Genomic DNA, 72,089 nt, shown 5'->3' on the forward strand with positions numbered 1-72,089 from the left:
TTTGTCCTTCTTTGGTACCATCACCAGGTTTGCTAGCCAGTCCGGATGTTTTATTTCTCTAATGAATCAGGCCTCGAGTAACTTGGCTATGTCTTCTCCCATGGCTTGTCGCTTAGGCTCAGAGAAACGCCGAAGAGTCTTCTTAACCGGCTTGAACCCCTTTAGAATGTTAAGGCTATGCTCGGCCAGTCTGCGTGGGATTCCTGGCATGTCTGAAGGATGCCAGGCGAAGATGTCCCAATTCTCGCGCAAGAACTCCCGCAGTGCGGCGTCTGTTGTGGGGTTCAGTTGTACCCCAATGGATGCTGTTTTTGTAGGGTCCATTGGGTGGACCTGGAATTTGACTATTTTGTCCGCTGGTATAAAAGAGGTGTACTTGGGTCTTTTTCGAGTATCACGTCGTCCCTGTCCACCGTGGAGTGCAGCGCAGTTAGTTCTTCGGCCGCAAGGGCTTTGGATAACGCCTCGAGGGCTAGTGTGGAGGTTTTATTTTCTGCGCCGAGTGCTATGTCCAGATCACTAGCCAGAGTGATGATTCCATTGGGCCTGGGCATTTTGAGCTTCATGTACCCGTAATGGGGTATAGCTTGGAAGATTGTGAATGCCTCCCGCCCTAAAAGGGCGTGGTATCCGCTACTGAACGGGGCCACTTGGAATGTGATTTCTTCGGACCTATAATTCTCCGGCGTGCTGAATACCACATCTAGTGTGATTTTTCCCGCACATCGTGCCTCCCGACTAGGGATGATTCCTCTGAAGGTCGTGCTGCTTTGCTCAATGCGGCTCTTGTCTATTTCCATTTTGCTAAGAGTTTCCTCGTAGATGATGTTTAATCCGCTGCCACCGTCCATGAGCACTTTAGTAAGCCGGAAGTCGTCCACAATTGGACTAAGGACCAAAGCGGATGGTGCTCGGGCTGTTCGGAATTGGGGTTCGTCACTGGCACTGAAGGTTATGGCCGTGTCATTCCATGGATTTATTGCTGCAACGTGGCAGACTTCGGTGAGGCTGCGGAGTGTTCGCTTGCGCCTATTATTTGAGGCGAAGGTCTCGAAGACTGTCAATACTGTATTGTTATTTTCCCCGGGATGGTGCTCTGTTGTATTGTTGATAAGGATATCCTCGCCGCTCTTGGCCACCTGCCAGAGTATCCAACATGCTCTAAGGCTGTGTGTTGGCATGGTATCCGCTGTACTGTGAATTTTGCGTGGCCCATTGAGCCATCCCTCCAATACAGTTCTACGCCCTGTAGTGTGCTTTTGTTTCTTTGTAATTGGATCGGGTGACTGACGAGAGTACACCCTTTTAGTTCGGACGGGGGGTTTAGTGAGAGCCGGGGGGTCCCAGAATTTTGTTTGGGTTTTCCAGGCGCTTGCCATCACACAGTACTTCCATACTATGGCTGCCAAGTCAGCAAAGTGTGCTATGTCATGGCGAATTATGGCGTTGAGGATTCCCTTGTCCGTGCAATTTTTGCAAAAGAATGAAATTGCGTCTTCCTCGCGATAGTCCTTGACCTTGCTCATTACAAGGAGGAATCTGGCCCAATAGTGATGTGCTGTCTCTTGGGGCTCTTGTCTAATGTGGGAAAGATCACTTGAGTCTGGATGGGTGGGTAGTTTTAGGTACAAACCCTGAACTGATCTGAGACCTAGGGGCGGAGGAGTTTCCGAGCTTGGCAGTTCGGACTCTGGGATGTTGCCCAATAGTTCTAGCCCGCTGTCTGATTCTAGGTTCAAAGCTTGGGCCATGTCCTCCCGTGGACGGGTATCCGGCTCGGAGAGCTCGGGAATCCGGACATAGTTTGTCCTCAAAATAGAGGAAAAATTGCTACATTGCTCCTCCACCACCACTATCTGATGGGTGACCGGCGGAGAGTTAATCTCCCTTTGGTCGGGTTTATGCCCGATCCGATCATAGTCCGTTGCGACTCCCAGGGCGGCGATGTGATCCAAGAGCTCGTTCAAGGAAGGGAGCTCTATTGGATCCATCTGCTCGGCGAATCCCGAGCCCACGTGGAGGCTGTTTTTGATGACCCGAGAAGTCATCGTCGGTGCGACGGCCGAACGGGCGGTCATGACGAAGCCACCTAGTCGATGAGTTTGGCCTACAGCCAGGGCTCCCCCTGAGGTAATGTTGTCCTTGACAACAAGACGAGCCATCAAGCCTTATCGTGGCGGCACAGTGGAACTCTCAATGAAAGCACCAATGTCGGTGTCAAAACCGGCAGATCTTAGGTAGGGGGTCCCGAACTGTGCGTCTAAGGCGGATGGTAATAGGAGGCGGGGGACACAATGTTTACCCAGGTTCAGGCCCTCTCGATGGAGGTAATACCCTACTTCCTGCTTGGTTGATCTTGATGATATGAGTATTACAAGAGTTGATCTACCATGAGATCGTAGAGGCTAAACCCTAGAAGCTAGCCTATGATTATGATTGTTCTTGTCCTACGGACTAAACCCTCCGGTTTATATAGACACCGGAGGGGGCTAGGGTTACATAGAGTCGGTTACAAGGGAGGAGATCTACATATCCGAATCGCCAAGCTTGCCTTCCACGCAAAGAAGAGTCCCACCCGGACACGGGACGAAGTCTTCAATCTTGTATCTTCATAATCCAACAGTCCGGCCAAAGGATATAGTCCGGCTATCCGAGGACCCCCTAATCTAGGACTCCCTCAGGCCATCCGTGAACCTTCAACGCACGCTGATCGCTTCCTAGCATCGATTCGCGGCACCGCATCGACAAGTTTCTGAACCAAACCGAAATAGCTACTCGGAACAGGTTTAGTTGGCCATAGCCGGATTATAACATCCGTCATGGCAGCGCCGGATACCCTATGAAGTTCAGCCCATTGGGACATCTGTTCATTAAGCAGCAGCAGGCGCTTCGACGCAACGAACTGTGACCAAAAAAGCTTCTCCGTTGCATATCCAGCTCGCGTTTGGTAATACCGCGCTGCATCGGAAGAACTCTTCGGCAAGTCCAAATACTCGTCCGGAGAACTCCACACTTGGTTCAGCTAAACATAGTCCGGGTCGCTGAACTTAGTTTGCAGCAGAAAAGGCTTTCCAGCCACTATCTCTTTCGCCTGCCGAACCTCCACACGGAGTGCTCTGGACTCTAATTGCGCTTCTCTTGCCTCCTATCGGGCCTTGTCCAGTTCAGCTGTTAAGGCTTCATTCTCCTTCTCAAGAATTTAGCAGCTGCCAGTGGCATTCTCCAAAGCAAGTGTCATTGTGGATACCTTCTCCTCGACCTGGCATCGTGCAGCTTGTTCGCCCTTCAGTTCAACCAATGCCTCTACAGCAGCATCACTCAATCGGGCCCGCTCATTGGCCCGGACTATCTCCGCCCGAAGAGCCTCAACAGCGGCAGCACCATCTGCATTTCATGTGCATTTCATATAAAGCTTGTTCCTACGTCAAGCACACTGGTGTAAAGAATGCTCGAAATACATACCTTGCGAGTCGTCAAGATGCCTGTTGATCAATGCAATGTCATCATCCGCAATATCCAGCTTTTGCTGGAGTTCGGCCACTTCCATATTCCGGGCAGCCACAGGAGGGGCAGTAGCCTGTATTTCAAATTAAACCAAGGTTAATACCTGAGCATATCTCTTTGATCCTCCGATCGCTTCCTTCGGAAAACAATCCGAGTCTCAGGGGCTACTGCATATACAACAGGTGCATTCTGTCAATAAAATTTAATTGACAAAACTACATCACAAACCTCAAAACCTCGTAGAAGGCACTGATACGTCTCCAACGTATCTATATTTTTTGATTGTCCCATGCTATATTATCTACTGTTTTGGAAATTATTGGGCTTTATTATCCACTTTTATATTATTTTTGGGACTAACCTATTAACTGGAGGCCCAACCCAGAATTGCTGTTTTTTGCCTATTTTAGGGTTTCGAAGAAAAGGAATATCAAACGGAGTCCAAACGGAATGAAACCTTCGGGAACGTGAATTTCTCAACGAACAAGACCCATGAGACTTGGACCCTACATCAAGACACAAAAGAGGAGGCCACGAGGTAGGGGGTGCGCCTACCTCCCCCAGGTGCGCCCTCCACCCTCATGGGCCCCCTGTTGCTCCACCGACGTACTCCTTCCTCCTATATATACCTACGTACCCCGAAACGATCAGATACGGAGCCAAAACCCTAATTCCACCACCGCAACTTTCTGTATCCACGAGATCCCATCTTGGGGCCTGTTTCGGAGCTCCGCCGGAGGGGGGATCAATCACGGAGGGCTTCTACATCAACACCATAGCCCCTCCTATGAAGTGTGAGTAGTTTACTTCAAACCTACGGGTCCATAGTTAGTAGCTAGATGGCTTCTTCTCTCTTTTTGGATCTCAATACAAAGTTCTCTCCTCTCTTGTGGAGATCTATTCGATGTAATCTTATTTTTGCGGTGTGTTTGTTGAGACCGATGAATTGTGGGTTTATGATCAAGTCTATCTATGAACAATATTTGAATCCTCTCTGAATTCTTTTATGTAATATTGGTTATCTTTGCAAGTCTCTGAATTATCAGTTTGGTTTGGCCTACTAGATTGAGCTTTCTTGCAATGGGAGATGTGATTAGCTTTGGGTTCAATCTTGCAGTGTCCTTTCCCAATGACAGTAGGGGCAGCAAGGCACGTATTGTATTGTTGCCATCGATGATAACAAGATGGGGTTTTCATCATATTGCATGAGTTTATCCCTCTACATCATGTCATCTTGCTTAAGGCATTACTCTATTTTCATTAACTTAATACTCTAGATGCATGCTGGATAGCGGTCGATGAGTGGAGTAATAGTAGTAGATGCAGGCAGGAGTCGGTCTACTTGTCTCGAACGTGATGCCTACATACATGATCATACCTAGATATTCTCATAACTATGCTCAATTCTGTCAATTGCTCAACAGTAATTTGTTCACCCACCGTAAAATACTTATGCTCTCGACAGAAGCCACTAGTGAAACCTATGGCCCCCTGGTCTATCTTCATCATATTAATCTACCAATACTTAGTTATTTCCTTTTGCTTTTACTTTGCTTTTATTTTACTTTGCATCTTTATCATAAAAATACCAAAAATATTATCTTATCATATCTATCAGATCTCACTCTCGTAAGTGGCCGTGTATGGATTGACAAACCCTATTCGCGTTGGTTGCGAGGATTTATTTGTTTTGTGCGGGTACGAGGGACTCGCGCGTAGCCTCCTACTGGATTGATACCTTGGTTCTCAAAAACTGAGGGAAATACTTATGCTACTTTGCTGCATCATCCCTTCCTCTTTGGGGAAAACCAACGCAGTGCTAAAGAGGTCAAACTAGTGATCTCTCATGCTTCACTTAGATTATTTTGAGAGTCTTAATAGCATGGTAATGTGCTTAAAATCTTAATATGCTAGGTATTCAAGAATAATAAAATTCTCTTATGAGTGTGTTGAATACTATGAGAAGTTTGATACTTGATAATTGTTTTAAGATATGGATATGGTGATATTAAAGTCATGCTAGTTGAGTAGTTGTGAATTTGAGAAATACTTGTGTTGAATCTTGTGATTCCCGTAGCATGCACGTATGGTGAACCGTTATGTGATGAAGTCGGAGCATGATTTATTTATTGATTGTCTTCCTTATGAGTGGCGGTCGGGGACGAGCGATGGTCTTTTCCTACCAATCTATCCCCCTAGGAGCATGCACGTAATACTTTGCTTTGATAACTTGTAGATTTTCGCAATAAGTATATGAGTTCTTTATGACTAATGTTGAGTCCATGGATCATACGCACTCTCACCCTTCCACCATTGCTAGCCTCTCTAATACTGCGTGCCTTTCGCCGGTATCATACACCCACCATATACCTTCCTCAAAACAGCCACCATACCTACCTATTATGGCATTTCCATAGCCATTCCGAGATATATTGCCATGCAACTTTCCACCTTTCCGTTTATTATGACACACTCCATCATTGTCATATTGCTTAGCATGATCATGTAGTTGACATCGTATTTGTGGCAAAGCCACCATTCATAATTCTTTCATACATGTCACTCTTGATTCATTGCATATCCCGGTACACGCCGGAGGCATTCATATAGAGTCATATTTTGTTCTAAGTATCGAGTTGTAATTGTTGAGTTGTAAGAAAATAAAAGTGTGATGGTCATCATTATTAGAGCATTGTCCCAGTGAGGAAAGGATGATGGAGACTATGATTCCCCCACAAGTCGGGAAGAGACTCCGGACGAAAAAAATAAAAAAAGAAAAGAAAGAAAAGAGGCCATATAAAAAATAAAAAAAGAGAAGAAAAGGCCCAAATAAAAATGAATGAGAGAAAAAGAGAGAAGGGACAATGCTACTATCCTTTTACCACACTTGTGCTTCAAAGTAGCACCATGATCTTCATGATAGAGAGTCTCCTATGTTGTCACTTTCATATACTAGTGGGAATTTTTCATTATAGAACTTGGCTTGTATATTCCAATGATGGGCTTCCTCAAATTGCCCTAGGTATTTGTGAGCAAGCGAGTTGGATGCACACCCACTTAGTTTCTTTTTGAGCTTACACATACTTATAGCTCTAGTGCATCTGTTGCATGGCAATCCCTACTCACTCACATTGATATATATTGATGGGCATTTCCATAGCCCGTTGATATGCCTAGTTGATGTGAGACTATCTTCTCCCTTTTTTTCTTCTCCACAACCACCACTCTATTCCACCTATAGTGCTATGTCCATGGCTCATGCTCATGTATTGCGTGAAGATTGAAAAAGTTTTGAGAATGTCAAAAGTATGAAACAATTGCTTGGCTTGTCATCGGGGTTGTGCATGATTTAAATACTTTGTGTGGTGAAGATAGAGCATAGCCAGACTATATGATTTTGTAGGGATAACTTTCTTTAGCCATATTATTTTGAGAAGACATAATTGCTTAGTTAGTATGCTTGAAGTATTATTATTTTTTATGTCAATATGAACTTTTGTCTTGAATCTTTCGGATCTAAATATTCATACCACAATTAAGAAGAATCACATTAAAATCATACCAAATAGCACTCTGCATCAAAAATTCTGTTTTTATCATTTACCTACTCGAGGTCGAGCAGGAATTAAGCTTGGGGATGCTTGATACGTCTCTAATGTATCTATAATTTTTGATTGCTCCATGCTATATTATCTACTATTTTGGACATTATTGGGCTTTATTATCCACTTTTATATTATTTTTGGGACTAACCTATTAACCGGAGGCCCAGCCCAGAATTGCTGTTTTTTTGCCTATTTTAGGGTTTCGAAGAAAAGGAATATCAAACGGAGTCCAAACGGAATGAAACACAAAAGAGGAGGCCACGAGGTAGGGGGGCGCACCTACCTCCCCTAGGCGCGCCCTCCACCCTCGTGGGCCCCCTGTTGCTCCACCGACATACTCCTTCCTCCTATATATACCTACGTACCCCCAAATGATCAGATACGGGGCCAAAACCCTAATTCCACCGCCGCAACTTTTGTATCCACAAGATCCCATCTTGGGGCCTGTTCCGGAGCTCCGCTGGAGGGGGCATCGATCACGAAGGGCTTCTACATCAACACCATAGCCCCTTGGATGAAGTGTGAGTAGTTTACTTCAGACCTACGGGTCCATAGTTAGTAGCTAGGTGGCTTCTTCTCTCTTTTTGGATCTCAATACAAAGTTCTCTCCCTCTCTTGTGGAGATCTATTCGATGTAATCTTCTTTTTGCGGTGTGTTTGTTGAGATCGATGAATTGTGGGTTTATGATCAAGTCTATCTATGAACAATATTTGAATCCTCTCTGAATTCTTTTATATATGATTGGTTATCTTTGCAAGTCTCTTCGAATTATCAGTTTGGTTTGGCCTACTAGATTGATCTTTCTTGCAATGGGAGAAGTGCTTAGCTTTGGGTTCAATCTTGCGGTGTCCTTTCCCAATGACAGTAGGGGCAGCAAGGCACGTATTGTATTGTTGCCATCGAGGATAACAAGATGGGGTTTTCATCATATTGCATGAGTTTATCCCTCTACATCATGTCATCTTGCTTAAGGCGTTACTCTGTTTTCATTAACTTAATAATCTAGATGCATGCTGGATAGCGGTCGATGAGTGGAGTAATAGTAGTAGATGCAGGCAGGAGTCGGTCTACTTGTCTCAGACGTGATGCCTATATACATGATCATACCTAGATATTCTCATAATATGCTCAATTCTGTCAATTGCTCAACAATAATTTGTTCACCCACCGTAGAATACTTATGCTCCCGAGAGAAGCCACTAGTGAAACCTATGGCCCCCGGGTCTATCTTCATCATATTAATCTACCAATACTTAGTTATTTCCTTTTGCTTTTACTTTGCTTTTATTTTACTTTGCATCTTTATCATAAAAATACCAAAAATATTATCTTATCATATCTATCAGATCTCACTCTCGTAAGTGGTCGTGTAGGGATTGACAACCCTTATTCGCATTGGTTGCGAGGATTTATTTGTTTTGTGCGGGTACGAGGGACTCGCGCGTAGCCTCCTACTGGATTGATTTGGTTCTCAAAAACTGAGGGAAATACTTACGCTACTTTGCTGCATCGTCCCTTCCTCTTCGGGGAAAACCAATGCAGTGCTCAAGAGGTAGCATGCACGTAAAAGCCTCGATCAATCCACTCTTCGCGTATAGAATCCTTTTAACCACCGTAGCCATCAAAGTAAGGTGCTCTTCTGAAAGGGATGCTCGTCATAGCAAGTTCGTCAGCGGTTTCGGCACCCTTGGGTCTTCGGAAACCGCCACCGAAGTACGGCCTTCCCATGAAGGATCCCGCTTACTTACCTCCAAAATCGTCTCCGGCTGTAAACCGGATGGTTCGGGGACTCCAGTCTTGATCCCGGAACCCCGAGTGACAGAGGCGCTGCCTTCAGGGAACGCCTTCTCCGCTTCTTGTACCACTTGGTGTTCGGGAGGAGCCCTTCGGGACGATACCTCGGTATCGTCCCCCCTATCAGGCGATGGGGCCGGAGAAGGCGTATCACTCTCCATCATCTCCGGAAGAAGATCTCCCGAGGAGGAGAACGATTGAGAAGCACCAGGCGTTAACCTGCGTGGATGAACATATATCGGATGATTACTTCACTAATAGGAAAATAATGAGGTGCCTCAGCCACGCTTACGTTTTGCCGCGAGGTTCGTCCCCGTCATCGTTCGCCCGGCCCAAGCCGCTCAATGACGGTGTTTTCCCTTCTTGGAAGGCTTCCCCTCCTGACCTTCGGAGGCGGCCCTCTTCTTGCCCTGGAAGGCTCCCTCTGCACTTTTGCCCTTGGGTAAAAGGGTTTCGGTTTCCCCGAACGCTGCCACCCAATACAGTGTCGGAACCAGCATCCTCGTCAGTAGGTCGGTCGCGGGGCCTTCGAGAAGAGGTGTCGGACACCAGATCAGCACCGCTTTATCCAGTCCTGTACAGGGACGGATTGTTCAATATCTTGTTAAGAGATGCCTGAATGGAAGGTGCTTGGATACCGAATACTTACCGAAGTGTCCGGATGATTGCAGTCAAGGCCAACGTCTTCAGTGGTGTCCGACCATTGTTCTCGTTCCCCAAAATATAATTTCCACGTTCCTTCATGCGTAGCGCCGAAGAAGTGTTGTAAGGTCCGGCGCCCTGCCGGGTTAAACTCCCACATATGAAGAGGCCGCCACTGACATGGCAGGATCCGGTGGACTAGCATTATTTGAATGACGTTCACAAGATCGATGCCCTTCTCAACAAGACTTCAGATGCGACTTTGCAGATTCTGCACTTCATTGACGGATCCCCAGTCCAATCCCTTATTGACCCATGAAGCAAGATGAACTAGAGGGCCGGGTCGAAACGCAGGTGTAGCCGCCCACTTGGAGCTCCGCGGCTCGTTGACATAAAACCACCCCTGCTGCCACAGGTTTGAAGATTTGGCGAAAGATCCTTCGGGCCAAACCGCGCCGGCCAGTTTGCTTATTATGACGCTGTCGCACTCTGCCTGCTCCTCCTCTGCCACCTGCGGCCTCACATCAAAGGTCTTGAGCCACAAACCGAAGTGCGGAGGAGTCCGGAGTAAGGCCTCACACGTGACGATAAATGTTGAGATGAGGAGAATAGAGTCCGGGGTCAGATCGTGAAAATCTAGCCCATAGTAGAACATGAGCCCCCAGACGAAGGGGGTAAGCGCGAAACATAGCCCGTGAAGAAAGTGAAACACAAATACAACCCTCTCGCCAGATCTGGGGGTCGGTATGACTTTCCCTCGCGCCGGAAGCCGATGAAAGATTTCTGAGGTCAGGTACCTCGCTACGAGAAGCTCCGCAATGTCCTCCTCTGTGACAGAAGAAGCCACCCACCGGCCCTGACGGTTGGGTCCAGACATGACTAAGGCTGGTGGTGATTGGAACCCGAGGGTTGGAACTTGGGGTGGCTGGGGTTGAGGAAGGAGCAAGCGCAAGGGAAGAAGAAGACAAGCTCTCTATATAAAGGCCCCGAATATTGGGCGTCTCCCCCGGGGTCTCTAAACTTACCTATTACCAAGGAGTTGTACCCAGGGGACGGTTGGGTTACCCACGCCTGCATTAATGAAAATCCCGTAAATAAAGGGACACGATCTCTGCCCTGACGAGACGTGCCAGTAAAACCGCACCCCGAGATGTGGGACGGCTCGCTAGCTGACGGTTGGAAATAGCAACCGGGCAGGCATGATATGATGTCATGAACAGTTATCAACAAGTTGGGCTCGTGAGTTATTATATTCTCTGCCAGTATATACACATGTCCGGATATACTTCCTTCGTCCAAAGACTATTCTGGAGTTCGGAAGGAGGGAACCCACCTTGCAATGCCGAAGACAAATCTCCGCGCCAGACTCCTCGTCATTGAAGCCAGGTTCAGGGGCTACTGAGGGAGTCCTGGACTAAGGGGTCCTCGGACGTCCAGCCTGATATCCATGGGCCGGGCTGATGGGCTGTGAAGATCGAAGACCATACTCGTGTCCGGATTGGACTCTGCTTGGCGTGGAAGGCAAGCTTGGCGACCGAATATTCCTTTTTATGTAACCGACTCCATGTAAACCCTAGATCCCCTCGGTGTCTATACAAACCGAGGGGGATAGTCCGGAAAGGACAACGTATATACTCATTACCATATTCATAGGCTAGACTTCTAGGGTTTAGCCATTACGATCTCGTGGTAGATCAACTCTTGTAATACTCATATTCATCAAGATCAATCAAGCAGGAAGTAGGGTATTACCTCCATAGAGAGGGCCCGAACCTGGGTAAACATCGTGTCCCCTGTCTCCTGTTACCATCGATCCTAGACGCATAGTTCGGGACCCCATACCCGAGATCCGCCGGTTTTGACACCGACAGCAAGGCAACCCCATTGTTTCTTTCCAATAAATCTAGGTCAGGTAATATGGCAATAACTCATGATTAATCTATTCGGTTCCCCTCCTAATTTATGTTATGATGCAGTGGTCGAGACACTCTCCACTATCAATAATACAAGCCTGCCAAAATCGCCATCTGAATCTGTTCAGTTTCCTCTGTCTCGAATGCAACGAAAAAATGTATGTTTGTGAACCAATTAATGGCTGAAGCAATGATGGAAATGGTGGTGTAATCAGAGCTGCACATTCGTGCGCAACAACAACTGATCAATGTTTTCAAAGATAGTGTAGCAAAGCATCAAGAACTTGCCCACATGCTTATGGGCGTCATCCGCGCTGAGGTCACTACTGCAGGATGCTGCTAATGCGACACTACGATCAGAGACCCTTCGAGAAACAGTGTGCGATGCCATAATCGCAAATGGTGCTGTATGAAAACCGTTAAAAAAGGTGAAAATGGTTGTGATGGAGGATGCATCAAACACGGTTCAGATTTTAGTTGCGTGTGCGATCTAGGGCATACGGTTCGGTCCAATGAATTGTTTGCGATGAGGCAGAACAAAAGAAACGGGCAGCCTGATGAAGGCGTGTGCGATATAGAGCATACGGTTCACTCGGATGAACTATTTGTGATTAGGCAACACAAAAGAAACGGGCAACCAGATGAAGGTGTGTGCGATATACATCATACGGTTCACTCGGATGAACTGTTTGTGATTAGGCAACACAAAAGAAACGGTCAGCCAGATCAAGGTGTGTGTGATTGAGGGCATACGCTTCAGAAGGATTAATTGTTTGCGATTAGGCAACAGAACAGAAACGGGTAAGCCAGATCAAAGTGTCTATGATTGATGGCATACACTTCACATGGATGAACTGTTTGCGATTAGCCACAACAAACTGAAATAGTTAGATAGACCAACGTGTGTGCGCTAGACGGGCACACCCATTCTAATTAAAAGATGTGTGCTGACATTGCCTATTGCGGTGCACCCTATGGTGCAAACGCCACGTACGCGGCCGAGAAGGCGTACATGCCCACGTTACGCCTTCCAGGAATAGTGCTGCACTTATAACCATCAGTAAATTTTGAGCATGCATCCCGTCACATTCCAAATTGCAAACCTGTTCACACCGATCAAAACCTAAACGGTTTCCCACTTAGGAGCGTATTACTACGCGGTTATAAATACTACTATTCCAAGATGACTGCACATTCCTCCTAAACTCCTCATCCACAAAAAGTCAAAAACAAACAAGTCATTCATCATCATTCCCTTGCGTCCGCCATGGCCAGCGTGAGTTCTGGGTCAAGAGATTGCCACCAGGGAGAGGCGAACCTGGAAGCGGGAGCACGAGAGATGTCCCGCCTCGCCGCGATAGCAGCCAACATGTCCCGCCGCACGGCCGTAGCAGCAGAGAGGTCCCGCCGCACCGCTGAAGCATCACGGAGGACCCGCCGCGCCATTGATGCAGCAGACTGCTCCGGCCACGCCGCGGAAGTAGAAGAGATGTCCCACCATGCCGCGAATGCAACAAAGATGTCCTCCCTTGTCGAGGCGGCCTGGGAAAATGCCTGGCAGGCAGGCGAGGACTCTTACAGGCGCATGTGTGCCCTCGTCCATAGACAGATGGATCAGATCTCCAGGTGGGCGAGGTTGCAGGATGACCTGCAAGCCTTGTTTAAACAGTCTACCGACGTCATCTGGCAACTAAATGAGAGCAACGCAAAGCTCTGGGCCGAGCGCGACCTACTGAGGGCGAAGATCATTGGAAGTGCGGAGCAGCAGGAGCAGACCACTGCCTTGTTGAAGAGGACCGGCGTCATTGTCGAGAAACTTATGGACGAGAATAACAAGCTGCGCATCGAGCGCAGAAGGCTTGTGGAGAAATCCGTGGATGCTCTCAAGCAGCATCTTGAGGACAAGAAAGAGCTCGTCGCCGCTCGCCGTGGAGACTAGTTCCCACGGCATGCAGGAACGCATCAAGAAAGTAGAGATCAGCGAGCTAGATCGTTGTCTTCCTTCTTCTTTTGCCCTTGTGTATTTCCGGCGTTGCCACATGTGGCTTTTCTAATTATGTTTCTAAATATGTAAGACAATTATTATCCACTGTCATCGTCCTTATATTCATCATGCTTGCTATAAGTCACAGTCGATGCTATATAGGTCCGTCAGATCTTACATCAAGATCTGTGCAAAACTTTCTTTTCAGATTTTCATTTCTCTCTCTTAAATCCTAGTCCAGTGAGAGATATAGCCACGCCGTAGAACAAGAGCTCATGCACCATTAAAGGAGACATTGGGAGGGAGGTGCGCGGCGGGTAGCGGTCAAAGGGCTCTCCTCCCGATGAGCACGAGCAGGGGTCTGATCGCACGCCTCCCGTACTCAAATAGCTACCCCGCACGACACCTCCTAGCAAATAAAAAAGGGGACGCATGGCCGCACGTAATTGGTAAGTCAAACGCCCACGGTTTCAATAATATTTGTGTTTCCAATTTGTAACGTGACAGCACTTGTTCCAAAATGACTTTGTTGATTGTTAATGTGTGCGCCTTCGCAAATCGGACAGAAAAATTACCACAACATGTTGATGCCATGTCATGAGACCATGCCAAGTTTCATGATTTTCAGGCGTGTTTTGGAATTACAGGAATTAAAAAACCAAGTTTCTCAATCTTTCCGGCCGAGCCACAACGCCCAGATGTTTAAATTTCACTCTCATCTCTTGCATGGGACCTGGAAATTCACCTAAGGACACACATGTGATTTTTCAAACAACTTTGGTGCACTGGAGCATGTGCTTGTAGTTCAAATTTGAATTATGCACATTAAATGCCCAGAAACTCAATTAATGTATAAAAAGGCGAAACGATCCCGGAATAATTCCAAAATTTAGGACGGTACTTCTATTTGGTCTAATCTGGTTGTGTAAAAAAATAAGGCGTGAGAAGGCAGTGTACGTATGTCGTTTCGCACACGAAGGTGAGACGTTCCCTCTCGGAACCATGAGCCTTCTTAAGGGAAGCTCCGGTTTGCAATAAGCTTACACCAAAGCTTGTCCCAATTCGGCCAAAAATATTACCGCAACATGTTGGTGCCATGTCATGACACCATGCCAAGTTTCATGATTTTCAGGCGTGTTTTGGAATTACACAGGAACTAAAAAACCAAGTTTCTCAATCTTTCCGGCCGAGCCACGACGGCCAGATGTTTGAATTTCACTCCCATCTCTTGCATGGGACCTAGAAATTCACCCAAGGACACACATGTGATTTTTCAAACAACTTTGGTGCACCGGAGCATGTGCTTGTAGTTCAAATTTGAATTATGCATGTTAAATGCCCAGAAACTCAATTAATGTGTAAAAAAAGGCGAAACGAGTCCGGAATAATTCCAAAATTTAGCACGGTACTTATATTTGGTCTAATCTGGCTGTGTAAAAAAATTAAGGCGGGAGAAGGCAGTGTACCTATGTTGTTTCGCACACGGAGGTGACACGTTCCCTCTCGGAACCACGAGCCTTCTTGAGGGAAGCTCCGGTTTGCAAGAAGCTTACACCAAAGCTTGTCCCAATTTGGCCAAAAAAATTACCGCAGCATGTTTGTGCCATGTCATGACACCATGCCAAGTTTCATGATTTTCAGGCATGTTTTGGAATTACAGGAATTAAAAAAAATCAAGTTTCTCAATCTTTTCGGTCGAGCCACGACGCCCAGATGTTTGAATTTCACTCCAATCTCTTGCATGGGACCTAGAAATTCACCCAAGGACAAATATGTGATTTTTCAAACAACTTTGGTGCACTGGAGTCTGTGCTTGTAGTTCAAATTTGAATTATGCACATTAAATGCCCAGAAACTCAATTAACGTATAAAAAAGGCGAAACGAGGCCGGAATAATTCCAAAATTTAGCATGGTACTTCTATTTGGTCTAATCTGGATGTGCAAAAAAATAAGGTTGGAGAAGGCAGTGTACGTATGTTGTTTCGCACACGGAGGTGACACGTTCCCTCTCGGAACCACGAGCCTTCTTGAGGGAAGCTCCGGTTTGCAAGAAGCTTACACCAAAGCTTGTCCCAATTCGGCCAAAAAAATTACCACAGCATGTTCATGCCATGTCATGACATCATGTCAAGTTTCATGATTTTCAGGCGTGTTTTGGAATTACAGGAATTAAAAAACCAAGTTTCTCAATCTGGCCAGCTGAGCCACGACGCCCAGATGTTTGAATTTCACTCCCATCTCTTGCATGGGACCTAAAAATTCACCAAGGACACACATGTGATTTTTCAAACAACTATGGTGCACTGGAGCACGTGCTTGTACTTCAAATTTGAATTATGCACATTAAATGCCCGGAAACTCAATTAATGTATAAAAAAGGCCAAACGAACACAGAATAATTCCAAAATTTAGCACGATTCTCCTATTTAGTCTAATCTCCCTGTGTAAAAAAATAAGGCGGGAAAAGGCAGTGTACGTATGTCGTTTCGCACACGGATGTGACACGTTCCCTCTCGGAACCAGGAGCCTTCTTGAGGGAAGCTCCGGTTTGCAAGAAGCTTAAACCAAAGCTTGTCCCAATTCGGCTAAAAAAATTACTGCAGCATGTTAGTGCCATGTCATGACACCATGCCAAGTTTCATGATTTTCAGCCATGTTTTAGATTTATAGGAATTAAAAAAACCAAGTTTCTCAATCATTCCGGCTGAGCCACGACACCCAGATGTTTGAATTTTATTCTCATTTCTTGCATGAGACCTATAAATTCACCCAAAGACACACATGTAATTTTTTCAGCAAACTTTGGTGCATTGGAGCATGTGCTTGTAGTTCAAATTTGAATTATGCACATTAAATGCCCAGAAACTCAATTAATGCATAAAAATGCCAAACGGACCCGGAATAATTCCAAATTTAAACACGACACTCATGTACTAGTTGCATGTTCACTCTACGTAAATGTTCTAGCAATTCAAACACCATCCTTTCCCTCCGTAACACCATTTTGTCTTTCAAAACATAATGAGAAAAATCAGGTATACCACAAACAGTTTACTAGAAAGAATCGTGTGGGATGCGATAGAAAATATCTTAGCGCACCATCTTGTCTGGCTTACGCAGGAAGCTTCGTCGTCTACAGTCCACAGCCCCCACTTGAACAACATTTGCGCACCGGTTTCTCGCGGCACCGAGCGAAATTTTTTGCCACCGCGGGAATATCTATCTTCCCGCCCCTCCCTCCTACCAAAATCCACATTTCCACTGTTCCTCCTTGCTTTCCAAGTTCAAACCATCACTGTTGCTTACTGGCAGCTCAGCCTTCTCGCCGGCGACCCTTCTTCTTGCAGTGCCGCCTCCTCGCCGGCTACCTTCTTCTTGCAGTGCCGCCTCCTCGCCGGCGACCCTTCTTCTTGCAGCGCTGCCTCCTCGCCGGCGACCCTTCTTCTTGCTGCGCGGCCTCCTCGCCGTTGACCCTTCTTCTTGCTGCGTGGCCTCGTCGATATGGTCAGGTAATCCACACCCCACCCACACCATCATCCTCCTTTCCCGTCCCACATGCCCCAACTGACGAAGCAACACCTTCCACTGAAATCACTGCCCCCCTCCTCCAATTAAGCGCTGCCCACAACCATTTTACACGCAGTATAATGTGGACCTGAGTAGCATGCGGCCGCATGCACGAACGAGGTCGCTATGGCTGACATGTGTGTCGACCGCCAGATCTTGGAGGAGCACCTCGTCTTCGAGGCCACGGTCGACACCGCCGAGCGGTTGTCTACTTTAAAATATAGTTCGTGATGTTTTTTCGGGGCCACCGCCAGTGCCTTCTAGTGATTTGTCCTCTGTAGTGTTAATATGCAATCTGATTTTCAGTTAATAGTTTGGTCCTCTGAAATGTAATGTTTAGTTAACACTTTGGTCAAACAATTGCTACATTTCGTAGTACTGTTCTCAAGCATTCTTTGTTTTGTTAACTGTCTTATCTTCTAGTACATGTTTCTATTCTGCAATGTCGTGCTCAGTTAACTATTTTGGTTCATTTGGTTTGCTGTCCATTTAACTGTTTGGTTCAGTTCTGCAATTTGATTTTCATTTGTTGTGGGTACAATTTTGTATTGTTATGCATGTGACACCAATTGAATTTTGCTGTACTCAATACATATTCTACTGATAGTATGGCAACTCTTAGTTAACCTGATCAAGATCTTCCTTATGTGTGTTGCATGGAAACAATGGGAGACACTGCGGTTTACCATCGAGGTTTGTTCAAGCAGGGTCCTTTGGCTAATAGCACATTATTGTGCAGTTGCAGGAATCATTCTAATATTTAGGTTTCTTACAATTTGGTCTTGGACATGTAGGTCCTGCTGTCAGAGGCTTAGACCCACTGTTCGATCCATTTTGCATATGGGGAAATGAGATGTCCATGAATACCAGTCAAGTCAAGAAAATCAGAAAGATTGTTAGGATGAAGAAACTTGTGACGAATAACAGCAAGATCTTTGTTTGCACAATGAAGAAGACATCAGTCAACTATAGGATGGTACCAACTCTTTTACCTTGTTTTTACCCCTTGCGCCATTTCAAAATTTACAACAGCGATTTATGCATAGCTTTGTTTTTAGTACTTTTCAAAGCAGTTCACCGATGATTACCTCTCAAACCACCTCCATGGTCAAGAGGCGAGGAAGGTATTCATTCAACACCCACGGTAAAATATTGAAGTCTTGCTGAAGAGGACGAAGGTTGGGCGGGAAATTATCCATAGCCACTGGCCTAAAGTTGCAAGGGCATTCAACATCACTGAAGGCTCAATATTTGCCTTCCGCTTCTGCAGTTTCCCAGTTGAGATTCATCTGTCTATTTACCATGTATGATGCTACTTTCCAAAGGTTTTTGATGTTGCATCTGAAACTTGGTGATGTTGTGTAATGGCATAACTGAGTGCCGAAGCTATCGATGTAATTCGATTATGAAATCCCGTTGCTTTTATACGGATGTGAAATATCTGGCGTGTTTTATAAGAGATATCAGTTTGATTAGTACATGGATTATCAATAATAGGCTAATTACCCTGCTTATTGGGGTTTTCTGTCGCAAACAGTTACTCAGACAACACCGTGGGCGATGAGCTCAAACAACCCGCACGGTTTCTAGAAAGTAGGCGTGTTCGATCAACTAATAATCACACACGGCTTCTGGCAGCGCGAACTGTTTGCGTTAGGCCACCTTGCACACACGTTTCCACACAAAGAACTGTGTGGGATGTACATACCTACGGAAATGATTTTCTGGAATTCACCATGTGGGATGTACATACCTACGGAAATGATTTCTGGGGTTCACCGTGTGGGATGAACATACCTACGGAAATGGTTTCTGGTATTCACCGTGTGGGATGTACATACCTACGGAAATGATTTCTGGGATTCACCGTGTGGGATGTATATACCTATGGAAATTATTTATGGGATTCACCGTGTGGGATGTACATACCTACGAAAATGATTGGGTTTCCATGACTCGCCCGATCGCACACGGCCCCAGCCTGGGTCCCACGAGGGCCTATCCCCAACGATTTCTGGGTCGTGTGGGAAGGACCCCCCTATCGCCCACACTCACTTGGCGACGGTTCCAAATGCCGTCGTGGAAAGGGGTTTTAAACCGTTTGTTTAGGACGTTGCTATACAAGTGGGTTGCATATTGTGATGTTGTAGATCATTAGGATTTGTTCATTTATTTGCACTGGCATCAATCTTTGATTGCCCAGTGGATGTAATTTCCTGTAATATATGTTGGATGTGCAACATTTTTCCATGTATGTCGTACCTTTGCTTGATCGATTTTGGTCCTGTGCATAATTGCTCGTCGTAATGGGCTCAAATTATCTAATTGGGCCTAAATACATGTACGAACTTAAGTGGACCCATTAAGTTAATGGGCCGTTACCAGGCCGAAAGTTAATGGTCGGCCCTCTTACCTGCCGGGTCGTTAACACGCCGACATCGAAGCGGGCAACAGGTGGGCCCATTTGATTTCATGGGCCGTTAACAGGCCGTTACTAAGGTCGGGCTACATATGGCCCAACTATACTGTGGGCCTTTAGCAGGCCGAAAGCGACAGCGGGATCGTACTGGACCATGAAGAGCATGGGCCGCTAAGAGGCCGAAAGTCAGGTCGTACTGTAAATGGCCCAACTGTGTTGTGGGCCTTTAGCAGGCCGAAATAGAAACCGGGCTGGTATTGGACCATGAAGAGCATGGGCCGTTAAAAGGCCAAAACTCAGGTCTGACTAGAAATGGCCCAACTCATTTATGGCTCGTCAACAGGCTGAAAGACACATTGGGCCGGGAATTGGCCCAACACTTAAATGGGTCGCTAAAAGGCCAAAACTAAGGTCCGACTACAAATGGCCCAACTCATTTATGGGCCGTCAACAGGCTGAAAGACACACCGGGCCGGAAATTGGCCCAACACTTAAATGGGTCACTAAAAGGCCGAAAGATGTACATCCTGAAAATTGGCCCATCCCTTGAATGGGCCGTTAACAGGCCGAAATCACATCGGGCCGATATTGAGCCCAAATATATAGCGGGCTGTTAACGGGCTCAAACTGACGATTGGCTGCAATGGTGTCAAATCTTTAACGGGCCAAATTGGCACATCTCGTGTGGGACGTGGGCTTAAATGGACCTGACACAAGTAGGCCTTATATGGGCCAGCCTGCTAATTTTTACTGGGCCGGCCTTTTTCACCGGAATGGACCACTGTTGGGCCATGCCACGTGTTGATCTATCATAGGCGCCTCCTGTCCAATGAGTGGATGACATCTGTCCCAACGGTGAGCCAACACGTGTTTCCTCCGGCTAATGAGAATTTTACATGTGGAAAATCCTCATTGGTCCAGGCTGTTAACGGGTTATCGGATCCAAAACCAGACCCGATAGCTTAACGGCGACCCATTATGGTGGATGCCACGTGTCGGTCACCCTTGAGGAAAGCACTTTCATGACCCGTCATTTATCGTCATGGAAGTGGACACTTCCGTGATGATAATTTTGCTAATGTCATGGAACACTTCTACGATAGCACAAGTATGACTATCTTGATTCTGTCATAAAATCGTCATGGATGTACATGCATGACAGAAAACGTGACCTACTGTGACAAACACGTATCATCATGGAAGTGTCTTTTTTTGTAGTGATGGTGTGGTGTGCAAGGGTTCAAGCCACATTGCTCGAATCAATGATATTTAGCTCATGCCTTAACTCGCGAAATCTTGCTTCATCCCAGGGCTTCGTGAAGATATCTGCAAGGTTATCATGAGTGTTGACATAGTTGAGCTCGATCTCCCCTCACCTAATATGATCTCGGACGAAGTGATACCGAATCTCAATATGCTTCGTCTTGAAGTGTTGCACCGGGTTAATAGAAATCTTGATGGCACTTTCATTGTCACACCAAAGAGGCACTTTGTCACAAATGACACCATAATCCTTTAAAGTTTGCCTCATCCATAGATGTTGTGCACAACAACTACCGGCGGCCACATACTCTGCTTCGGTGGACGAGAGAGACACACAACTTTGCTTCTTAGAAGACCAACTCACCAAAGAGAAACCAAGGAATTGGCACCCTCTGGAAGTTGACTTCCTATCCACTTTGTCTCCCGCCCAATCAGAGTCTGAATAGCCTACAAGGTTGAAGTTTGCTCCTCTTGGGTACCATAAGCCAAAGTTTGGGGTATGAGCCAAATATCGAAAGATTTGCTTGACCGCCACAAAGTGGCTTTCCTTATGTGCGGCTTGAAACCATGCACAAATTTCCCACACTCAACATGATATCCGGTCTAGATGCACAAAGGTAAAGCAAGGAGCCAATCATGGAGCGATATACCTTTTGATCCACCGCTTTACCATTGGGATCTATGTCAAGTTGGCATTTGACTTGCATTGGAGTGGAAGCCGGCTTGACATCACTTAGCTTGAATCTCTTGAGCATGTCTTGAGTGTATTTGGCTTGGTTGATTAGGGTTCCTTCTCTTCTTTTCTTGATTTTGAACCCAAGAAAGAACTTCAACTCTCCCATCATGGACATCTTGAACTTCGAGGCCATGAGAGCAGCAAACTCCTCATTGAAAGCTTTGTTAGGGGAGCCAAAGATAGTATCATCAACATATAGTTGGCATACAAACAACTCCCCTTTGACCTTCTTGGTAAAAAGAGTGGGGTCAATTTTCCCAATTTCAAACCCACGGTCTTGCAACAACTCGGTAAGATGCTCATACCACGCATGTGGGGCTTGTTTAAGGCCATATAGAGCCTTATCGAGTTGGTACACATGATCGGGGAAATAGGGATCCTCGAACACTGGGGGTTGTTTGACATATACCAACTCATTAATAGGACCATTAAGAAAAGCACTCTTCACATCCATTTGTTGCAACTTAAAGTTATGATGAGAAGCATAAGCAATCAACAAACGAATGGATTCAAGGCGAGCAATGGGAGCAAAGGTTTCACCGTAGTCGATACCCTCGACTTGGGAGTAGCCTTGTGCTACCAACCGAGCCTTGTTGCGAATGATAATCCCATGAGCATCTTGCTTGTTCTTGAATATCCACTTGGTTCCAATGACATTATGATTCCCCGTTGGCCTTGGCACTAATCTCCACACCTTGTTGTGCTTGAAATTGTTGAGTTCTTCATGCATGGCATTAAGCCAATCCAGATCCTCGAGCGCCTCATAGACCTTTTGGGGTTCAACACAAGAAATAAACGCGTGATGTTCACAATAGTTTGCTAATTGTCTACGAGTGTTTACCCCCTTTCGAATGCTTCCAAGCACATTCATCATGAGATGACCCTTGGTAGTGAGCTTGGATGCAATCTTGGCGGCATGCCGCTCCAATTCCTCCTCGGGAGTGAGTTGAGGAGCGGTAACTTGATCATCTTGAGCGTAGTCTTGAGCTTGTTCTTAATCTTGATCTTTCTCTTGATCTTGAGCTTGCTCGGAGGTGAGAACTTGATCTTGGGCATCACTTGGTGGTTCAACACCATCTTGAGGTTGATCTTGCCCTTGATCTTGTTCATGAGGTTGAAGGCCTTCACTTTGTTCTTCGGAAGCGTGTGGGTCTTGAGTTGGTGAGGGTTCCACTTGAGTGGAACATTGTCCTTCTCCCTTGGCCACAAGGGGTTCCTCAATGGGTAGGATAAAACCAACACCCATTCTTCTTATGGCTTGGGGAGGAATTTCATCACCTACATCACAAGTACCACTTTGCTCCACATGGGAGCCGTTATTCTCATGAAACTCTACGTTACATGTCAATAAGTCCCGTGGACTTATTGAGGACACGGTAAGCATGAGAGTTTGTAGCATAACCAACAAATATGCCCTCATAAGCTCTAGCCTCAAATTTAGACAAACGGACACCTTTCTTGAGAATGAAACACTTACACCCAAATACCTGAAAGTACTTGAGGTTGGGCTTGTTACCGGTGAGTATCTCATATGGAGTTTTGTTCATGCCTTTGCGGAGATAGAGCCGATTGGATGCATGACATGCGGTGTTTATGGCTTCGGCCCAAAAGTTGTATGGAGACTTGAACTCTGCCATCATGGTCCTTGCCGCATCCATCAACGTCCGGTTCTTCCTCTCCGCTACACCATTTTGTTGAGGGGTGTAAGGTGCGGAATATTTATGCTTGATCCCCTCAACACTAAGAAACTCATCCAAGGTGTAGTTCTTGAACTCGGTGCCGTTTTCACTTCTTATCACCAAAATCTTTGCATTGTGTTGGCGTTGAGCTTCATTTGCAAAGTCAATGATGGTTTGTTGGGTCTCATTCTTCCTCTTGAAGAAGTATACCCAAGTGTATCTTGAATAATCATCCACAATCGCCAAGCAATACTTTCTACCCCCAAGACTATGAAAGGATGGAGGCCCAAAGAGATCCAAGTGAAGGAGCTCCAAAGGCCTCTTCGAGTAAATGATAGTCGTGGGAGGGTGAGCCTTCTCATGTAGCTTTCCTTCGATACAAGCACTGCAAGCACGATCTTTGGCAAAACTAATATTTGTTAGTCCACGGACATGGTCCCCTTTGAGAAGACTTTGCAAAGATCTCATATTGGCATGGTCTAGGCGGCGATGCCAAAGCCATCCCACGTCAACTTTAGCCATTAGGCATGTCGCGGTCTTAGTGGGTTGCTCTGAAAAGTTAATCACATAGAGACCGTTCTCGACATGCCCAACAAAGGCTACTTTAAGAGCCTTGCTCCACAAGAGGGCCACGGTATCAATATCAAAGAAAGTGGCAAAGCCCATGAGTGCAAGTTGATGAACGAAGAGTAAATTGTGTGCAAGGGACTCAACAAGCATGACTTTCTCGGTCGTGAGATCATGAGAAATCACAACCTTGCCAAGTCCCAATACCTTAGAAGATGAGGCATCACCCCACTCGACATTGGTGGGCATAGATGGAATCTTGTGCATGTCCACCACCAAGTCCTTGCTTCCGGTCATACGATTAGTGGCTCCACTATCGAGCAACCATGATCCCCCACCAGAAGCAAACACCTACAAGAGATCAATGCTTGGTTTTAGGTACCCATTTTGTAATGGGTCCTTTGATGTTAGTAACAAGGGTCTTAGGAACCCAAATAGACAATTCAATGTACTCATAAGGAGAACCAACAAATTTAGCATAAACATGCCCATCACTAACACGGCACAACACATAGGAAGGGTTAAAATCGCCTGTTTTGTTGGAAGGGGTGGAATTGCCCTTCTTGACACCACCACCCTTCTCATTGTTCTTCTTCTCCTTAGAAGCACCCTCTCCCTCCTTCACAAAAGTTTGCTTGAGAGGAGGAGGTCATTTGACCTTCTCATTCTTCTTATTGTTCTTGGGCTTGGAAGCAAACCCAATTCCCTCCTTGCTTACAACTTCCTTTTGATTGCTCAAAAGGTCGTTGAGGTTCTTCTCACCTTGTATGCAAGACACACGGCCTTTCTCAAGTTGCTCCTTCAACTTAGCATTCTCCTCCACAAGATGCACATGCTCACAACATGGGTTAGTAGCATTTGCATTATCAATTAAGACCATATGAGGAAAAGTGGACTTTTCCTTAGTTAGATTCACTTGGAGTTGATCATGAGACTCTTTGAGCCTAGCATGAGCACCCTTCAAGGCTTTGTGAGCCTTGTCGAGTATATCAAACTCCTCCTTGAGTCTAGAAAGATCAACCCCAAGTTTGCCCTTCTCGGAATTGAGCACACGAGATACAACAAGTGCATGATCAAGATCTTTCTTTAATTTATCATGATCATCATTGTGTGACTACTCAAGAGCCAAACAATGACCACACTCTTCCTCAAGAGCATTAGAGAGATCTGATATCTCATCGGCATAGTCACGACTATGTCCCTCCATCTTAGAGATGGTGTCTTCATGAGCCTCGATCATGACATTGGCTTCACCAAGTTGTTCCAAGAGAGCAACAAAGTGCTTCTTGGATTTACCCTTGAGCTTACTCATAAAAGACTCAAATTCATTTTCTTCCTCATTAGACCCCTCACTTTCATCAATGCAATCTGTCAAAGAGGGATTAGTAGTGATGGTAGTTTTGATATTGAGAGTTACCTTGTTGGTGGCTTTGGCCATGAGGCACTTGGCGGTGATGTTCTCGTTGGGTGAGTCGAAGAGGGACACCCGTGGATTTGTTGCAATGGCAAATGAGGCCACGACAACCGTCTCACCGTCTTCATCGTCGTCATCATCCTCATTGTACTCGTCTTGTACCACCAACCCCTTGGGAGGAGTCGTCTTGGTGAAGTTGCTCTTGTTGAGAAAGGATTTGGCCTTGTATTTTCGGATGAGCTTGCCACCATTGTCTTCCCTCTTCTCATATGGGCACTCGCAACAAAATGGCTCACATTGCCATAGTTATAGCAAGTCCTCACACGTTGCTTGCCCTTCACGCCACTTGAGTTGTTCTTGTTAAAGTTGGGCCTCGTGTTCTTCTTGCTCCAAAATTTCCTTGAAGTGAGAGCCATGTGCTCATGATAAGCATATTTCGTATCTTCGGGGTTGCTCTCCTCTTCTTCCTCTTCGTCCTCTTCTTCCACACTAGCCTTGGCCTTCAAGGAAAGGTTGGGCTTCTTTTCTCTTTGAGAACGCAACACCGCATTGTCGGTGGTCTTGTCCAAGATCCTCATAGCCACAAACTCATCCAACACTTCACTTGAGTACAAGGTGGGGAAGTCCAGCCTTTGACGGATGACGGAGGACATGGCCTTGTGGTAAGGCATCATGGCCTTGAGGAACTTGCGCTTGATCCAATTGTCATCTGTATCCTTGCTCCCATGATCTCGGAGTGAGACCGCGAGAGTGGTTAATCTCTGGCAAAGCTCACGAGGTTCTTCATCTTCATTCATTGCAAACTCATCGGCTTCATCTTGCACCACTTCATAGTTGGAGCGTTGAATGCTCGTGTTTCCCTTGTAAAGGGAAATAACATGGTGCGATGCTTCCTTGGCCACGGTGAAATGTCGAAGATGTGCAATATCTTCGGATGGAATTGCATCTTGGATGATGAAGAGAGCATTCTCGTTGAATTGATGATCCGCGGCTTCTCTAGGGGTGAAGTTGCTTGGGTCAAGCGGATATGTAACGCCCCGAGACCGATGTGCCAGGTGTCCTTCAGTTATTCGCTGTTGTTGCCTTGTCTTTGCTTGCGTGTCATGCATCTCATATCATGTCATCATGTGCATTGCATTTGCATACATGTTCGTCTCATGCATCCGAGCATTTTCCCCGTTGTCCGTTTTGCTATCCGGCGCTCCTATGTCACCCGGTGGCCCTTTCTACCTCTTTTCGTGTGCGGGTGTTAAACATTTTCCGGATTGGACCAAGACTTGTCATGCGGACTTGGTTTACTACCGGTAGACCGCCTGTCAAGTTTCGTACCATTTGGACTTCGTTTGATACTCCAACGGTTAACCGAGGAACCGATAAGGCCTCGTGCGTGTTGCAGCCCAACACCTCTCCAAAGTGGCCCAAAACCCACCTAAACCTCCTCCATCGTCTCGGCCGTTCGATCACGATCGCGTGGCCGAAAACCGCACCTCATTTGGACTCTCCTAGCTCCCTCTACCTATAAATATGTGTCTCCCTCCGAAATTCTCGCGCGGATAAACCCTAACCTCCTCCGCACGCCGCCAGACATTTCGTCCCGCGCCGGACAATGTCCACCCCGCCCGGCCACCTCACTCCGACCAATGGCAGCGTGCCATGTCACCTCCGCCGCCGGCCACAGCTAATCGGGTCGCGCCACCTTACCCTCTCTCTCCTCCCACCACCGCGCGGCCCGCGGGACCCGGATCGGGCCCGCGCGAGCCCGCGCCGCCGCCGCCGTCCGCCCGCTCGGCCCGCGCCCCATCGCCGCTCCAGCCACCGGAGCTCTCCCGCCGGCGACCCCGTGCCGCGCCGCCGGCGACCTCCACCGCGCACCGCCGGCCGCCCGTCGTCGCTCGTCGCCGCCATCTCCGCCGTCGTGCCTGCGCCGCCTCCCGCTCCCTGCCGTGCCGCCCCGCGCCGGCGAGCGCCGCCCGAGCCGCCCCGGCTCCGCCACCGCGCCGCCGCCATCGCCTCGCCGAGCCGCGCCCTCACCACCACGCAGCGCCGCTCCGCCGTCTGCCGGCGTCGCTCCGCCTCGCCGTTACAGATCCGGCCGCCGGAGCCCGCCCGCGGCAAGCTCCGCCTCGGCGCGCCCTTTCCTCCGGCGACCGCGCCCGGTGCTGGCCTCATCAACTCCGGCCGGATCCACCCCGGAACTCCCTCGCCGGCGACCTCCCTCTTCGTCTCCGGCAACCGCGAGGTCTTCTCCAGCGATCCTCGTTCGCCGCGCCCAGATCTGAAAAAAACCATAGGTTGACTTTCATTCCCCTCGAAATCTGCTAAGTCCCCAGATCTCAGAAATTTTTATGCATTTTCCATCGCTCATAACTCATCATCCGTAGCTCCGATTCGTGCGTGTAGCATATAAAAATGTTCGTCTCGATGAGTACATCATTTCATCTCATTGCATCATTTTCATTTGAGCTCATCTTGATGCCCGAAATACTGTTGGAAGAGGGCTATTTGATGAATTTGTCAGATCTGTTTCAGCAAATGGCATTTTGTCATTTTTGCCATGTTTAATGTGTGCATGGTATAATCCTGAGCTCTACATGTGTTTTGTTATAAGCCACGCCATCTTTACAGAGGTGCTTGCCATGTATTTTTGTGATATTTGTGGTGACTAGTCCAAGCTTGCAAAGTAGCGTAATTTGTAATGCTGATTTCAGGGACTTAGAATTTCACTAAGTCCTTCGCCTGTTTTCGTTGTTATGCCATATGTTCATGTTGTTTCCTAGTGATCCGTGCCTCTTTTGAGGATGATCAGTAAGGATGTTTTGTTAATATTGTGGTGCTCTATCTATCCATGTCTTTGTTTTCATTTATGGAGCAGCCTATCTTGAGTCAATCGAGCTCTACTTTTGCTATAAATGATCCTGGCAGATTGTTGACATGTTTAGCGATTTTGCCGAGGATGTTGCTATTGATCCGTGCATGCTATGATGTTGTTATTGCCATGTATAGCTCCTATGCCATGTCTTCTTGATGAGTGTATGCTTAGTTTGTCATGCCATGCTCTGTAGTGAGTGCATCGAGCTCATAAACATGCCTACTCGTTAACTGTTTTGCCATGCTCCAGTTTTTCACTAAGTCTGAATCTATTTATGTTTTTGCTATGTTCACATGCTTGCAATTGTATTTTATGATCCCTTTTGGCTCAAGGTCACTAAGGGACTTTTGTTAAGAGCTTTGAGTAGCTTCATGCCATGCCTTGCTTTGCCATGTTAAGTTCCTGTAGCTTGTAGCTTCCATACTCTAAAGTGTGCTTCCTAATGATAAATTCCATACTTGTATTAATTTCACTAAGTCTGAAACCTGTTATCATTTACACTTTAGCCATGCTTGTTTGAACCTGTTATTGAGTGAATTAGTCGTAGCTCAGTGTTCATCTTTTGTCAAGCATCATGAGTGGATCCCTGCCATGTATTTTGTTGTCATGTTTGAGTGCTGTAGCATATTTATATTGATGCATTTAGTTGGTCACTTGCTGATTATCGCAGACCGGTGCCATATTTGTTTCGCTTGCCATTTTCAAACCGTGCATCCGATTTCGGTGATCTTTATATCAATTTCGACCGAAATCACCTCACCTTTCCAGTGGCACTCTTGGATTTCCAAGTTGAGGCCAGGTTCAATCATTCCTTGCCATATCATGCATATGCATCACATACCGCATCCCGCATATCATACCATGTTCGTGGGTGGTTTGTTTACTATGTTGTGTGCTTCTTTCCGGTGTTGCTTCTTCGGGTCGGTTCCGGTTACGTCGCGTTTGTGAGGACTCGTTCTTCTACGTCCATTTGTCTTCTTCATGGACTCGTTCTTCTTCCTTGCGGGATTTCAGGCAAGATGACCATACCCTCGAAATCACTTCTATCTTTGCTTGCTAGTTGCTCGTTCTTTTGCCATGCCTATGCTGTGATACCTACCACTTGCTTATCATGCCTCCCATTTTGTTAAGCCAAGCCTCTAACCCCCCTTTGTCCTAGCAAACCGTTGTTTGGCTATGTTACCGCTTTGCTCAGCCCCTCTTATAGCGTTGTTAGTTGTAGGTGAAGATTGGAGCTTGTTCCATGTTGGAACATGGATATTTTGTTGGGATATCACAATATATCTTATTTAATTAATGCATCTATATACTTGGTAAAGGGTGGAAGGCTCGGCCTTATGCCTGGTGTATTGTTCCACTCTTGCCGCCCTAGTTTCCGTCATATCGGTGTTATGTTCCCGGATTTTGCGTTCCTTACGCGGTTGGGTTATAATGGGAACCCCTTGACAGTTCGCCTTGAATAAAACTCTTCCAACAAGGCCCAACATTGGTTTTACCATTCGCCACCTAGCCTTTTCTTTCCCTTGGGTTCTGCAGACTCAAGGGTCATCTTTATTTAAACCCCCGAGCCAGTGCTCCTCTGAGTGTTGGTCCAACCTGTCAGCTGCCGGTGGCCACCAGGGGCAACTCTGGGCTGGCCTACCGGAACCTTGGACAATCCGGTGTGCCCTGAGAAAGAGATATGTGCAGCTCCTATAGAGATTTGTCGGCACATTCGGGTGGCTTTGCTGTCCTTGTTTTACCATTGTCGAAATGTCTTGTAACCGGGATTCCGAGTCTGATCGGGTCTTCCCGCTAGAAGGAATATCCTTCGTTGACCATGAGAGCTTGTGATGGGCTAAGTTGGGACACCCCTGCAGGGTTTTGAACTTTCGAAAGTCGTGCCCACGGTTATGGGCAGATGGGAATTTGTTAATGTCCGGTTGTAGAAAACCTGAAGTTGACCTTAATTAAAATGCATCAACCGCGTGTGTAGCCATGATGGTCTCTTTCCGGCGGAGTCTGGGAAGTGAACACGGTGTTGGAGTTATGCTTGACGTAGGTTGTTCTAGGATCACTTCTTGTTCATAGTTGTTCGATCATGCTTTTGCCTTTCTCTTCTCGCTCTCTTTTGCGTATATGTTAGCCACCAAATATGCTAGTCGCTTGCTGCAGCTCCACCTCATACCTTTTACCCTACCTATAAGCTTAAATAGTCTTGATCGCGGGGGTGTGAGAATGCTGAGTCCCCGTGACTCACAGATGTTGGGTAATGTAGTAATTTCAAAAAAAATCCTACGCACACACAAGATCATGGTGATGCATAGCAACGAGAGGGGAGAGTGTAGTCTACGTACCCTCGTAGACCGGCAACGGAAGCGTTGACACAACGTAGAGGAAGTAGTCGTACGTCTTCCCGATCCGACCGATCCAAGTACCGAACGTACGGCACCTCCAAGTTCTGCACACGTTCAACTCGGTGACGTCCCTCGATCTCCAATCCAGCAAAACGTTGAGGGAGAGTACCGTCAGCACGACGGTGTGATGACGGTGATGATGTTCTACCGACGCAGGGCTTCGCCTAAGCACCGCTACGATATGACCGAGGTGGAATATGGTGGAAGGGGGCACCGCACACGGCTAAGGAACAATCACGAAGATCAACTTGTGTGTCTATGAGGTGCCCCCCACCCCCATATATAAAGGAGTGGAGGAGGGGGAGAGGGCCGGCCCCTATGGCGCGCCCTGGAGGAGTCCTACTCCCACCGGGAGTAGGATTCCTCCCTTCCCTAGTTGGAGTAGGAGAAAAGGAAAGGGGGGGGGCGCACCCCCCAAACCTTCTCCAATTCGGCCTCCTGCCCAAAGGGGGCGCACCAGCCCCTTGTGGGCTGGTGTGCTTCCTTCTTATGGCCCATAAGGCCCATAACTTCTCCCGGGGGGTTCCGGTAACCTTCCGGTACTCCGGAAAAATGCCTGAACCACTCGGAACCCTTCCGATGTCCAAACATAGCCATCCAATATATCAATCTTTACGTCTCGACCATTTCGAGACTCCACGTCATGTCCCCGATCTCATCCGGGACTCCGAACAACCTTCGGTACATCAAAACACAAAAACTCTTATTACGATCATCACCGAACTTTAAGCGTGCGGACCCTACGGGTTCGAGAACTATGTAGACATGAGCGAGACACGTATCCAGTCAATAACCAATAGCGGAACCTGGATGCTCATATTGGCTCCCACATATTCTACGAAGATCTTTATCGGTCAAACCGCATAACAACATACGTTGTTCCCTTTGTCATCGGTATGTTACTTGCCCGAGATTCGATCGTCGGTACTCAATACCTAGTTCAATCTCGTTACCGGCAAGTCTCTTTACTCGTTCCGTAACACATCATCCCGCAACTAACTCATTAGTTGCAATGCTTGCAAGGCTTATAGTGATGTGCATTACCGAGTGGGCCCAGAGATACCTCTCCGACAATCGGAGTGACAATTCCTAATCTCGAAATACGCCAACCCAACAAGTACCTTCGGAGACACCTGTAGAGCACCTTCATAATCACCCAGTTTCGTTGTGACGTTTGTTAGCACACAAAGTGTTCCTCCGGTAAACGGGAGTTGCATAATCTCATAATCGTAGGAACATGTATAAGTCATGAAGAAAGCAATAGCAACAAACTAAATGATCAAGTGCTATGCTAACGGAATGGGTCAAGTCAATCACATCATTCTCCTAATGATGTGATCCCGTTAATCAAATGACAACTCATGTCTATGGTTAGGAAACATAACCATCTTTGATCAACGAGCTAGTCAAGTAGAGGCATACTAGTGACACTATGTTTGTCTATGTATTCACACATGTATTATGTTTCCGGTTAATACAATTCTAGCATGAATAATAAACATTTATCATGATATAAGGAAATAAATAATAACTTTATTATTGCCTCTAGGGCATATTTCCTTTAGTCTCCCACTTGCACTAGAGTCAATAATCTAGTTCACATCTCCATGTGATTTAACACCAATAATTCACATCACCATGTGATTAACACCTATAGTTCACATCGACATGTGACCAACACCCAAAGGGTTTACTAGAGTCAATAATCTAGTTCACATTGCTATGTGATTAACACCCAAAGAGTACTAAGGTGTGATCATGTTTTGCTTGTGAGAGAAGTTTAGTCAACGGGTCTGCCACTTCCAAAACCAGGTTGCAGGTGTCGTTGAACCGTGCAGATGACGCAACCAAGCTCAAGGAGGAGCTCGATGAAGATCTTGTCCTTTGTGTTGTTTCGTTCTAGTTGATCAGTAGTGGAGCCCAGTTGGGGTCGGTCGGGGATCTGTGTAGCATTTGGGGTAGTCTTCTTTTATTTTGGCTCCGTAGTCGGGCCTTGATTGTATTTGGATGATGTAATTTTTTATTCATGTATTGTGTGAAGTGGCGATTGTAAGCCAACTATGTATCTATGTCCCTTATGTATTACATGGGTTGTGTGAAGATTACCTCACTTGCGACATTGCTTTCAATGCGGTTATGCCTCTAAGTCGTGCTTCAACACGTGGGAGATATAGCCGCATCGAGGGCGTTACAGGATAGAAACCTTGCTCAATGATTCTCATTAGTATTGACATGATTTAAATGACATTTAAAGCGATAGACCCATGAGTCAAAATCCTCATTTTTAACAATCTTAGAAGGAGAACCCGCATGATTTAAATGAGTGAAGGGAACCGGTCCTCCAAAAGTAAGAGGAGGTTCAACATGGGCAAAGATGTCGTTTCCACTTTTACCACTAGACAAAGGAACTTTATCACTAGTAGCTCCCCCCTTGTCAGAGTTAGCATCCGCCACCTTGTTAGTGGGGTCGACCACTTCCAATGGTGCGGTGGACAATTTAAGACCATCAAGAAAGATCTTAAGCATGCCTTTGACCTCGGCCGTCATGGAGGTTTTCAATGTGTCCAAGGCCACATTGAACTCCTCACGTGAGACCGAGGTTCCCCCATCGGCCGTAGACGAGGACGGAATCACACCGGGGTGCTCCTCCTCACTGTCTACGGTGTCAACCATACTCTTCGGACGACAAAGTCCTTAATAAAGAGACGAGGCTCTGATACCAATTGAAAGGATCGATATAGTTGACTAGAGATGCCGGGGTGAATAGGCAACTAACAATTTTTAGCTTTTCTTTAACAATTTAAACTTTGCATCAAAGTAGGTTGTCTAGATATGCAACTAGGTGAGCAACCTATATGATGCAACAACAACAAGCACACAAGCAAGCAAGGGATGCAACACAAAGTAAGCTTGCACAAGTAAAGGGACGAGATAACCAAGAGTGGAGCTGATGGAGACGAGGATGTGTTACCGAAGTTCCTTCCCTTTGAGAGGAAGTACGTCTCCGTTGGAGCGGTGTGGAGCCACAATGCTCCCCAAGAAGCCACTAGGGCCACCGTATTCTCCTCACGCCCTCACACAATGTGAGATGCCATGATTCCACTATTGGTGCCCTTGGAGGCGGCGAGCGGACCTTTACAAACAAGGTTGGGGCAATCTCCACAACTTAATTGGAGGCTCCCAACGACACCACGAAGTTTCACCACAATGGAATATGGCTCCATGGTGGCCTCAACCGTCTAGGGTGCTCAAACACCCAAGAGTAACAAGATCCACAAGGGATTAGTGGGGGGATCAAATTTCTCTTGGTGGAAGTGTAGATCGGAGCCTTCTCAACCAATCCCTAGAAAATCAACTAGTTTGATTGGCTAGGGAGAGAGATCGGGCGAAAATGAAGCTTAGGGATGGAAGAGGTAGTCAACTCGGAGAAGAAGACTCCCCTTTTATAGTGATAGGACAAATCCAACTGTTTTCTACTTACTCAGCCCGCGACGGTACTACCGCACCAGACATGCGGTACTACCGCAAGGGCCTGCGGTACTACTGCGGGGCACTGCGGTATTACCGCATGCACGGCAGGAGCTAGACCATCCCTGATGCGTTGAAGCAAAGAGCGGTAGAACCGCCAGAGTGGTACTACCGCTCCCCCTTGTGGTACTACCGCAAGGCAGGGTTTGTCTGGGCTGGGAAAGCACGGACGAATAAAAAAACATTTGTGGCTACTTCCGCTGAGTAACAATCTGTGCTAAACTCTGACACGGTACTACCGCATAAAGGGAGCGGTACTACCGTGTAGGACGCGGATGTAAAAAATTGCATCTGCCCCTACTTCCGCTCGTGCTGCTGTGCCCGGCCCGAGGCCACGGTACTACCGCGCCCGGGGAGCGGTACTATCGCATGGGCCTGCGGTACTACCGTGACCCCGGCCGGTACTATCATGGGCCTCTGTGGTACTACTGCTCCCATGAGCAGTACTACTGCATGCCACAGCACAACAAACACTAGGAGTCCTTCATTTTGCAGAGACACGGAAAAACAATGGTTGCTCCAAAGGTGCAAAGAAAAGGGGGTGCAAAAGGAATGGACGTGTATGTGATGATTCCACCCAAACCTTTCCAACGCGGACCCCCTCTTAATAGTACGACTTTCCTACGACTCAAATCCACCGAAAAGAAACATAGGGAAAACTCCGTCTTCATTAGACTCCGAGGGGCAACGAATCGTCTTGTGCCTAAATCATGAGATATTTGAAATGCTTAATGCATACGATTAGTCTGCAAATGCATTGTCATCAATCACCAAAACTACTTAGGGATAAATATGCCCTTACAACATGCACGAAGACTTTTTTGTTGTCATCGACAAGGTCAAGCCAGTCCGATAGGGAAGCGGAGACATCGACGCGTCGATGGCTCGTTCAGGCAGCAGTATTGTTCATTTGGTGGTCCATAGACCTCGATTTAATTTTTATTATGTTTGTAGTGCTTTGTACTTGTGACGAACTTTTATAATATTTGAATATTTTTCAAAAAAGGACTTCACTTTTCTTTTGGCAACATGGATGATGCTACTTTGTTTTGTCTTCCGTTGTTTTTTTGAGCTTGGAACATTTCATTCCATTAATCAACATGTCTAGCGACGTCGCTAGCAATAAAAGACCGGACAAAGGTAGGGGCAAGAACCGGCCATACGGCTTGGGGTACAAGCTCCATCTTCGACCCATACAGCGCAAGAGCGTCTGCAACCTTATTACAAGCCCTCGGACAATGAACAATATGAAAAAACTGAAGTTCAGACTAGCAAAAGTCTTTATCTCCCTGAACAATACCCCAATAGAAGAACGATCAAAGTTCGACAACTTGATTGCATGGACCAGCAACGTTGCATCCGTCTCCACCACAACCCTGGTGATGCCTAACTCATGCGCCTTGTATAGAGTAAATATGCATGCTTCAGCTTCAGTTTGCAAGGCATCATGTGCATGCGATATCCTTCCTGCAGCCGCTACCACAACATCACTGTCATGATCTTGAATGACATAGCCCCACCCTCCTAATGATGACGCCGCACAAAAGCTGCCATCAGTATTAATCTTTAGCACACCGTCAGTCGGCTTGGTCCAAACTTCAGATTCCCGCTCAACTGGTTTCTTCTCACGACTGAAGTAAGTCATATATTCAGTAGCTTCAATCCTAATCTGCCAAAGTAGTCCAGTGATGTCTATTTTCTTTCCCTCCATCCACAGTTTATTTCTTGCATTCCACCACGTCCATGCTAGTGCAATGATGATTGTTTTCCGTTGCAGATCACCCCCAACAGCTCATGTATTACTTCTTTTGGATCATGCATTGCCATGCACTTAGTACGTACCTCGTCTAGTCCTAATTCCCTCCACAATTGCTTGACCTGTTTACATTGAAACAACAGATGGCTACCATCTTCATCTCTTCTTTTGCAGACTGGACAAAGTGTGTCAATGTCTACTCCTTTCCTCTTCAGATTGGCACATAGGGGAAGGCTGTTGTGTTCCATACGCCATAGGAATTGTTGCACTTTATTTGGGCACGGCGCGTGCCATATGAAACTTCATTTGAAACTGTTGTTGTTGTTGTTGTCCCCATTTGCTTGACCAACCTCACCCGAGTCCACCATCTGAAATTGTCTGCATAACTTGTACGCCGACTTCACAAAGAAACAACCACGATGGTCAAGATGCCGTGCCCAAGCATCTTCCATATCTTCTTTAATGGGCAAAGCTAGGATCAAGTCCGCATCTGGTGCCCAGAATATTGACCGCACTAGCTGTTAGTCCCATGCCACAGAGAATGCGTCCATCAGCTCAGCAGCAGTTGAGACGACAACGTTCCGGCGATGTGTCATCGGTCTCATGTCCCAGTCTCTAGGAAGCCACGGGTCCTCCCAGATCTTCACTGTCGAGCCGTCACCGACACGCTTGATGACTCCCTTCTTAACCACTTCAATTCCCTGTAAGATACTACGCCACGGATACAACATTCCCTTTTGGGTGTAGCATGCAGTATGTCGGTTTCACGGAAATACTTCGCTTTGAGAACTCGAGCACAAAGTGAATCAGGGTGTTCTAACAATCTCCACGCTTGTTTAGCGAGCATGGCCAAATTAAACACATGGAGATCCTTGTATCCCAAACCACCTTCTTTTTTGGAAAGAGTCAACTTCTCAGCAGACAAACAATGTATCTTCTGATCATTATCTTGTTGTGCCCAAAAAATCGGCATATCATAGCTGTCATCTTCCGTTGTTATTGGTGGTCTTGTGGTCGATTGAAAACAAAACACTTACAAGTTACTCCCTCTATAAACTAATACAAAAGTTTTTAGATTACCGTGATCTAAAAATACAGAGGAAGTATAAGTCTTGGTCTTATTAGCGGCTACACCCTCCACAACTCTTTCTTTTCACAACACGAACCCAACTGTTTTTTGTCCAAAATCTACACGTTCGTGTTTCGTCCAAAATTAATTCGAAAATTGCAAGACTTTCTGGCTGTGTTTCCGGGTGCCACCCCGCTGCTGCCGTCGCCACGCGCCAACTGCCGCCCGTCCACATCGCGTGCTCCGTCCCCCACGCGGCCACACCACACGAGACACCACAGTACACCGCACAGCACACTGCACGCGCCTCCGGCCTCCGCTCCGCCTCAGCCATGGTGTCCCTCCGCTTCCCCGCCGCCACCTTCGCCCACCTCCCCACCCCGCCGCCTCCCCACCGTGCCGCCATCGCCGCCGCAATTGCCGCCGCCGCGGCTGCGGCAGCCGCAGCCGGCTTCGCCCTGACCGCCAAATCTGCCGGTCGGCCGCTCCCGCGCCCGTCACACTCTGCACCCCTCTGGGCCTCCCTCTCCCTTGCCGACAGCGGCGCCCCCGGCAACGTCGAGCCCCGCACCGGCGCCGCATTCCCCGCCGAGACCGCCGGCGGGCGCCGCCTCCTCGGCGTTGGCCTCCGTAAGACCACCATCCTCGGCCTCAAGTCCATCGACGTCTACGCGTTCGGTAACCTACTAATCAAATTTCCTTCCTTTTTTTACATTGACACCTCTAGTCGCATCGCATATCTAATGTAGAAAAGGAAACTGCAACATCGACACAGATCGTAAAATGCTGTAAACTGCAACGCCGAGAAGAGATTGTGAAATGTTGCTCTGTGCAGGCGTTTATGCGGATGACAGCGATCTGAAGCAGCTGAGGGACAAGTACCAGAAGCTTCCCATCTCTGATCTGAAGGAAAATGATGAGCTGATCAACGATGCACTAGAGCGTGACATTCGTATGACGGTCAGGCTTCAGATAGTTTATGGGAGGCTGAGCATTGGCTCAGTTCGGAGCGCTTTTGAGAAGAGTGTAGGAAGCAGGCTTCAGAAGTTTGGGGGGTCAGACACCAAAGAGTTGCTTCAGAGGTAAATGCAATTCTGGCTCTTGATGATGTGCTCTTGTTGAGAGAAGCAAATATACATCCTTGATACTGGTTTGCAGTTGCAGACTGGCTGGATGCAGTGCTGTCTTCATCCTATGTTTGATTTAGTTATAATTTTTAACCACAGTTATGAATAGTGCCATGGTTATCAAGTTCAGTTTAGGATTGGCAAAAGGAACTAGATATCTATATTGCATTTAGTTTCAAACTGGACCTAGAAAGATTTTAGGATGCATATTACATGAATCTCGTGAAGACTCGAACCATTTTTTAGTTAGGTTGTGTGTAATCGAACTGGCCATTATTTTTGCTGTGGAGTGTTCACTTTTCTGAAGTTTTGGAGCTCAGGTGGTCGGATTACCTTAATGGCACTTTTTTTTTGAAAGAGAAAGATGGCTCAAGGCCATCTTTATATTTCAAAGCAGGCTGAAGCCTGGAGTTGTGAACAAAGTCTTGCTAAATGCACCATGGTGCATGGCCACAAGCAGCCTAGAAGGGGGGTGGGGTGGATACATGAGAGGGGGAGGAGGATAGATGCATGCAAGCTTGCATGCGACAGCTTTGCTCTACCCTAAAAAAAATTACGACCCAAGCATCACAGCCCAAGTGTGCAGATCCTCTTTGTCACACTGTTTTGAAGCTCTGCTGGCCCATAAACGTAGCAAGTTAGCAGCATAGGATCGAATGTGGGTCACGCTCCATCTGTTGTCGTTAAAGGTCCGATCATTCCTGGCATGCCACAGAGCGACAGCAGATGCGGCAAAGGCAACAGTCCATTTACTGTTGAACTGTAACTGGCTGGCAGCCGCAGTGACGAAAGACTGGATATCTGGGAAGGAGCAAGCTAGGGTGGCCAGCAGCAATTTATCCCATATTGCATTGACATACCGGCATCTTAGCACGAGATGATGGACAGTTTCCAAGGCTGGGCAGAGGTCACAGCATGCGGAGGGAGACACTGCAGTCCAGCCTTTCTTTGTCATGAAATCCCTGGTGTTGAGACGGCCCCAAAGAAGCAACCAGAGGAAGATCCTGTATTTGAGTGGTATGATTGGATCCCAGACCCAGCAAGCATACTCCCAACGCACACCTCTGAAGTTAAGCAGACTGTAAAAATGGCCTGTGCTGAGCTGTTTTCCAAGGAAGAGCGGTGTGCGGGAATCAGGCCTGGAGTTGTCGGGGGTGACATGCGCAATCAACTGCATGAGCTGCGTAAGCTGTAGGGCTGCAGTGTGTGTCAGGTTTGGATGCAGAGACAAGCGCCGGCCCTCCTCTTCATACTGCGACTGCACGGAGCAGAAAGGGTTGCGAGCAAAGGAGAACAGCACCGGGAGAAGCAGTCGCAGCCTGCCTTCAGGAAGCCACTGATCGTGCCAGAAAGAAACAAGGGCGCCACTTCCGACAACGCATCTCGAAGAAGAGATGACTAGAGGGATGCAGGCCTTGAAACCTTTCCAAACGGCAGTGTCCCGCGCTCTGGTATCATGAGGTAGAGAAGCACTGCAGTACTGGGAAGCGAACCAACGGTAGCATGGGATGTCGGATGACTGAAGAATTCTGGCCACGAACTTACATATCATAGCCTTGTTGGGTGCCTCCAGATTTATAATCCCCAACCCACCGTTGATCCGAGGCACCACAACTTTACTCCAAGCCATATTGCACTGCCCTCCTTTCACCTTGTTCTTGCCCTGCCAGAAGAAGGCACGAAGCAGGCCCTCTAGCTTATCCAGCGATTCCTTGGGCTAAGGGAAACATTGCATGAAGTATGTAGGGATGCCAGCTAAAACTGAGTTGATAAGAGTGAGCCTACCACCCCAGGATAGAAAGGAGGCCAGCCAACCAGAAAGCCTACGATCAACTCTGTGAATGACTGGCAGCAGCATTCCATGCTTAATTTTATGAACGGACAGAGGCAGCCTGAGGTAGTTGCATGGGAAAGAGGACACCGGGCACCCTAACAGAGAGGCGATCTCAACGGTTGTACCTTCATCCACACAGATCGGTACGAGCGTACTCTTCTGGAAATTAATTTGTAGGCCGAAGAAATCAGAGAAAGCGGACAGAATATTCTTGATCATGCCCGCCGGCTGCACATCTCCACGGAAGATGATCAGTGTGTCGTCTGCGTACTGTAAGACCGGAAAACAGTCGAGGACGTCAGGCCCCAGCGGGTGCATAAGGTTGCCATTTCTGAAGTGGTGCAGACAGAGTCTCCGGAGGACGTCAGCCACAAGCAAGAATAAGTAGGGTGACAAAGAGTCTCCTTGGCGAAAACCTCGTTTGGCCACAATGGGATCACCCAGCTCTCCGTTGATCAGCACACGAGAATTGCCCGAGGAGAGGAGGGAGTTGATCCACTGGGACCACTTAGAGGGGAAACCTTGAGCCTCCATCACTTGAAAGAGGCAGTCCCAGCTAACCGAATCGAAGGCTTTCCGGAAATCCAATTTCAGTGCTATAACAGGCATCCTCCTTTTATGTGCAGTTTGCACCATCTCCGCGGCCAACACAAAATTCTCAGTGATAGATTTGCCTTGCAAGAACCCTGACTGCAGAAGGTGGACTAACTCCGGGATTCTTCTCTGTAGCCTGTTTGTCAGGATCTTGGACGTCAGCTTAGGCGTGCTGTGCACCAACGAGATAGGTCTGAAGTCAGACATCTCCAGCGGGGTGTCTTTCTTGGGAAGCAAAGTGATGTAGGCTGTGTTGATACCCCCCAAAGGCAGACGATTATTGTGGAAAGCCGTGAGTAGAGCGAGCATGTCATCCTTCAGAAGAGACATGAAAGCTTTATAGAACTCGTTTGTGAAACCGTTCGGCCCTGGGCTCCTGTTGTTTGGCGACTGGCTAATGGCGCGCACCACTTCAGCCCATGAGAATGTATTGGCAAGCTCCGAAAGGTCAACCATGTCCTCACCAGTGTACAAAACGTTGAGCTGAAGCGTTGGCAGAGAGGGGCTGGGCTGACCCAAAACATCCATGAAGTAGCGAGTTGCAATGGCAAGTTGCTGGCTGTTGTGATAATGCAGCACACCGTCATGGGCAAGGGCCCTGATCTGATTGCGTCGATGTTGTGCGTTGGCAGCCGCATGGAAGAAGCGGCTGTTCTCGTCACCATCGACACACCACCTAAGCTTGGCCCGGCGACGCCACATGGCCGCTTGCCAAAGGATGAGTTGCTCGGCCTTGGCAGTAGCAGCTTCACGAAGAACCACTTCCATCAGAGACAGGTGCCGCTTTTCCTCGACAGCCTGCAGGAAACTGATGACATGTTTGTTGTTAACTAGCAGAGTTTTGAGGCTGGATTTGCGCCGACACCATTGTCGTAGAGCAGCTCTGGTTCTCCTCATCTTGAAGCTGATGAGCGAGGCCGAGGACTTGAACACTCTTGTACCACGGGTCTAGCAGTCCTGAATGATTTCCCTGGCCTCTGGCATCTCGAGCCAGTGGTTCTCGAACCTGAAGAACTTGCTCTTGGGCACGTCGGCGTTGAACTGCAGCAGAATTGGGGTGTGGTCGGAGGTAACTGCAGGTACACAGGCGGCCTGGGATTGCAAAAAACTCAGATTCCACGCCGCATTGACCAGCACTCGATCCAACCTGACGAGAGTGGGACGGGCCCTTTTGTTTGACCATGTAAAAAGTCGATTGTCTATCTGAATGTCATCCAAACCCATCTCTCTGATCCAAGTGTTAAACATGTCCATGAGGCCCCAGTTGAAACGGCCGCAATACTTCTCGTGTGCAAAACGGTACATGTTGAAGTTGCCCAAGACGACCCATGGTGTGTCTTCGTCAGCTGCAACCATATTGAGGGCATCGAAGAAAGCAGCCCGTTCCTCTTGCAAGCAAGGTGCATACACAGCAGTGATCTGGAAGGCAGTGTCAGAAGAGGTTGAGTGCATCTTCAGAGTGACGTGGTATCTGTGTGTGTCGATGATCTGGCCTTGAACAAGGGAAGTGTCCCAGGCAACAAGAATGCCACCTGCGGCACCCACAGAGGGGGTGACGGCCTGGCCCTGGAAAGAGGCAGGCAGGAGGGATCGGAGCTTGATCGTCGTGAGGTGAGGCAGTTTGGTTTCCTGCAAACAAACAATGTTGGGGCAGCAAGAGGTTATAGCATCTCGAACAAGGGAGCACTTATCGTCATCACCAAGGTCGCGCACATTCCAGTTTAAAATCTTCATGGTAAAACAGAGAACATACAGCCCAGATCATGGAACAGGCAGGTGCTAAGAACACGAGGAGCTAAAGAAGGCATAAAACTAGGTAGAGGCACCCGTGGGTGGACACGAAACAGACTAGGACCGGAGTAGCCGGATCCAGATACAAGGGCAAACACACAGCCCGTACCAACACTGACCAACCAACTAACAAGGCGGACGAACAAACATAGGCGAAAGAGTGCATAACTGGGCATAACCAGGCGCAACCAGATGAGAACATCAGCAAGAAGCGAAAGCCTAATCATTGAGGCTGGAGAGGACACACACAGATGACGCGGACGAGCCGTTGAAGGTCGGGGTGTTGTTGCCGTCTAGCCCTAGCTCTCGCCTACCTCTCCGCAGCTCTCTTGTTCTGCAGCGGACCGAGGTAGAAGAAGAAGGGAAGAAGACACAGGTGGACACAGGAGGTTTCCGGCGCTCGAACGCCACTACCACGAGCATGAACTCGTTCCCAGGCACCACTCCAAGTTACACAGGCCGAGGGAGACCTTATACACGCGCTGCTCACACACCCACGATGCGCACGTACACGCCCCACGATCCGCATGCGCCGCCTGCGCTCACGACGCGCTCCTACGCGCTGGGCGCGGCTGGAACCCGCATGGATCGCTAGCGTCTACCCCTATCCCGTGACTATCTCTAACGAACATGCACTCACGCACACACCTGCGCATGCCCGGTCGCCACAGACCTGGCACGTACGCGTACACTCGCGGGTCACCACGGACCTGAGCATGACTTATTCCCATCATTCACGCCCTAAGCCATGATCTGCCGTCGCCGGAGTTGGTGCAGCTTCCGTCGTTGTCGTCGTCACGTCGCCATGTACGCCTCCGCAGCGTCTCCGTCACAAGCCTCCGCTCGCTCCCGCTGCAGCAGCCCGCAGTCCCGTGGGCCGCCACGCCGCGTCTCCGTGCTGCGCACCTTCCACGATTGTCGCGCCGAGCCGTCGCGACCTCTGCGCCACCACGCAGGTCCCTCGCGACCTCCTCGTCTCCGTGACCGCCGTGCCCTTCGCGCGCACTCCCCACGTCACCGCGCTCCCGGCCCGCGCTCCCGTGGCGCACGTACGCGATCTGCGCAACCAGGTCCAGCGCCTCGATGCGGTCCACGCCCGCGGTCCCGACGCGCCCGACGCGTCCGGTGCGCACCCATAACACGCATCGGTCGCGCCCGGCTCGCCGCCGCGCCTCATTCGCCACGCTCCGCTCGTCTCCAGCTCGCGCCATGATCGCGCTCCGACGCGACCAACGTGGTCGATCCGGCGTGTCCCGGAGCTTGGCCTTCCCTCCGCCGAGCCACGCCGCGCCACCGCAGCCTCTGCGCCACCGCACAGGTCCGCCGCGGCCGCCGCGCTCTCCGCACGCCCGGCATCACCGTCCTCCGCCGCCGCATGGGACGAGCGCCATCGCCAGCGAGCTCCTCCGAACCCGATGCTCTGATACCAATTGTTGTTGCCGTCTAGCCCTAGCTCTCGCCTACCTCTCCCAGCTCTCTTGTTCTGCAGCGGACCGAGGTAGAAGAAGGGAAGAAGAAGACACAGGTGGGCACAGGAGGTTTCCGGCGCTCGAACGCCACTACCACGAGCATGAACTCGTTCCCAGGCACCACTCCAAGTTACACAGGCCGAGGGAGACCTTATACACGCGCTGCTCACACACCCACGATGCGCACGTACACGCCCACGATCCGCATGCGCCGCCTGCGCTCACGACGCGCTCCTACGCGCTGGGCGCAGCTGGAACCCGCATGGATCGCTAGCGTCTACCCCTATCCCGTGACTATCTCTAACGAACATGCACTCACGCACACACCTGCGCACGCCCGGTCGCCACAGACCTGGCACGTACGCGTACACTCGCGGGTCACCACGGACCTGAGCATGGCTTATTCCCATCACGGGGAACCGACTGAAACTGAAGACGTGGCGGGGGAGGAGCGCGCGGTGACTTGGTCGAGGATGGCAGTCGCATTAAGATCGCAGATCTCCACGATTTGCTTCAGCTTGCTCCTGGTCAGAGGGGAGGGCGTTGACAGCAGTGGCAGCTCAAGGAGGCCTGAAATTGCCACCGTCTTGACCTTCTTGCGGCGGGACGAGGAACGGCCAGTGTGGCGGGAAGGGCCAGCGCCTGGGTCCGCATCCGCGTCGGACGCCGCCGCCTTGCGCTTGGCTGCACGCTCCACGGAGCCCAAACGCACCCCATCATGCGCATCCCGGAGGCGCCGGCTGCGTCGCGGGGAGATAGCCCCCTCCAAGGCAGGGAGTGCAGCCTCCAGACCGCCGACGGCCCCCTGGCCCCCGTCAGAGGCCGGTACCAGATTCAGATCGAGCGTGCCAGGAGACAAGCCGCGCTCATCATTCGCTTGGCCCACCTGGGGGTCAAGGAGCTGCAGCGTGGGCGGCGAAGAGAGGAGCTCGCCGGCGGCAGGGTCCCGCGGCGGGTCTCAGCAGCTGCAGAAGACGGTAGCGACGTGGGGGGGGGGGGGGGGAGCGCGGCGCACGCGCCATGCATAAGGTCAGTCAGCGCCACAGGCGAGGCTTGACCACAAGGCAGGATACCAGGTTCAGGCCTGGGGATGCGGTTGGCTGGCTGCGAGCAGATGGGCCGGGAGGTGAGAATCTGGTGGGCTTTAAGATGGGCCTGGGCTGGAAAGTAAGCAGCAGCGGGGAGGAGCGGGCCGTCCCCGAGAGAGAGGGGGGGGGGGCGACCGCGGGCAGGAGGCTGGAAGGCACATTGGGCTTGGGTGGATACTTGCACTCCACTGAAGGCAGCAGAGGCAGGTTGTGGGGGCAAAGGCTGCCGTCGAGCAGCTTGGGCCAGAACTTGAAAAGGAGGGACCTGCAACTTTCCCGCGTGAGCTCCTCGGAGGTGTAGCTGAAGCACGGGAAGTAGCCGTCGCCCACGGAGAGCGGCCGCACCGGGATGGTCCCAACGACCGAGCGCCGGTTGGCAAGCTCCAGCTTGAAAGAGAACTGCAGCTCTTCAGGGTCGAAGGAGACGGACACCCGGGGCACGCGCGTGTCGGCGGCGAGCAGGGAGGAAAGGAGACAGTGCCTGCCTTCGTCCTCATGGCCGATCTGCGCCACCGTCGGAAGGGAGAAGGTGGCATTCTTGATGAGCTTCGGTTTGACTGCGACCTTGAGCATGGCGAGGCAGTCCCCGACCGAGGCCATCTCGGGGTGGAGGAAAGCACGAAGGGCCTGATCAGCCATGCCCTCATTGCCCCCAAAGCTGCACAGCGCAGGCCGGGGGTGAGCATGCCCCTGTCGTGGCATGGCGTGCTGGAGCGAGCTGCTGGCGCCGCCCCCTTCCACCAGCCCGGTAGGCCGGGGCAGTGCGGTTGGCGCGCCGAGGGAGCGGGCCACATCCCAAATTTCGTTGATGATGACGTTCGCGTAGATGCCATTGCCATCGACGCGATGGAAGGTGAGGTGGTGTGGGATATGGTGGAGGGCTTCGACTTTGACAAGCACGAAGATGGAGGAGAACTCGCTACCATGGAGGCATGCATGCTCAAGCCTGAAGAGATTGGCGAAGCCCGCAACACTGGCAGCGACCCCTCTCCTATTCCACAGCTCCAGCGGCATCTTTTCAAGGGAGATGCTAACAACGCGGCGATAGGAGAAGGAAAAAGCATTGTCACCGGCATTGTGCGGCCGGATCCAGATCTTGCGATTGCCAAGGCAGATAGGACTGGCACGCATGGCGGCGGCCTGCTCGGATTCACGCTGAAAGATAGCAAAGACAGTGCCCACCGAGCAGCCCGCGAACCGAACGGCAGAGATGCCAAGCTGGTAGCGGAGGACGCGCTTTAGCCATGCCAAGTAAGCCGGGTGTGGTGGGACGATGTCAACGAGGCAAACGAGAGAGTTTTGGTCGGCGATCATGGGGTAGTGGACGTCGAGGGAGGTGGGGCGACCATGCACCACGGGGTCCATGGCTGGGGGATGGGGGGGGGGGGCGTGGTCACCAGCGTAGGAGGGCGTAGCGTGGAGGACAAGCGCAGAGGAAGCAGGTGTTGGAGGTGACGAACTATGGGCGAGGGGGGCGGCACTTAAAGAGGGGCTGGGCTGGGGTGAGCGCCGGGGGCGGAGAGAGCATTGAAAGCTGACATGACCGACCAGGCGGCAACACCAACAAACGACGGGATCCCGGCAATCCCGCCGACGATGACTAGGAGAGGCAGCGGAAGCAACGTTTGTGCAGGTTTTTAGGCTTAGCAAATCTGTAAAGCAGATTTGGCGTGGCGCGCGAGGCAGCGGAGACGGACGGCCTGGTGGAGAGCAAGGCTCTTTTGTATGGCGCATCACCATGCACAGACAGAGAGGCGAGCTGGGGGCGCTGGGGTCAGCCGAAGCGCTGCAAGCAGATCCCGCAGGATCCGAGCCGTAGACGGCTGGGGATTGGCCCTGGGGCGGCGGCGACGCCAGCGTGGCGACAGCGCTAGGGGAGGGCAGGTGCACAGAAGTATGATGACCCTCGGGCTGGGCGCTGCCATAAGCGTCGCAGCCCCGCGTTGCAGCACACTGGCCCCCGAAAACCTGGGCACGCGGGGAGGAGACGCTCGATGGGCTGCAAGCCGAGTCCGAAGCGGACGGAGCCGGCCCTGGACCAAGGATCGATGGCAGGAGAGAGTTGACGTGCCAAGCTTGTCGCTTCGTCACATGGCATGCAGAGCGCACAGAGCGTGACACCTCGAGGTGACCGGAAAGGGCCAAACTGGAAAGGGACATGTCGATCGCAATGATGCCCGACCTCCAGGAACCGCGGAGCACGATCTCCTTGGCGATGGACGTATGCGCAACTTGGAAGAGGAAAGAGCCAGGCTGGAGATGACGAACTTGGTAGCTGTTGGCGAAGCCACCGAACCAGCTGACCAGCATGGAAGCGAAAAAACTAGGGGCAAGAAAGACGCCTTCGTTGTGGACGACGGCAAGGATGCCGGCGGGCCGGCGAGGGCCAGCCACCTGTGCCACCGTGCCGCAACCATACTTGGCCAACATGGCATCCTCGAAGCTGCTGCCGTGCATGGCCAAGGCGCAGCCCGACGAGGCAACGGAGGGGCGCGAGGCGGGCGGAGAAGGAAGGGAGGCACGACCAGGGCTGCAGCTCAAAGAGCACCAACGAAGAGAGCAAACCAGATGAACGACGTACCTCGGGAGTGGACGACTAAAGTGTGGGTTCGAGAAGGGACCCCAGGCTGCACGACGGAGCTCCGTGAAGGTGGCTGTCATGCGCGGACGGGGGCGCACGGCAGGAAGGTGGACGCCGCACCCACGTGGGCGGCGACGGGTGCGGTGGCTGCCGGCGCCGGGGTGGCGGCCGGCAGGGAGCTCTCGTCTACCCAACGCTCTCGTCTACCTCGGTGGAGAAGGAAGGGAGGCACGACCCTGCTGGATTGTACCTTAATGGCACTGACACAATGTTGGCACTTGATCATAACTGCCGTTGTTAATAATCCATCTACAATGTAGGGCTGTTAGAGACCTGAATGTGTTCCGTTTCATACTGAAGGAAATTTCTTATTCTGGTGCTACAACTAAGGAGCTTTGGTCGTTACATGCCAAAACTGTTATCTGACCAGTATCTTTTATAATCGGCCAACTTAGTCCTGAAATATTCAGACTATATTTGCTGAAGTGTGTCAGTGTTGGTTTACTTGGATGATACTTGCTCCATTGTTGTGTTTAATCATATCGTCCAATCTTAGCATATCCTATGCTCGCCAAGTTCAACTATCAATATCTAATTTTCTCATCTGATTTTGACACCTTGATCTTCTGCAGTTTTGTTTCACTTTTCAAGGATGAGTACAAATTACCAAAGGGATCTGTAATTGAGCTTTCGAGGGAATCAAATCACGTTCTTAAAATAAGCAGTAAGTCGTTCTGTTTTCGTTTCCCTTTATTTTTAGATGATATGATTTGTGTTGATGGAAGAAAGGAAAGATTTTAAGAGTCAGAAAGATATGTGGGTTATTCACAATGAATTGGCTTGTATTCAGTATCCGAGTACCAGTCAGCATACACTTGCTTTTCTTCACTCATTTGATTCATGTATTCGACATGGAGATTACTGAAAGGAATAATGAAATCAATCTATTATTGTTAATAACTTATACATTTTTCATTGTATTTGCTAATACTTGAAAAAAAGTCCAGCAAATGGTGACTACTTGCACTAATAACGGTAAAAGCTGTATAGAATTTTTGGTACGAACAAAAGCTATATTGACTCCATTTTTTGCGTGGAATCTACTTTTGGGTATAAACCATCACTGCTGCTCGTTCTTAGAAAGTAAGGATTCCACTTGTGGCATTTGTATGCAATGGTAAAGATCCTCATTATGTTCCATACGGTATTTCTTTCACCTACCTATGACTTTCCTATGTTCATTAAAAGGTTATTACAAGTCTTGATTAATAAGATCTTCATTTATGTGTAGTTGAAGGAGAAGATGTGGGAAGTATCCAGAACAAGCTCTTGTGCCAGTCTATCTTAGATCTTTACATTGGAGACGACCCGTTTGACAAGAATGCGAAAAACAACATCCAAGGAAGTTTGGCTAGCATTCTTAAAGCTTAGAAGTAGTGCTCGAATTTAAGTGACACTAAGTTCTGTAAAGAAGTTGTCATTTTAGCTCCAAGAGCACTCTAATGCCTCTCCAAACATTTATGGGAACGAGTTGCCTTCTGGCCCTAAATTCCTTTCGGTCAAAGGAATAAAACTATGCTAACTTAGGTTTTCATCTTGCGTGACATTTCAGTGGCTTTTACTCAGTTTGACGATTACATGACATGATTACAAGAAAGCATTAAAAATTACTACTCCCTATGTAAACTAATACGATTACAAATTACTACTCCCTATGTAAACTAATACGATTACAAATTACTACTCCCTATATAAGACGTCACAAGAAAGCATTGAAAATTGGCGAGGGGGGGGGGGGGGGGGGGGTGCTGGAAGTTTGTTTATGATCAATGACAGTATAGCTTAAGGGACCAATGATCATTCGAGTGTATTTCCAGACTATATCCCAAGAAATGGAACTAGGAAGATGGTTGCTGACCATAGTTCTTGAGCGACAAAGCTAAGACATATATTTATCGTTTAGTGATCAGTATCACGATGAGTCTATGGGTATGCCAATACTATCACAAGGGTTCAAAGATGAGTGGTGATGCTTTTCTTGCTATGTGCATCGAGATCAAACTCCAAACCATCTCAACCATTTCCCTCTCACTCTAATTCATCTTAGTGTTCGAAGCCACCGAGGAACATCCATTTCGGATCATCTGATCCATTTCAAAGATAGTCGTTGCAAACCCTAATCCATTTGGAGTCTCCATGACAACTCCATTCGGTGCCACCGGAGGACTTATGTAAGCCTATGTACCCCCGCTCAAATATTCCAAACCAACTCGGTTGGATATTCCGAACAATGTCCAGTAGCGTGTGCGGGTGAACCAATACTATTCGGAGCTTCCAGATGAGTTTTGTTCAAACCCTCCAGGTTACTTGAAAGTTGCCTCTTTTAGTTTAGTTGAGGCCTTCGAGCAAATCGTCCAGCTCCTTCGAACTACATGAAAAAGTGTGTAATGATCAATTATATCTAAGGGTCTCTCTCTCGCACACTGATGTCTACTACATACTTCTATTCTTATAGACATTGTTGGGCCTCTAATACGTCCTAAACATATATATAATTTTTGCTTGCTTCATCCTATAATGATATCATAATGGTATAGTTTTGGCATCAATTTTCATCATTTTCAGGACTAAACTATTAATCAGTGCCAATTGCTAGTTGTTGTTTTTTAGACTTTTCAGGGAAACAATTTTTTGAAGACAAGAAAAAGAAATTAAATGTTAAAGAAGTTTCGGGACAGAATGATGGAGGGGCCTGGACCCACCTGGGGGGCATCGTGGGTGGTGATTTTAGACTTCAAGAGTCGGCTTTCTATTTTTTGTATGAATAGACCCCACACCCTTTAGTGGGAGGTGATTTGAAGATATGTTTTTTATATCAGAACTGAGAATGCCTTTGCTGCTTGAATTACCTCTCTTTTCTCTAAACCTACTGAGAGATAGAGATAGATAGAGAGAGAGAGAGGGAGGGAGTGAGGGAGGGAGAGAGAGAGGGGGGGGAGGGAGAGAGAGAGAGTGTGTGTGTGTTAATTGCAGACCTTGTTTGGGAGTTCATCCAAGTGGCCTTGCTTTTGCTTGTTACTCTCATAAGTTGTACGCCTCTTAGACGGTTAGTGTCACTGAGACCCTTTAAGTGTGCAAAGAAACCAAGAAGTTTGTACAAGGCTTGAAGATTGTCTTTTTGTGAATATCTACCCTGAGTGAGCCTTCCTGAGTGATTGCCATGGTGGAATAGATGAGTTAGATCCTCTGTGGTCTATATTGATGAACTTATGGTTTTATGTACAAACCACCCCGCCACCAATAATCCAAACCTTGGGGGAAATCCCCATGTTTTTCTCATTGTGTTCCCTTAATTCTTTACTTATTATTACAAGTTTTGCATGTGTTCTTAGTTTCGTAGGCATTTTTTTAACATCTCAACACCCCTTTATTAGCTAGTAATCAAAACAGTATCACTTACAAGCAAAGGAGTGACGGCCTCGGGTGCCTCAACAAACCAAGAGTTTGGGGGTGGGGGGGGGGGAGATTTGCAAAGTCTAGCTAGTTCATTTGCAACAACATTAGCTTCTCTATGGCAGTGTTCATACCGCACATGAGAGAAGTCCCTGGCCATATGATGACAATCATCAAGAATAGCAGCCGACGTTCCTGAAGAATTACCTCCATCTCGCATTGTTTAGATCAGATCAATATTGTCTAAATTTACTATCAACTTGTTGCAGCCCACGGACGTTACCAAGTTCAGTCCAAACCGAAGGGCAAGAGCCTCGACCATGAACACATCCATGCAAACACCAACAACATTATTGCTTGTTGCTAGGAAATTACTAGCACTATCACGCAGAACATCTCCAACCCTGCCTTGGAGCAAATCCGGATCAAATGAGGCATAGACATTTAACTTGGTATATCCCGACGGCGGTCTTGACCACGGGTTCCTTTTCTCCTCAGCTGACTTGGCCGGTGCAACAATAAAATTCTTAGCAAGGGCTCGGATTGAAAGAACAATCTGTGGTGGTTGTTTTGTTTGCTCACCATGCGCAATTTTCCTTCTCTCCCACCACAGAAACCAACAGGTGATGATTAAGTTTTTTTGACAGAAAGACTGTAAGGAAACCCCATACAATATAATTGGTGCAACAAACCCAAATTGCAAGTACCATGTCTTGAACCTGGGTGGGTGGGAAGGCATCAGCCTCTTCCCACCACTAGGCTATGCCTTAGTCTGCAGGTGACGATTAAGTTACCATTCTTCTGACCAAGGACTATAGTCTCGTCCATCGGAAGAGACAGGAGATGTTCCAGGACTGCTTCTCCCACTCGATCGACTGTACATCTTTTCTGAATGATGATATCCAAACCCAATTTCTTCCATACTTCTTTTGCTTTGTTGCATCAGAACAACATGTGCTTCATACTTTCAGCATTTTCACACGCCGGGCGTTTTGTCATAATTTTTAGATGCCTATCCGCGAGACCGACTCGACAGGGAAGAGTGCCATGTAGCATTCTCAATAGGAAGATCCTCACCTTAGTAGGGCAGGGCAGTTTCCGTAGAAATTCCCAAATTGGATTGGGTGCAGCAGCGCTCAGGGAGTTTCTCCTTGGGGCTTTATGTTCATAGTGACTCCGCCACACCTCTAGATAGGTCGGTTTGACTGAAAAGATGCCATGTTTTGAAGGGTGCCAAGCAACAAAATTAGGCATGTCAAAGGATGGTAGTGGAATGGTTAGTATCCGGTGAACATCAACCGGCCAAAAGGTTTGCTCCACCAGCATCGCATCCCAATGGCCTGTTGTAGGATCAATCAAGTCTTGAACCTTGGACAGCAGATTATTACCTCTTGGAATAATCGGTAGCCTAGAGGGTGATTGAGGAATCCAAGCATCCGACCAAATGTTTACTTCGTGTCCATCTCCAATTCGCCATATGTGCCCGAGTTTTAGAGTTTTGACCCCCTCCATAATACTTTGCCAAGTGTATGAGGATTTCTTGTTCAAGGGTGAACTCAACAAATCACCATCAGGGTAATACTTGGCTCTAAGTATTGTTGCACATAAGGACTTAGGGTCGTCCAACAAATGCCATGCTTGTTTCACCAGCAGAGCCAGATTAAAGCAATGAATGTGACGGAACCCCATTCCACCATCTTTCTTTGGAATACACATTTTCCACCAAGCGGACCAGTGGATTCTCCTATGACCGGCATCATCACCCCACCAAAACTGCGCCATCGTGTCTGTTATTCCCTTACAATTTTTTAGGGATTTTGAAGACCGACATTGCATAAGATGGTATGGCTTGAGACGCTGATTTGAGAAGTTCCTCTTTCCCTCCCAGTGATAGAGCCTTTTCTTTCCATCCCATTAATCTCTGAATAATTCCGTTAATTAGGTAATTATAACAGTCACTCCCATCCAGCCCTACATTGGTTGGGAGCCCCAAATATTTATCATTTAAGCTTTCTATCATAATCTCCAAGGTGGTGCAGACATGTGCCCTGGTCTCAATAGGTGTACTTGGACTGAAGAAAATACTTGATTTGTCTACACTCACTTGCTGTCCAGATGCCAAACAATATGTGTCAATAATTCCTTTCAAAGTTTCCACATTCTGGATGTTTGCTTTCATCGGGATGAGCGAATCATATGCAAATAAAAGGTTAGTCAAAACCAGTGCATCTCCATGCACTTTAACACCCTCTAGAGCTCCAGTATGTTCAACATGCGATAGTAGGGCAGACAAGCCCTCTGTACAGAGAAGGAAAAGATAAGGGGAGAGGGGATTGCCCTGTCTCAACCCGCTAGATGGCTTGAAACTTTATGTTTCCTATGAGTTGAAATGCATCCTGTACTGCATGGACTTGACACATTGCATACCTATCTCAACCCAACTTGCATTAAAGCCAACTTTTAGCATGATAGCTTCCAAAAATGCCGATTCCACACGGTCATACACCTTGTGCATATCAAGTTTCACTGCACACCATCCTTCCCTCCCTTTCTTCTTGTTCTTTATTTCATGCAGACTCTCATACGCAATTAGAACATTATTAGTTATAAGTCTTCCAGGAACAAAGGCACTCTGGGTGGGAGAAATGATTCTGGAAGCAAAGGCTTAAGGCATGCAACGAAATAACCTTGTAAACTACATTGCATAGACTGATTGGACGAAATTGTGTTACCTTCTTTGGGTTGTTGTTCTTAGGTATCATGACAATGACTGTATCATTCCAACTAGGGGGAGTTGTGCATGTGTTAATGGCCTGGAGGACTTCCTGAACTAAATCATCTCCAAGCATTGGCCAGAACCTTATATAATATATGGAGTGAAGACCATCTGGGCCCGGGGCCTTGAAATCTCCTATATCAAACAAGCCTTTTCTCACTTCTTCTGCCAAAAAAGGTGTCGTAAGCACATTGTTCATTTCATAGGTAACAGGCCTTTGCACCCTCGAGATAACTGTAGGATCAGGATCAACCACCTCTGAGTCAAACAATTCAAAAAATATTCCCTGATAGTGTTATTTAATGGATCCGTTCCTTGGTGGCATACACCATTATCATCCATCAACTTTTTGATCTGATTACGCTTCTTTCCTGCAAACGCAGTCTTCTAGAAGTAGGTTGTGTTTCTGTTGCCATGCAGCAGCCAATTTGCTCTCCCTCTTTGGATCCAATACATCTTCTCTTGATCCAAGAGGTTCTCTGTCAATACCTTTACTTCCTTTAGTCGCGCCCGACTCTCAGAATTTTGGGTGCCCGATTTCAACTTCTCCAACTCCTTCAATTTATTGATCCGTTTCTTTGGTCCTTTCAATGTATCTCGATCCCATGCATGGAGATTAGCATGCACATCTCGAGTTTTGTTTGCCAAAGAGGGACTGATTTCTACTACACAACTTATTCTTGTATACTCGTGTTGGGCCTCCAAGCGCAGAGATTTGTAGGACAATATCAATTTTCCCTCAAGTGGATGAGCTAAGGCTTATCAATCCATGGGAGACGTAGGATGAAGATGGTCCCTCTCAAACAACCCTGCAATCAAATACAAGAAATCTCGCGTGTCTCCAACGCACCAAATACAATGGTAAATTGTAGAGATGGTGATACAAGTGTAGTATTGATAATAGATATAGCTTTTTGTAATCTGAAAATATAAAAACAGAAAGGTAGCAAGTAACAAAAGTGAGCACAAACAATATTGCAATGCTTAGAAACAAGGCCTAGGGTTCACAATTTCACTAGTGGAATCTCTCAACAGTGCTAACATAACTGAATCATATAACAATCCTTCAACGTGCGACAAAGAGTGATGACCCACAAGTATAGGGGATCAATCGTAGTCCTTTCGATAAGTAAGAGTGTCGAACCCAACGAGGAGCAAAAGGAAATGACAAGCGGTTTTCAGCAAGGTAATTTCTGCAAGCACTGAAATTGTCGGTAACAGGTAGTTTGATAGTAAGATAATTTGTAAGAGCAAGTAACGGTAAATAAAGTGCAGCAAAGTAGCCCAATACTTTTTGTAGCAAAGGATAGGCTGGAACGGTCTCTTATAATAAGCAAAGTGTTCTTGAGGGCACACGGGAATTTCATCTAGTCACTTTCATCATGTTGGTTTGATTCGCGTTCGCTACTTTGATAATTTGATATGTGGGTGGACCAGTGCTTGGGTGTTGTTCTTACTTGAGAAAGCCTCCCACTTATGATTAACCCCCTCGCAACCATCCGCAACTATGAAATAAGAATTAAGATAACAATCTAACCATAGCATTAAACATATGGATCCAAATCAGTCCTTTACGGAATAGCGCATAAACTAGGGTTTAAGATTCTGTCACTCTAGCAACCCATCATCTAATAGCTACTCCACAATGCATTCCCTTAGGCCCGTGTCATGTACTCGACGTTCACATAACACCACTAAGGGAATCACAACATACATATCATCAAAATATCAAACGAATATCAAATTCACATGATTACTTGCAACATGACTTCTCCCGTGGCCTCAAGAACAAAGGAAACTACTCACAAATAATATCCATGCTCGAGATTAGAGGGATATTAAATAGCATAATGGATCTGAACATATAATCTTCCACCAAATAAACCATCTAGCATCAACTACAAGATGTAATCAACACTACTAGTCACCCATAGGTACCAATCTAAGGTTCTGGTACAAAGATTGAACACAAGAGGTGAACTAGGGTTTTGAGATGAGATGGTGATGTTCAATATGTTGATGAAGATTGGCCTCCAAAGATGAGACGGTTGTTGGTGATGATGATGGCTTCGATTTCCCACTCTGGGAGGAAACTTCCCCCCAGCGGAATCGCTCCATCGGAGGGCAAAAGTGCTCCTACCCGAGTTCCGCCTGGAGACGGCGGTGCTCCGTCCTGAAAGTCCTCTCTTTATTTTTTCTAGGTCAAAATACCTTATATACTAGAAGATGGGCACCGGAGGTGGGCTAGGGAGCCCACCACCTACCAGGGCGCGCTTGGAGGGTCTGGCGCGCCCTGGTATCTTGTGGCCACCTGGCTGCCCCTCTTTGGTAGTTCTTCTCTCCAATATTTATTATATATTTCAAAATAATTCTCTGTAAAATTTCATCTCATTTGGAGATGTGCAGAATAGGTATCTCTGACATAGCTTTTTCAGGTCCAGAATTCCAACGGCCGGTATTCTCCCTCTTTGTGTAAACCTTGCATATTATGAGAGAAAAGGCATTGGAATTACTCCACAAAGTGTTGTAAAGCATAAAAAGACTATATATAACAGTAGGAATACATGATTTAAAATGGACGTATCAACTCTCCCAAGCTTACACCTCGCTTGTCCTCAAGCGAAAGCCAATATCGAAAATCATGTCCACATGTTTAGAGAGAGAGGTGTCGATAAAAACAAAATACAGACATAGTAGCATCATGATCATTATTATAACAACAACAAACTTTATCATATAGCTTCTCATGAACAAGTAACAATTCATCACAACATCGAAGTAAAAAGCATAAACATTATTGAAAACCAAGAAACTATGTTCCCAGTCAACTTTGCAACTATAATTCATCATATTTTCAGGAAGGGTCTCGTATCAGAGCCTCTTGGCAAGTCCACATACTCAATCATCATTTAATCTTCTATGATTGCTAACACTCACAACATATATATGAGCAAAAAGTTTCAACCGGACACATAGAAAGATAGGGGCTTATAGTTTCGCCTCCCAACTCATTCACCTCTAGGGTGAGGTCAATAATAATAACTCATGATTACTTGTATCCAACCGGGTATATGTGCCTAGATCTTTCCCTGCCACATGATGCTTTCCAAAGAGAAAAATAAAAAGGAATAGAGAAGAATACTTTGACTCTTGCATAAAAAGTAAACACATAAAAGTAAAAGATAGGCCCTTCATAGAGGGAAGCAGAGGTTGTCATGCGCTTTTTGATTTTGTATGCACAATCTCTTAATGCAAAATAACGTCATGTTATATTGCCCCTTATGATAGCAACCTTTATTATGCAATCCGTCACTTTTATTACTTTGCCATCACAAGTTCGTACAACACTTATTTTCACTTACACTAAAGGATCAAACACATTTAGAATCAATTTTTATTGCCTTTTTGCACCGATGACAACTTACTTGAAGGATCTTACTCAATCCATAGGTAGGTATGGTGGACTATCAAACATGAGTTTGGGTTCAAGGGTTTTGGATGCACAAGTAGTATCTCTACTTAGTGCGGATTTTTGGCTAGAAAAGATATTGTGCAAGCACCACATGTTGAAGGATCTATGACAATATAACTTTGATGTGAATATGAACAAACATAAATCATTATGTTGTCTTCCTTGTCCAACGTCAAAAGTTTGGCATAAGATATTTAGTGGGGGCTCACAATCATAAAAGATGTCCAAGATAGTGTATTTGCATGTGAATCTTCTCTTCCCTTATTAATTCTTTCATGAATTGCATTATTGACCAATGCTATGTTTGTCAACTTTCAACAAATTTTGCCACTTATACTTCTCCTTATGTGATGTCATTACTTACCATAAGATTAGCATATGCTATTTTTTGTTACTTTCTTTTATTTTGATTGAAACATAAAAGTAAAGAAGCAAAAACTCAAACTAAACTTTATTATATAACTCTCACTCGACTACATAGATAGATAGATCACGAAACTAACACTCGAAAATAGATCATACTAAACTTTTATTCAACTAAATCATGAAATAGCTAAGGATCAAACTAAGATAGGTAAAGGTAATAAAAGTGATGGCGATACGATACCGAGGCATCTTCCCCAAGCTTGGCACAAGCCAAGGGGAGTGCCCATACCCGTGTACTCAAGTCTCCTTTGGTGATGAAGATGGTGGTGGTGGTGAAGAGGTAGTCTTTTTCTCCAACTTGTGTCGGAGGATAAAATATTCCTCCCTTAGATCATCATTTTCCTGCTCAAGCTTTAATACCCTCTTGCATAATGCTGCCTTGCTCTCCTGTAGAAAACGGGATGGGATAAATCAAACCTTTGGTTTGTTTCTTTTGTCAGGAAGGCTTGACTTATTGAATTCCACGTGCGTATCTCCAGGTTGAGGTAGTGGATCTTCATCCTCATCGGAGCTATCATCCCTGGCTGTCTCCATGTCAGCGTCTTCCTCCTCATCCATGGTCCAACCGCAAGGATCCTCCTCCCTATAGACTTTGGGATTTGCGATATAATCAGCGACATAGCTCTCTCCCTCTGAATCTTGAGATGACATATTTTTAGATCTTCCAGGAAAACAACACGCAAGAAGAACAGAGGATTTCTCCGTGATGCGGTGGTCAAATCGTCCCGGGGTATATATACATATTTTTTATCTTGAAACAAGAATATGGAAGGAAAATGGAGTCAGGAAGGTGCCCAAGGGGACCACCACCCACCAGGGCGCGCCAGGTGGGGCAGGCGCCCAGGTGTCTTGTGGGCACCTGGGTTGCCTTCCCGATTATTTCTTATTTTCCTTTTTTCTAATATTCCAAAACTGACAGAAAATATTTTTACGGATTTTTCGGAGTCCGTTTACTTACCGTATCACGTACCTCTTCTTTTCCAGGGTTCTGGAGTGTTCTAGAAGGTTTCTTTTATGTGTTCCTCTGGTGTCATGGTTTTGATAATGTTAGTTTCAACATTAATAGGTGTACCTAAAATATAGTCCTTAATTCTTTGTCCATTGACCACCTTCAGATTGGTACCTTCGGCATTATTAATCTTGATATCTCTAGAGCGATAAACTTCTTCGATAATATATGGTCCTTCCCATTTGGAGAGAAGTTTTCCTGCAAAATATCTAAAATGATAATTGTACAATAGAACATATTCACCAACTTTGAATTCCCAGTTTTGGATTCTTTTGTCATGCCATCTTTTAACTTTTTCTTTGAACAATTTGGCATTTTCATAAGCTTGGGTTCTCCATTCATCTAGTGAGGTAATATCAAATAACCTCTTTTCACCATCAAGTTTGAAATCACAATTGAGTTCTTTAATTGCCCAATATGCTTTATGTTCTAACTCAAGAGGCAAATGCCATGCTTTTCCATAAACCATTTTATATGGAGACATACCAATAGGATTTTTATAAGCTGTTCTATAGGCCCAAAGTGCATCATCAAGTTTCTTAGACCAATCGGGACCTATTGACAGTTTTTTGTAATATTAATTTTATTTCTCTATTGCTAAGTTCAACTTGACCACTAGATTGAGGATGATAGGGTGATGCAATTCTATGCTAACATCATATTTAGCAAGCATCTTTCGGAAAGCACCATGAATAAAGTGCGAACCACCATCAATCATTAAATATCTAGGGACTCCAAACCCTGGGAAAATAAATTATTTAAGCATTTTAATGGATGTGTTATGATCAGCACTGCTAGTTGGAATAGCTTCTACCCACTTAGTGACACAATCAACATCAACCAAAATATGTGTGTACCCACTAGAGGAAGGAAAAGGTCCCATATAATCAAAGCCCCGAACATCAAATGGTTCAAAAACAAGTGAATAATTCATAGGCATTTCCCGACGCTTACCGATATTACCTATTCTTTGATATTCATCATAAGACAAGAAAAAATTACGGGCATCCTTGAAAAGAGTTGGCCAATAAAAACCAGATTGTAATACCTTATGAGCAGTTCTATCTCCTGCATGATGTTCCCCATAGGCTTCAAAGTGACACTTTCGTAGGATTTGTTCCTATTCATGCTAAGGTACATAACATCTAATAATACCATCTACTCCCTCTTTATAAAGATGTGGTAATCCCAAAAGTAATGTCTTAAGTCATGGAATTTTTTGTTTTGTTGGTATGTGAAACTAGGCGGTATAAATTTAGCAACGACATAGTTAGCATAGTCAACATACCAAGGAGTGTTATGAGAAGCATTTATTACAACTAATTGTTCATCAGGGAAGCTATCATCAATAGGTAGTGGATCATCAAGAATATTTTCTAACATAGACAAGTTATCAGCTATGGGATTCTCAGCTCCTTTTCTATCAGTAATATGTAAGTAAAATTCTTATAGCAAGAGAACCCACCTAATGAGTCTAGGTTTAGCATCTTTCTTTTCCATAAGATCTTTTATAGCAACATGATCGGTGTGAACAATTACTTTGGAATCAACAATGTAAGATTTGAATTTATCACAAGCAAACACAACTGCTATTTTTTGTCTCAGTAGTAGCATAATTTTCTTTGGACACTGTCTAGAGTTTTCCTAGCATAATGGATAACATTTAATTTCTTATGAACTCTTTTTCCTAGAACAACACCAACATCATAATCACTAGCATCACACATAATTTCAAAAGGCAAGTTCCAATCAGGTGGTTGAATAATAGGTGCAGAAGTTAAGGCTTTCTTAAGTGTTTCAATGGCTTCTACACAATCATCATCAAAAACAAATGGAACATGCTTTTGTAAAAGATTAGTAAGAGGCCTAAATTTTTTAGAGAAGTCTTTAATAAACCTCCTATAGAAACCAGCATGACCAAGGAAACTACAAATACCTTTAGTGTCTTTAGGACACGACATTTTCTCAATTGCATCAACTTTAGCTTTATCCACTTCAATACCTCATTCAGAAATTTTATGCCCCAAGACAATGCCTTCATTAACCATAAAGTGACACTTCTCCCAATTAAATACAAGATTAGTTTGTTCACATCCCTGCAAAACTTGATCAAGGTTGCTTAAGCAATCATCAAAATAAGTTATGTAAACGGAGAAATCATCCATGAAAACCTCAACAATATTTTCACAAAAATCAGAGAATATAGCAGTCATACATCTTTGAAAGGTAGCAGGTGCATTACATAAAACCAAAGGGCATACGTCTATAAGCATAAGTTCCCTAAGGTCAAGTAAAAGTGGTTTTATCTTTACCAAGTTGTGAAATAGGTATTTGAGAGAAACCAGAATATCCATCAAGAAAAGAAAAGTGTGTGTGCTTAGATAGTCTTTCTAGTATTTGATCAATGAAAGACAAAGGGTAATGATCTTTTCTAGTAGCTTTGTTTAATTTTCTAATAGCAATTACCATTCGATAGCCAGTCACTATTCTTTGTGGGATAAGCTCATTTTTATCATTAGGAACAACAGTAATACCTCCTTTCTTAGGGACACAATGAACAGGACTTACCCATCTACTATCAGCTATCAGATAGATTATACCTGTTGATACGTCTCTAACGTATCTATAATTTTTTTTCTTGTTCCATGCTATTATATTATCATTCTTGGATGTTTTACAATAATTTTATAGCAACTTTATATCATTTTTGGGACTAACCTATTGACATAGTGCCTAGTGCTGGTTGTTGTTTTTTGCTTGTTTTTACTTTGCAGAAAATCAATACCAAACGGAGTCCAAACGCAACGAAACTTTTTGGAGATTTTTTCTGGACCAGAAGACACAAGATGGGCCAAAGAAGTACCAGAGGGGTGCCCCGAGGGGGGCACAACCCACCAGGGCGCGCCTGGGGGCCCAGGCGCTCCCTAGTGGGTTGTGCCCACCTCGGTGGCCTCTCGCACCGCCTCTTTGCTCTATAAATACCCCGGAAATCCAAAAACCCTAGGGGAGTCGACGAAACACAATTCCAATCGCCAGAAGTTCCAGAACCACCAGATCCAATCTAGACACCATCATAAAGGGGTTCATCATCCTCATCGGTGCCTCTCTGATGATGCGTGAGTAGTTCATTGTAGACCTATAGGTCTGTAGTTAGTAGCTAGATGGCTTCCTCTATCTCTTTTGATTCTCAATACATTGGTCTCTTCGAGATCTATTTGATGTAACTCTTTTTGCGTGTGTTTGTTGGGATCAGATTCATTTTATCCATGGAAGTTATTTGAGTTTTGATCTCTTATAAGCATCATTACTTATAGCCTCGTATTTCTTCTTCGAATCTTTGGTTTAGTTAGGCCAACTAGATCAATTTTTCTTGCCATGGGAAGAGGTGCTTTGTGATGGGTTCGATCTTACGGTGCTCAATCCCAGTGACAGAAGGGGACATGACACGTATGTATCGTTGCTATTAAGGATAACAAGATGGGGTCTATTCCTACATGAATAGATCTTGTCTACATCATGTCATTGTTCTTATTGCATTACTCCGTTTTCCCATGAACTTAATACACTAGATGCATGCTGGATAGTGGTTCATGTGTGGAGTAATAGTAGTAGATGGAGGCAGGTGTGTCAGTCTACTAATCTTGGACGTGATGCCTATATAATGATCATTGCATGGATATCGTCATAATTATTTGAAGCTATATCAATTGGCCAACAGTAATTTGTTTACCCGCCGTATGCTATTTTTCTCGAGAGAAGCCACTAGTGAAATCTTACACCCCCGGGTCTATTCTTTATCATATTTGCTTTCCGATCTATTATTTGCCTCTTTTATTTTCAGATCTGTTATTCCAAAAAACCCAAAACATCTTGCTACTACAGACCAATCTATCTTTTACCCAGGAGGGATTGACAACCCCTCTTACGCATCGGGTTGCAAGTATTTGTTCTTTGTGTGCAGGTACCGTTTACATAGTGTCGCATGGTTCTCCTGCTAGTCTGATAACCTTGGTCTCATCACTGAGGGAAATACCTACTGTAGCTGTGCTGCATCATCCCTTCCTCTTCGGGGAAAATACTGACGTGGACACGAGCCATCACCTGCTTCCAGAAGCTTTGGTATTTTAGTTCTTACAACTTCTTTCATCTTAGGATTCAATCATCGTTGATGATCAACAATGGGTTTAGCATTAGGTTCCATATTAATCTTGTGCTAACAGAGTGGGACTAATGCCCTTAAGATCATTAAGAGTAGATCCAACAGCAACATGGTGCTTCCTAAGAATTTTTAATAATCTATCTTCTTCGTGTTCTCAAAGGCTAGCACTAATAATAATAGGATATGTCTTTTTCTCATCAAGATAAGCATACTTCAGAGTGTTAGGCAATTGTTTTAATTCAAACACAGGATCACCTTTAGGTGGAGGAGGACCTCCTAGAGTTTCTATAGGAAAATTGTGTTTAAGGATATTTTATCTATTTCATTTCTTTCACGCAAGTGCACATCATTTTCATGGTCTAGCAAATATTGTTCTAAAGGATCAGTACGAGGTATGACAATAGACACTACAAAAAAAGGACACACCCATGACATTTTGGGCCGAACGAAAAAACATTCTGTCATACTTATGACACTTCTATGACGATAATTGTGACAAAAGCCGGTATCATCATAGATGTAGTGATCTCCTACTTCTATGACAAAAAATCATGACAGAAAATGGGCTTTTCATCCTGGGCGGGCCGGAGATGTAGCTGCATGACATTCTTTGGGCCGTCCATGATGGAAAAAACCGTGGTAGAAGCGAGGGCGAGGAAAATATCGGGGAGTTCCCGGTTACGGTGGGTGGTCGGGGGCCGAGCGATGCATGTTTCTCTCATACACGTACGTGCGTGAGTGCGAGGCGTTGGGCTCTAACTGAACCCGAGCGAGGCGTTCGCCTACTGAACCCAAGCGATTACACTGCAGGCTACGAGTTATTGAACCTGAGCGATCGATCGATGGCAGTTAACTGAACCCGATCGAGCGATTCCTTCGCTACTGCTGCTAACTGAAGCCGATCAAACCTGCTGCCCCTAGATGAACAGTGAGTATTGTCGGGGGGGGGGTTGGATGAACAGTTCCCGGGGGGATGAATAGGATCCCATGGCAGTAGAGGCCGTTGCCGCTGGATGAACAGTACCCCGATCGACCGAGCCAGTGGATGAACATGACCCCGTGGAGGGGTGGATGAATAGGACCCCGTGGAGGGCTGGATGAACAAGACGACCCCGTGGAGGGCTGGTTGAACAGTAGCCAGTGGAGGGCTGGATGAACAGTAGCCCATGGAGGGGTGGTTGAATAGGACCCCGTGGAGAGGGGTGGTTGAACAATAGCCGGTGGAGGAGCGCGCGGTGGAGGCTGGATGAACAGGAGCCCGTGGATGAACAGTCGTAGGTGGAGGCTGGAGGAGGTCGACGGTGGATGAACAGTAGCCCGTGGAGGCCGGAGGAGGTCGACGGTGAAGATGAACAGTATCTCGTCGAGTCCCGTTTTGCGGTACGCCACACCCCTCCCGATGAACAGGACCCCCGTTTCGACCGTAGCGCTCCAACACAAGTCCGTTTCCTCCATTTTGCGGTACGCCACACCCCTCCCGATCAATAGGACCCCGTTTCCACCAAGAGAAGTCCATTTCCTTCATTTTGTGGTATGCCAGACCCTTCCCGATGAATAGGATCCCGTTTCGACCGTGGCCGGTCGAACAAAAGGCCGTTTCCTCCGTTCTGAAGTACGCCAGGCCTCGTTTCCATCGGTTGTTCCGCCCAAGCCGGTTGGCTCCCGATGAACACGGCGACGCATTCCGTTCCGACCCAGCCGGTTGGCTCCCCATGAACACGACGACGACGTAGTTTCTCCGTTCCGACCAACCATGTACATGAGCCCTGGCCGTACGTATGCGCGAGTAGGCGTTCAAGACCCCGCCCGTATGTACGTACATGGCCGTAATTTCTTTCTTGCACCCTGGCTGTACGTACGCGTACATGCTACGTGCGCGCCTCTACTACGACATGTGCGCGCCTATACTACGACACATGCCCTTCCTTACACGACCACGGTTCATCGCTGCAGCCTGCAAACATACCGATCGTATGTACGTACACGTTAGCGACCAGAATGACAACGCTACGTACGCTTCGACCACGTGGGTCCTAACTGTCAGGCACTTCCTTCTGTGCGAAGATGTAGCTGGTGGGTCCCAGCAGTCAGGGGGAAACATTTTTTTCGCGAAATACGGTGCCCCGTTAGGTGGGTCCCTGCTGTCAGGTGGAGGAATAATTATTTTGCGTGTAATAAGGAGGCAATTCCTTGCTGCTGCCGTGGACCCAGCTGTCAGCCTCTCCACTGTCGGATTACGGGTTCCGGCAAACCCTTGAGGTTTGAACACCGGGGTGCGCATGAAAATCTCTCCCTTCCTCGCTCACTCTCGCAACGATCTCTAGGCCTAGCTCGCCGATCCCAAGGAACAAGTGACACGAGAGTTTATACTGGTTTGGGCCACCGTTGCGGTCTAATACCCTACTCCAGTGTGGTGTGGTGGATTGACTCGCAGGCTGAGGATGAACTAGTACAAGGGATGAACAACCTGCTGAGGAGAGGTGTTCTTTAGCTCGGTGAGCTTGTGTGTGTGAGGATGGAGTCAATCATCCGTCCCTTGCTAAGGTGGTGGCTAGTCCTATTTATAGAGGCCTCGGCCCTCTTCCCGAATGTTTAAGCGGGAAGGGATCCCACAACGGCCAATTTTGAAGGGGGACAACTAGTATAAGTTATCCTGACAAAAGGTGGTCTTCGCCTGCCAAAGGCTCTGGTGGTGACGCCGCCGTGGTCTCCGCGGTGACCTCCGTCCTGCCGTCCTGCTGGTCATGGTCTTGTTACATCGATATGGAAACCTTTGCATGATGCCTCGGGACTCCTCGCCTGCCCGCTTCCTTAGCACCAAAGAGGAAACTGGCACCCTGCACCCACTGGCGCCCGCCTGGCCTTGGTTGTCATGGCTCACGTCACGTGAACCTCGTGAGGTGACCCTTGCATTGATATCTCTGCTCCTTGGGAGCCAGCCTAGGGAGGCTACCCCCAGGAGGTCTTGGCGTTGTCCACCTCGCAAGGCTTGGCCCCTCGCGAGGGTCTTGAGTGGTTGTTGATGAAGATGGGCCGTACCAGGCCGTTGGTGGAGCCACGCCCTGGGCTGCAAGCAGGCAAGTCTGGGTACCCCCATTCCCAGGACACCGAGAGTAGCCCCTGGGCCCAAGGCGCACTCAGACTTGGCTTCGAGGCGAAAGCCAAGGGTCAAGTGCGGAGCACCATGGGCCCCAATAGCCTGTGGCCTCGATTGACGTGTGGCGATTGATAGGTCGCGTGCGTCTCCGCTTCCCCATGTTGCCTCGGCAACTGCCTGACTTGACGAGACCCTGCTGCATGCAGAAGAAAATCATCATTACCTTAGATCGTGGAGGCTGGCGGTTGGCCTCCCTCTGGCTATAAATGAGGAAGGGCTGAAGCCCCCGTTGCTCATATCTTCCTCCGTCCTGCTTGCTTCCTCTTCTTCCTATTTGCTTTGCCGCCTTGCAGCGACACCCATGGCGTCGACGAAGTGATTCATGGCCGCGGAGAAGGGGAAGGCGCTCCAGGAGGGGCCCGACTCTCCACCGCCCAAGCGGGGACGTGGCCGCCCCCGCAAGCACGCCGCGACTCCTGCCGTGGCCGCTCGGGGGCGCGAGCGGACTTCCTCGGGGTCTGGCGCCATTCTTGGCGGCCACGGCGGCGTCCCCTCGCGCGGCGGGAGCCGCCCAAGATGTGGCAGTCCTGTCCACGAAGGGAGGCGCGCCATGGTCGCCTGACCTCCTCGGTCGCGCTTCCACTCGGCGGAGGTGCTGCCGGAGTTCGCCGTGTGGTCGGAGAACCCGGCCAGCACTTGGCTTCAGCTTCCGCGCTCCTTCGCCGTCGAGCTGCCGGCCTCGGGTCCTGGCGGCCTCTGGCTGCAGGCCGACGGCTGCTGCAGCAAGGCTTCATGGGTCACGGTGGAGGTCTGCGCCACGGGCAACATAGCCTTAGCCCGCGGCTGGCAAACGTTTGCCCACGCGCGCGGCCTGGTAAGGCTGTGCACCCTCCACCTGAAATACGACGGGGCCCCGACCCTCTTCATGAGGGTGTTCGGGGAAGATGGTCGCCGCCGGGTGCTGCCCTAAGGACGGTGAGGGCGATGAAGTACTCGGCCTTGGCGACGGCCGCGACGAGGACGAGGGCGGCCTTGCCCCTAAGGATGGCCGCGACTCGTTTGGCGATGGCAGCTCCTCCTCCGACGAGAGCTCCAGGAGTGGCGGCTACGACCAGCAGCCACATCGTCGGGCTTGCTTCGAGGACGATGGCGGGTTGTCCCGTTGCCGCGCCCTGGTGAAGCGCGAGGAGGGCTCCGGCTGAGTCCGGGAGGTTGATCCTCGTGAGCATCCACGCCGTTGGAGTCGCTTTTGCCTGTCCTTTCCTTTCCTCCTGTATTGCAAGAACAAGTATGGGGCCCCGCGGGGGCGTGCAATGAACTGCAGTGCTTATGCTGTTTGGTTCCATGTTTATCACTCTTGTGTTGTGTTATGACGTTCATGCTCCGTGTAGACTTAGAAGGGTAACTTAGCTGGATGCGCCCAGGGTAGTCTCGATCGGGGGTCGTTGTCCTCGGGAGGCGTCACAGAGCTGCAGAAATCACTGAGACGTCCGTTAGGTGCCTTGCCCTTGCTTGCGCGAGGCCTCATGATTGTGGCCCAGCGCACCACGTTGCGGTACCTGTGGGGCACAGACTTAAGGGAGGGTGCGCCAACCGCGAGCTCAATCGAGAGTGCCTCGTGAAGGTTAGGGGAGCCGGAACTCTGGAGCGACAGGGTTTTGGCGAGGCGTGTTCGTGGCCTGGCGAGCGCACACACCTGCGCAGCCCCCGCGCGAGGCATGCGAGGGAGAGCATCGGGCAACTGCCACCCTCCCTGGTACAAAACAAAGAACCAAGCGAGGAAGTAGGGCAAAGAAAGGGTCCAACCAAGCAATCGAGAAATGCCAGAACTCCAAAAAGGGGCAAACCAACTACAGAAAGCAAATGAACAGCCGCGTTCGACACCTAATCTAGTCTTCTCACTGGCGCGGAGCTAAGTGCTGCCACTAGGACGTGGGAGGGAGCCCCCGAGGCCCGAGGGCGGCACTCTGGAGACTCCGGGGCATGTACAGCCCAACTCATTATTACGTGAGAGTGTCACGAGCGGAGACCTTCACAGGCACTGGGCCTTGCTTCATGGGTAGAACTTCCCGGAGGTGCTGGATGTTCCAAGCATTTTGGATTGGGATCCCGTCCTGTGTCTCCAGGCGCATGGCGCCAGGCCTGGAGACACGGGCAATCCTCAACGGGCCCTCCCACATGGGTGAGAGCTTGTGCAGCCCTTCCCTGGAGAGCACCCGCCTCAGGACGAGATCACCCACCTCGAGCGTCCTGGAGCGGACACTGCGATTGTGGTACCATCGCAACACCTGCTAGTACCTTGCCGCCCGGAGCGAGGCTTCACGGCGGCATTCCTCCCCCAACAAAAGGTCCATCCGTCGCATGGCATCCTACTGCGTCTCATCAAACGCCAGGACCCGCGCGGAGCGATGCCTGACCTCGTGTGGGAGAACCGCTTATGCTCCATAGACGAGGAAGAACAGGGTCTCACCTGTTGGCTTGGTGGCGGTGGTGCGAATGGACCACAACACGGACTGGAGCTTGTCGTGCCAGCCCCTGCCGCAGGCCTCAAGCTTCTTCTTGAAGGTCCTAGTCTTGAGGCCTCTAAAGACCTCCGTGTTGGTGCGCTCGGCTTGGCCGTTGCTCCTGGGGTGTGCTACCGAAGCGTAGCAAATCTGCGTTCCAAGGTTAGCACAATATGTCTTGAAGAGATTGCTAGTGAACTGCGAGCCGTTATCGGTGATGATGCGGTTAGGGACCCCAAACTGGTTCACTAGGCCCTTGATGAATTTAACTGCTGGCCCAGCTAGGATGGTGCGGACGGCTTCCACCTTCACCCATTTGGTGAACTTGTTGATGGCGACGTAGAGGTAGCGGTAGCCCCCTGGCACTCGAGGGAATGGACACAGGATATCCAACCCCCAAACCACAAACAACCAAGAGAGTGGGATGGTCTGGAGGCCCTGAGCAGGCTGGTGGATTTGGTTGGCATGGAACTGGCAAGCCTCGCAGGATTTCACTAGCTCAGTTGCATCGTTGAGTGCCGTGGGTCAGTAGAATCTGCTGCGGAACGCCTTGCCAACCAGGGTGCGTGACGACAAGTTATGCCCGCAGTCTCCGCCGTGTATGTCAGCTAGCAGCTCACCCCTGCTTTGTGGAGATGCATCGCAAAGAAACATTGTTTGGTCATTTCCTGTACAACTCACCATCCTAGATGCAATATGCTGTAGCTTGCCGGGCCACGCGCTCCGATTCCTATTCTTTCTCCGGCAGTGTCCCCCGCAGCAGGTACGCCTTGAATTTTTCAGTCCAGTACCCCTCCCGAGTCTCAAGCGCAAGGCGCAGGCGTGCCCCTGAGGTCGGGCCACAGGCGGGAGCTCCTGAGGTTGGTGGTGGTGGGAGCTCCTCTCAAGACGGCTTAGGTTCCGCAGCCGGAGGGGCCGCTGAAGGCTTAAAGAGTCGCTCCTGAAAGACGCCAGGCTCCTGGGGCTGTCGCCTTGATGCCCGCTTGGCGATATCGTCCGCTTCCTTGTTTGTGCCACGGGGCACATGCTGCAGTTCTAGGCCCAGAAATTGCTTCTCCATTTTGCGTACCTCCGTGAGGTATGCCTCCACGTGCTCGTCCTTTGGCCCGTATACCTTGTTGGAGAAGTTGAAGAGGAGCTGAGAGTCGCCCTTGATGGTGAGGCGCTTCACCCCCAAGGCCGCCGCAGCCTTGAGGCCACCGATCAAACCTTCGTACTCCGCCATGTTGTTGGAGACCTTCTCACCCCGCTGGAAGCTGAGTTGCACAGTGTAGTAGAGTTTGTCTTGAGTGGGCGAGGTGAGCACGGCTCCGGCCCCCACGCCCTGGCGTGCGAAAGCGCCATCGGAGTACATGACCTAGCCGTTTGGCGCATCACTTCCTAGCGAAAGGGATTGGTTCTCGCCCGCTTCGGGCTCCGGAGCATCGGTCCATTCTGCCACGAAGTCGGCGAGTGCAGCTCCCTTGATGACCCTAGTTGTGCTGAACTCCAGCTGAAACGCTTGCAGCTCGATGTTCCACTCGGTGACTCTGCCCACTACGTTGGGGCTCCGAAGCACCCTCTCTAGTGGGTAGGCTGAGACGACCTTAATTGGGTGGCCTTGGAAGTAATGGCGCAGCTTGCGTCAAGCCACCAGGAGCGCGAGCAGGAGCTTCTGCGGCATGGGGTACCGTGCCCTTCCGTCCCGTAATACCATCCTGACGAAGTAGACTGGGTGCTCGACGAGGGCGGGAGCGTCGGTGGAGCTTCCGGCCTCCAGAGGGTGTGGTGCCTCCCCGAGGTACGGGGACCTCAGGAGCTTGGTTACCCACCACGGCCTTCGTAGGCCTAGAGATGCCATATTACGGGGTCTGATCGTCCGCAGGCGTCGTCGTGGCTTTAGCGGCGCCATCCTGATGCCACTCTGTCCCGGCTAGAGGTTCGGCATTACGTAGCATTTCCTTGGCCCGGCGCTCCTCCCGGAGTGCCACTAACGCCGCGCTGGCTGAATGGGGCGTGGCGGCCAGTTAGAGCACTAGGGACTCGAGGGGTCGAGGCGCGACCATCACCGGAGGGTTGGTCAAATATCTCTTGAGGTCTTGAAATGCCAGGTCAGCCTCTGGGGTCCACTCAAACAAGCCCTTCCTCTTCATCAGCTTGAAGAACGACATGGCGCGTTCTCCCAGCATGGAAATGAAGCACCCCAACGAGGTCATGCAACCCGGGAGCTTCTGCATTTCCTTGAGAGTTTGGGGCAGGCTCATGTCTTCTATTGCCTTAACCTTCTCCGGATTTGCCTCGATCCCCCTATGCGACATGAGGAAACCCAACAGCTTGCTCGAAGGGACGCCGAACACGCACTTCTCTGGATTGAGTCACAGGTCCACCTGTCGCAGGCTGGCGAAAGTTTCCTCCAAGTATTGTATGAGGGTTCTCGCCTCCCGAGATTTCACCATGATGTCATCGACATAGGCCTCAGCGTTGCTCCCGAGCTGTTGGCCCAGGGCGATGTGCATTAGCCGCTGGAAGGTTGCCCCAGCGTTGCGCAGTCCGAACGGCATGCAGGTGTAGCAGTATACCACGCATGGGATCAGGAAGGACATCTTCTCCACATCCTCCACCGCCATCTTGATCTGGTGATAACCCGAGAAGGCATCTAGAAAACACAGCAGGTCGCATTGGGCGATGGAGTCGACGATCTGGTTGATGCGCGGAAGTGGGAACGGGTCTTGAGGGCAGGCTTTGTTGAGGTTGGTGAAGTCGACGCACATACATTCCTTCCCACCTTTCGTAGGCACAACGATGGGGTTCACCAGCCATTTTGGGTACCAGACCTCGCGGATAACGCCCACAACTTGTAGCTTGCGGGTTTCCTGGATGATGAAAGACTGCTTCTCCGTGGACTGTCGTCGCGCCTTCTGCTTCACAAGGCGCACATTGGGGCGTCCCCTTAAGTGATGTTCGATCACTCCCCTTGGGACTCCCACTGGCTGCTTGGGCTCCCGGGCGAATACCTCCTTGTTCGCACGCAAGAATCTCACCAGCGCCTCTTCTTGGTCGGGGTTGAGGTTGGCGCCTATGGTGAAAGTGGCTCCCGAGGTCCCGTCTCCCTCGACCGGCACTTGCTTGGTTTCTGCCCGATTTTGAGTGAACAACTGCTTCTTTTTTGCCGGCGCGGCCCCCTTAGCCCCCGGGGTGGCCTCGTCGGCTGGGCGTGCCGCGGCAGCGGCTCCAAAGGCGAGCCTAAGAGCCGTCAGGGCTTCCTTGGTGTCCCCTGCCACGGTGAGAACACCGCTCCTCCCCGGCATCTTCATGAGGTTGTAGGCTGGATGGGTTGCCGCCATGAACTGAGCCAGGGCAGGGTACCCGAGGATGGCGTTGTACAGGAGGTCGATGTGGGCGATGTCGAAGTCGATCAGCTTGGTGCGGTAGTTGTTGTGGGTACCAAAGGTGATCGGGAGGCTTATTTGCCCCAGGGGCTGGTGGAGCCGATGCCGACCCCATAGAAAGGCTTGGTGGGGCGGAGCCTGCCGTATGGTACATGAAGCAAGCCAAAGGCTTCCACAGATAGCAAGTTGAGGCCGGCTCTGCCGTCGATGAGGGTCTTGGTCACCGCCACGTTGCAGATGGTGGGTGTGCACAACATCGGGAGCGCGCCTGAGCCCGCAGTGATAGCTGGGTGGTCCTCCAAGCTGAAGGTGAGGTTGGCCTAGGGTGTCGCCCACTCGGGGGAGCCCCCGGCTGCACGCGGGCAGCGGCCACATGGCGGAAGAACTGTTTGACATGGCGATCCATGGGTGGTGCCCGCCAACCAGCGAGGAGGGCTACAACGGCGAGAGGCACTTGTGCCGCGAAGCGTGCGATGAAGAGGCGGTGCAGCTCCTCCCAGGAGGCCACCGAAGATCCCGGTAGGCTGAGCAGCCAGGCGCGTGGCACGCCGGCCAGGGCCAGGGGGAACCAGTTGGCCATGACCTGGTTGTCGCCTCTGATTTCGAGGACGGCCTCCTCATACGCCTCCAGGAA

At 48.4% G+C, this 72,089-nt stretch overlaps 1 protein-coding gene across 1 annotated transcript; it reads left to right on the plus strand.

Annotated features, from left to right (window-relative positions):
* Positions 1-36,932: 36,932 nt before the first annotated feature.
* Positions 36,933-48,783, plus strand: FAP1 (Chalcone-flavanone isomerase family protein). The gene is made up of 4 exons (XM_048699787.2): positions 36,933-37,385; positions 37,543-37,789; positions 47,824-47,915; positions 48,483-48,783. The coding sequence occupies exons 1-4, from the start codon at positions 37,040-37,042 to the stop codon at positions 48,620-48,622; spliced, it is 825 nt and encodes a 274-aa protein (XP_048555744.1). The 5' UTR covers positions 36,933-37,039; the 3' UTR covers positions 48,623-48,783.
* The last annotated feature ends 23,306 nt before the right edge of the window (positions 48,784-72,089 follow it).

This window comes from Triticum urartu, chromosome 2A (assembly GCF_056163025.1).
Source record: "Triticum urartu cultivar PI428250 chromosome 2A, HENAU_Tu73, whole genome shotgun sequence".
Taxonomy (NCBI): Eukaryota; Viridiplantae; Streptophyta; class Magnoliopsida; order Poales; family Poaceae; genus Triticum; species Triticum urartu.

Coding starts and splice junctions, on each gene's coding strand:
- FAP1 (XM_048699787.2), top strand. CDS start 37,040: ATGGTGTCCCTCCGCTTCCCCGCCGCCACCTTCGCCCACCTCCCCACC. Junction 37,790..47,823: donor ACCAAAGAGTTGCTTCAGAG/GTAAATGCAATT, acceptor GATCTTCTGCAG/TTTTGTTTCACTTTTCAAGG. Junction 47,916..48,482: donor TCACGTTCTTAAAATAAGCA/GTAAGTCGTTCT, acceptor ATTTATGTGTAG/TTGAAGGAGAAGATGTGGGA.